This window comes from Canis lupus, chromosome 2 (genome assembly GCF_048164855.1).
Source record: "Canis lupus baileyi chromosome 2, mCanLup2.hap1, whole genome shotgun sequence".
In the NCBI taxonomy this organism is placed as follows: domain Eukaryota; kingdom Metazoa; phylum Chordata; class Mammalia; order Carnivora; family Canidae; genus Canis; species Canis lupus.
The window spans coordinates 58697082-58767308 of NC_132839.1; the positions used below are offsets into that span (position 1 = coordinate 58697082).

The window sequence follows — 70227 nt, forward strand, 5'->3', positions numbered from 1 at the left end:
CTTCTCCACTCTGACCTCTCCTCTGCCTCCCTCACTCTGGGAGAATACACTGGCCTCATTCTTCACAGAGAAGATAGAAACCAGCAGGCGCCACCTGCCCCCTCCTTGGCATTTACAAAGTTGTCTTAAACTGCAGCCAGGCTGCACCTTTCCACTTGACGTGATAGAAAAGCACCTGCCTCCCCATAGAAGTCAGCCCTCCTCCTCGACCCCACCGTCAGCCTCCTGAGGGCTTTAGAAACAGCCATTATCCACACTAGCCTCTCCTTCTGCTGGATCCATCCTATCAGTGTCCAAATTGCTCAAGTCATTTCCCTCTGAAAAAAAAAAAAAACAAAAGCAACAACAAAGTCAAGCAACAACAAAAAGCACTTTTCCTGACCCCATGCGTTCCCCACCTTCTTCTCTCCTCACAAATTGTCTGAACTTAGTCTCCATATCTTACCCCCCTCCTAATTGCTCCTCCACCAGTTTCAGTCTGAGTTCTCTCCATGCCCTCTACCACACCTGTTCTCATGAAGGTTACCCCGAACCCTGAAACTGCTAAGTTCCAGGCTTGCTTTTCAGCTCTCATGAGTGTGGTTTTTCAGCTTTCAGTGTTAGCCAGCAGTGTTAGGAGGGTGTCCTCCTCCTGAAAGGAACCTCCTTTGGTCTGGAAGCCACTATTTCCCAGAGGCCCCCTCAGACCCTCTGTAACTCCATGCCCATCTTCTTAGCTGGCTATCTTCCTCCACCCAGTGTGTAAATGCTGGTGCACCCAGGATGGGTCATCCATCCTCCCAGCCTCTGCTTCCTCCCAGGCAATCCCAGCTGGTGCGTGACTTCTACTACCCACATATCCTCCAATTTCATCTTTTCTTTGTAGCTGGATTCCCTGTATCTAACTGTATCCATAAAATCTCCGCTCAAACATCCACACACATCTCAAGCTTGACATATTAAGTCTGAACCAATGATCTAGTGGCACCCAAATCTGCTTCTCACCTCAGCAAATGCCGCACCCTCCAGCCCCCATCCTATTCTTGCCCATTTGCTCAAGCTAAAATCCTGAGCACTATTCTGGGCAGGCCTTTCTCTCTCAATACCTCTAAAACTAGCTTACTGCCAAGTCCTATTGGCTCTACCCTCAAACAAATCTGGAAGTCCTCCTTCTGTGTCATCTGTCCCCACCCCCACTGCCCTGGTCAGGCCCATCATCTTGTGCCTCCAGATGGGCACCTCTTCCACTTTGTGGCCCATTCATGCATTTCCCCCATGCTACTTTAAGATGTAAATCTGGCCAAGTCTCTCCCTCCTAAGAACCGTACCATCCATTGCTCTTATAATGAGGGCAAAATCCTTATGGAGGCCTCCAAGGTCATTCACATTTGACTTCTCACCATTCTGGCTTCGCTTGCTGCCTTGTCCACCCTTACCCTGGTCCTTTTTTAGTTCATCCTCTAAATCGAATTCTGCATTACTGCAGGGCCTTTGCACGCATGGCCATCTTGGTCTGCTTTCCAGGCTCCCGTCTTCCACGCTCCTGCTCATGCTATAAACCTCAGCACGAGTGTCACTTCCTCCAGGGAGCCTCCCCACTGTCCAGATTCAGTCTGGTCTCCTATTACATTTCCTCACCACACCCTGCCCTTGTCTGTCATGAGACTTAACACAATTGTAACCAGATACTGTGTAAATGTTCCTTCTATGTCACTCTGACCCACTGGATTGTAAATTCCACGAGAGCAGAGACCATGTCTTCTGTAGTCACTGACCTCACTGTGGAAACTCAGTACATCCTCATCCAGTGAGCGCAGGGAGGGGGTCATATGCGTGTGTGGCTAGGGAAGACAAGAGAGAAAATAAGATAAATGCATGTCATCCTGCATAGCCCTGTGGAGAATGTGGAATTCCCAGGCATGAGGATGACAGAAGAGCAGATACAGGCCAACAGAGCCTCCTCCCTCTTCCACAGCTAGAGATGGCTCGTCACTACCCAGCACTCTGAACAGCCAGGCTCTCCTGAGGCAGGTGTCCCAAAGGAAGTCAGCGAGGCAGCGGGAATCACAGGGAAGGAGAGCGGAGACTCTCACCCTACCACTGTCTAACTGACCCCTTTCAATGACAAATTCATCAGCCTTGGGGATAAAACAAGAACAGATCACAGACGGAGAGTGAGTGACCTGAGATTTCATTTTGGTCTCTCTCCCTTCCTGTCCCAGACCCAAAGCTTTTTAAAAGTCTTACCTCCCAGCTTTTCCTCTCTTCCCTCTGGCAGTACCTTCACGGGGACATAGCTTGCTTGAATTAGAAGGAATTAGAAGTGCATCCATCTTAGACAATGCTGAGGTTTGGAGCAAGAGGATTTGGGGAGACGCCAGCAGTGGCTGGAGCTGTGCCCTTGTACCCAGCCCTCAGGGGAAACAGATGCAAGGAGTGAACAGGCAAATGGTCCTTCTCAGAGCAGGGGTTCCATATGGCTCTCCAGGGGACCGTGGGTTTCTGAGCTGGCAGGGCATCCACGGAAGCATCTGCTCTGACCCACTGGGAAGAGAGTCAGGAGCCACAGAGCAAGGATCAGGACCGAGGGTCAGTGAGAACTCTGTAAGTTCCAGAAACTGCCACTTCACCCAACCCCTGCCATTTGTCATTGTCTTCCGCTTACCCGGAGGATCAGAGGAAGCCCCTTAAAAGTAGGCTTGTCTCTAAAGGGAAGCTGGAAGGTCAGCCCCACTCCAAGAGAAGGCCCAGGAGATCAGATTGAGCTGTGGAGGCCAAAGGAGGAGGAGTAATGCCAGGCTCTGGCAAGAGGGGAGCAGGGTCCTCAGTCGAGTAGGGCTCTGCAGCATCGTGGCTCCTGTGGGTGCCACCAACTTGAACCTGACCTTCCCTGTAGCAGGTCCATCTTAACAGCACGTCTCAGCAGACCTCACTCTACACACTCTCCCCCATTCTGAGCTGACAGGGGAGAGCCCAGTGATTAGGCGCTCTCTGGATGATGCTGAATGACACAGAGCCCAGAGGGATCAGACCCTGCAGGGCTGCCAGTGCTGGGATCTCCTGGGACCTCATGGAAGCAGAGATGGCCAGCCCCCACAGCCCACAGGCCATAGGCCACAAGCTCTGGTGCCACTTGGCCACTCAGCAACAATTTCAAGAGTGTGACAATGTGACACTGTGCCAGGGAAGGCAATTGGAAGTGGAAGAAACTGTACCAAACAAAGACTCAGGTGACTTGGCTTCTAGTTCTGGGATTTGGGCCTGATGTTTCAGGACTCTGGACCAGCTGTATCACCTCTCCGTCCTCAGTTTCCCTGCCTGCATCATTTCCTACCTGCTCTGTCCTGCCTGCCTGTAAGTGGGATTAGCAGTACAGACGCTGTATGAAAATGGGCTCTGTACCCCCTGAGCTGTTCCAGCTGGCAGACACCATCTCCTTCCTTTGAGCCTCTTCTATCAGGACTAGGCCATCCATCAGCCTTCCCCAAAATGCAGAGAGGAGGGATGGGCTGTCACTAAAGTCTGCCCCATGCTGCCTTTCCAGTTCACCGAGACCACGAATCAGCCTGGAAGTCCTGGCCCGGAGGCACAGGGTGAGAGGAGGAGAAGGATGAGCTGACCCACGGCCGTGCTGTGTCATCCAGCAGAGGCAGGGAGCCCAGAGCAAAGCATCCACAGCACCACGATGCAGACAACAGCCAACAGCTGGGGATTTTCCAAAAAGCTTTCCCTCAAAAGCTGCCTCCTCAGCCCATCCAGGGATGAAACAGGGAATGCCAGAGCAGACAGGGAGCTCAGAGCACCACACACCCTGATCTGATGGAGAAAAGGAAGCCCCAAAGAGAGAGGGGCTGGCCCGAGGTCAAGTGCAGAACCCTGTCTAGTGTGTCCTGTCCAACCTGCTCCTGAGCTGGCCCCCGAGGGCTTTTCTGAGGGTCTTTGGGGGTCTCCTCCTTCTGAGTCTGCAAGGCAATGAGCCCTGCCCAGGGCTGGGACAAGGCCAATCAAGTTGAAGCTCCCAACTGAGCCTTCACTGGCAGACCCCACAGGAGCCAGCGCCCTGCCTCCAGCATGCCAGGCGGCGGCTCTCGCATCCTTGGTGAGGCAGCAGGCTCCCTTCCACCAGGCAACCCATCTGAGCGCCCATGTCCTCAGCTTGGGCCAATTGTTAAAGACACAGGATGTGACAAAACAAAGCCCTGCCCTCACGGATGGGGACTCTATGGGAGAGAGACCACAGACACACCAGTAAGCATGCACTCTGGCCGTGGAGGTGAATAATACAAACACAAAAAGCAAGGGAGCTGAGACAGAGTGAAAGGGACAGAGTTTCCCTTTTGCTCAGAATGATCATGGAAGTTACCTGATCTGATGTTTGAGCCAAGGAAGGAGAGAGAGCTAATCTTGTCCATCTCCGGTGGAAGAGCAGTCCCAGGAGAAAGAGCAGAAAGCACAAAGGCCCAGGGACAGGAATGACTGGGGATGCCGGGGGAGCCCGCTAGCTGCTGGGCTGGAGAGGCAGGGGGGATGGAGGTCGGAAAGGAGGCCGCAGAGGGACCAGGTGATCTCCTAGCGCTTGTCAGTCATCAAAAGACCTTGGATTTCGCTCTGAGTGAAATGGAAAACCACCGGAGATTTCTGTGCAAAGCAGGAGTAGGTTTTAAAGGGTCTCTGGCTGCTGTTCGGAGGAGTTGACGAAACGTTCATTCAGGTATTTTATAGACAGAGGCAAGTTAATTAACTAGGAGTTGTAAATGGAGAGTTAAAGAACCTTAAAAATGACTGTTAGGTTTGGGGTGTCTGGGTGGCTCAGTGGGTTGAGCGGCTGACCCCTGGCTTCAGCTCAGGTCATGATCTCAGAGTCCTGGGATCAAGCCCTGCACCCAGCTCTGCACTATGGAGTCTGCTTGAGATTCTCCTTCCCATTCCCCTTGTCCCCGCTTGCCACTACCCACTCCCCCACAGGCACCATGCTCTCTCTCTTAAAAAACAAATAAAAATGTTTAAAAATGATTGCTGGCTTGAAAGGGAGTGGAAGCTGCTGTGACACCTCCCTACACACGGCAGAGTTGGCCTCTCCTGATGTGCTCCCCTGGGGCCCCAAGGGAAGGCCATGGTGGACTGGACCCAGGAACCTGGAGACTGACCGGCTCGCCCTTCCGCAGCCCGTGCCAGGGCTCAAAGTGCCCCGCCGCTCTCCAGGACGTGGCCTCCTGAGCGCAGTGCTGAAAACCTTACAGGTGATTTCAAGCTACCAATGACTTAAGAAGCAACTTGTGGGCTCTTGTATCTTCCCGTGCACCCAAGTGCCCCAGGGGCCACCTAGCCCCTGTCCAGCCTCACACGGTCCTAATGTAATGACCGTTGGGGTAAGGCTGCAACTGTCTGTTTCATGGCCCTGTGTCATTTTCCTTGGATGGGGATGTATCAGAATATGGCACCACCATCTATCCCATCCAAGGGTTGCGGTCCCCAGTGCCATATTCTGCTACGACCCCTTCCCACCACGCGCTGGCTGTGGGAGGTGGTGTTGCTGCTCTGACTTCCTCCCCAGGGACGCTGGGCTCGGCCATGCGATCTGGTCTGGCAGCAGGCTAAGAGCCAACCCAAGACTGGCTGTACTCGCTTCCTCTCTGCCACTAGACCCAAACGCTCCATATACAAGCTGCTTCTTCAGCCTGGGTCCCACACGGGATCCCTGACCTGGAGCCGAGCCACAGCCCATCCGCAATGGATGCACCGCACGCACATTTGCACCAAGCTGAGTTAATGAAGCCCTGACTTGGAGATTTTATTTTATTTTTTATTTTTTTTATTTTTTTAAATTTTTATTTATTTATGATAGTCACACACACACACACACAGAGAGAGAGAGAGAGAGAGGCAGAGACACAGGCAGAGGGAGAAGCAGGCTCCATGCACCGGGAGCCAGACGTGGGATTCGATCCCGGGTCTCCAGGATCGCGCCCTGGGCCAAAGGCAGGTGCCAAACCGCTGCGCCACCCAGGGATCCCTGACTTGGAGATTTTAAAACTAAGTAGTGAGAAAATTAATCTCTTTGGGTGACCAAAGCTGTTACATAAGGCTCGGGAGGCTGCCATGTTTCTGTGGATGGAGGAGGAGAGGAAGCAGAGGCCCAGGGAGACGCAGAGGGAGGTGTCAGGTGCGGGTCCAGCGTCCCCAGCGGCTCTGAAGGCTCACGCGCATCTCGGGTCTCACCCGGCCCTGGCGTCCTCCTCTGCCTGGATGCTGGGATTGCCCAACCCTTCCAGGGAACGTTGCCTTATTTCTTAAGCTAGTTTCCATTGGTTTCCGTCCTTGGCAACCATGGCCCTAACTTACGCATCCTGTACAGCTGAGACACGGGGCCAGCCCGTGGGTAGTGCTTCCCCCGGGTCCTCCGGGGCCTTTGTAAGAGCGCCTGGACTCCACCTGAGAGGTCCGAGGTCCCGGGCACTGTCCTCCTTGCTCACGAGGAGGCAGGCAGGAGGTGGGAGGGATGCCTGGGACTCGCCTGGGTGGAGAACTGAGTCCTCAGCCAGGGATCTGAGCTCCCCGAATTCAGAGGGAAAAGCTTGGGAGAAATCTAGAGCATCATGATCCTGAAGAACTGAATCATAAAATGGGAAGATGTTATTTTCTCGGGTTTTTTTTTTTCCTGGGTATTTCAATGATATGTGTTCATCATTTAAAAATCTGAGTCATTTGGGAAAGTATAAAGAAGAAAGTAAGAAATCATCTGAACTCCCGTCAGTCAGAAAGAGAGCCTGTTAATATATTAGTGACTATTCATCCAAACTTATCCCTATGTTCACATACAGCTGCATACAAATATTTTCGATTTTACATAAATGGGTCATTGTTTGTTCAAGCAATACAACAGAATTCCATAAACCAGGGGGCTTATAAACAATAGAAACTTATTTCTTGCTGTTCTGGAGGCTATAAAGTCCAAGATCAACATGCAGGCAAATTCTGTGTCTGGGGAGGGCCCCCCTTCCTGGCTCACAGATGTGCCCTATTGTCCATGTGTCCTCAGGAGGGCAACAGAGCTCTCTGGGGTCCTTCTTGCAAGGGTGCTTATCTCATTCAGGAGGGCTCTACCCTCCTGACCTGATCCCCTTCCAGAGGCCTCACCTTTTAATACCCTCACCTGATGGATTGGGTTTCAACATATGAATTTTGGGGGAGACACAGACCTTCAGTCCACAGCACTGTATTTTTGGAAACTTCCTTTCTCACTTAACACCATGTCATGAACTTTTTCTGTGCCAACACGTATAAGCCGTGTTGTCATTTTTAGCGACCATATAGCTTTCCATCCTATGAATGGAGTCATCTGGCATGCCATCCCAGAGAGTCCCCTAATTACACCACATGGCACAAGAGCTGATCCCGTGGTGGCTGAACATAATCTGCTCCGTTGAAGTCCCTTTCCAGCTGTGGGACCCTGGGAGAGTCGCCTCCCCTCCCTGTCCTCTTTTCCCTTCTGTAAGATGGAAATGCTGACAGTACCTTCCACTCAGGGGAGCTGGGGCGTGGGGAGTATGAAGGATTTGTTTTGTTTTTGAGGATTAAACAAGTGAGTATACAGGAGGTGCTTAGAACAATGCCTGCATCACAGTAAAGTCTCAACACATGTTGTTACTATTTAATTAACCTCCCCCCATGTATAGACATTTAGCTCACTACCAACTTTTAACAATTATATTTTATTTATGGAAAGCAAGAAGCATCCGCTTTATGCATTTTGCTCACTTGCAAAATTATCTTTCAATAAATTCTTCAAGGTGGGGATCCCTGGGTGGCGCAGCGGTTTGGCGCCTGCCTTTGGCCCAGGGCGCGATCCTGGAGACCCGGGATCGATTCCCACATCGGGCTCCTGGTGCATGGAGCCTGCTTCTCTCTGCCTGTGTCTCTGCCTCTCTTTCTCTCTCTGTGACTATCATAAATAAATAAAAATTTAAAAAAATATTAAAAAAAAATTCTTCAAGGTGGATTTGCTTGGTTTATTCCTAAGCACATAAAGAACTCAATTAGGTATTTGTTCTCAAACTGCTTTCTGGAAACACTATGCTAACTGACCTTTTCATCAACAGTGAGAGAGAATGTCTATTTTCCCCAAGCCCCACACCAGCACTGAACTTTGTCAGTATCTTAAAATTTGCAGCCTAGTAGGTAAAAGTAGAGCTTTCTGAGTTTCTTGGTTGCAGCAAGATGATTGCTTTGTTCTATATTTTGGACTTTAGTGTTTTCTTCTTTTGTGAGTTGACTGCTTATTTCTTTTATTTCTTGCTCTATCAGGGTGGTCATCTTTGTATAATGATTATAAGAGATCTTTGTGAATTTTCTGCCTTCAAATGTTTCTGTAATATTAGGGGTAGCAGATAAAATACTGGACATCTGGTTTAACTTGACTATCAGATAAACAATGAATGGAACATACTTATACTAAAAAATCATTTGTTGTCTACCTGAAATTCACATTTAACTGGGTGTGTGTATATTTTATAATCCCATCTATTAGTGTTTTCCTTTATGGTTTTGTGATATATTTGGAAATGTTCCCACCTCTCACCAGGAAGCTTTAGGATAAATATTCACCTATATATCCACCTTATTGCTTTATAACTTCACTTTCCTGTATTCACCTTTTGTTGGATTTTGGAATTTATTTTGCTCTAGAGAACCAGGTAGAAACTCAGCCCCTACTACGTACTATCTAGTTATGCCAACTTTGTTTTTTGAAACATTCAACTATTCTATCAGCTTGAAGTGGCCTCTTAAATACCAGTTTCTCCTGTACTCCTGATTTTGGTCTTTTCGTCCTTCTGCACCAAACTCATCTGCTGGCCAGTGACATGCTGTTTTAATTACGCTGCTTTGTGAGAAAGGCAGTGCTGTGTGACGAGGGTTAGCACAGATGCAAAGGCTCTGGAGGCAGAGTGCCGGCCTCAAATCCCTGTGTGACTTTAGGTGTGATATTTATTCCATGGGGCCTGCATGTCCTTATCTGAAAGTGACAGCAAGATTCATATCTGCATCGTAGGATTGTGAGGCACCACACGCGCTCGTACCTGGGAAGCACTTTCTTCAGCAGAGGCTGTTCTATTCATTCATTCGTGCAGGCACGTTCTTTCATTATAAAATCCCTCAGGGCTGCTTTCCCTCATCCTCCTCTTCTTTATCAACCTTTTGTTGACTCCTCTCTTTATTCTTCCACACGAGACCTAGAATCATTACATCAAGTCGAAAAGAAAATTCCACATGGAATTTGATGGAGATTGTATTGAATTTACCAAGAGGATGTAATAGGGTTACAACGTTCACTGCTTCTTGTCCAAGAATAAGGAGTGTGTCCTAACAGATCCAACCTAACACCTCAGTAAAGAGCAGGTGTTTTTGTTTTTGTTTTTACAAAGTAGAACATATTCCCTTCTATGCTTATATTCCCCGCTATTTGTGGTTTTGTTATCAATGGGATTCTTCATTTCCATTTCCAACTGGTTAATAAGTGCCCAAGAATATGGCTCATCTGGTCTGTTGTCGGACAATGGGCCAGTTCATTGAAAAGGCTACTATTTCCATCTCCAGTTTGGATTCTCCAGCTGGACCAGTACAGACACTGCAAATAGCAATCGTTTCCCCTGTTTTCCAATTTTAAAAAAGCCAATTAAAAAAAATTTGGTTTTGGCTTTACAAAGGCAAACCTGGTAAGGTTTTCACACCATCTTTCTTCTCTGGTCTAATTGCATTGCCTGGACTTTGCAAACCGCCCCGGTCTCGCTCCCAACTTCGATGGAAACGTGTCGCTATTAAGCATAATGCAGGAGAGGCCCCGCGACCCTGTCTGGGGAACCTCCGGAGGCAGCGCGTCCCAGGAGCCCGCAGAAGCGCCCGTTAGGCTGCGCGCCCGCGGGGGACCCGCCGCGCCGCCCCGCCCCGCCCCGCCCCGCACCCCCGCGCCCGGCGCCCGCCGCCCTCTCCCCTCCCTGCCTCCTCCTCCCCACATTCCCTTCCCGAGCCTCTCCGGGGCCCCCCTCCGTCCCCGCCAGCGCCCCCTCCCCGCGCCGGCCGCGGTGAAGTTTCGCCCTGCGCTTCCGCTTGAACCGCATCCAGCTGCCTCGCCTTTAAAATGCCGGGGCGGCCGCGACTCCGCGCTCAGCCCCTGTCGGCCGCCGGGCCGGGCTCGCCCGCACCTCCGGGGCGCTGACTCAGCCGCAGCCGCCCTCCCCGCCGAGCCGGGCCTGCGCTGCGCCCCGCGCCCCAGCCCCGCCGCCCGGGACCCGCGAGCGCACGGGACGGCCTCGCCAGGTAAGGAGCGCCGCGGCTCCGCGCGTCACCGGGTGCCCGGCAGCCCCGCGGGGTCCACGCGCGCTGCCCGCGGGGAGCACGGACCCCCCCAGCCTCTGCGCCCCGGGGGCTCGGCGAGGCTGCTGGGCGGCTGCGCGGAGGGCGAGCCCCGGGGGCGCGGGGAGGCTGCGCGGAGGGCGAGCCCCGGGGGCGCGGGGAGGCTGCGGGGAGGGCGAGCCCCGGGGGCGCGGGGAGGCTGCGGGGAGGGCGAGCCCCGGGGGCGCGGGGAGGCTGCGGGGAGGGCGAGCCCCGGGGGCGCGGGGAGGCTGCGGGGAGGTCGAGCCCCGGGGGCTCGGCGAGGCTGCGGAGCGGCTGCGCGGAGGGCGAGCCCCGGGGGCGCGGGGAGGCTGCGGGGCGGCTGCGCGGAGGGCGAGCCCGGGGCATGGGGTGCTGCGGGCTCCAGACTCCAGAGGGGGTGCGGCCACCCACCCCAACCCAGCCGCCCCTCGGCACCGGGTGGGGGACCCGGCCCTCTGTCCCCGGGTGTGGAGGGGGTGCAACTGGAAACTGAATCGAAGTTAGAAATTCCTTCTCGACAAGTTCAGTGCCTGAAATCCACCCCTTCTGTGGCTGATCGTAACAGGGGAGGGGATGAAGGTCACAATCGTGTAACTTCTGGGAGAAGTTCTGCTGGTGGCCGCCTTTCCAAAATGTCAAGTCTCAGTTGGGTTTTGTTCTGATCTCCAGCGAAAAGCCTTACTGCAATCTTTCCCATCCTTTCCCCTCCGTTTCGGTGTTGAGAATGCCTCTGGGAGATGTTTGGGGACTGTATTATGGAACTGAATTCTATGAGTGTCTGTCTCCACGGGGAAAGTTCTGGAAGGGAAAGCCTGTTGGGAGACCATGGTGATACACCTTCTCACTAGATTCTCAGTAAGGTCGCAATGTGGCCTTGGACCCAGAAATGAGTCCCAGGCAGGGCTTGCAGGCTGCCCTCACTGGGAAAAGGTTCTGCTCTAAGCCGGGTCTGCAGCAGCTTGCAGGGGCCTCTGAATCCTTTTGTGGGTCTCCCGGAGCTTCCCCGGATTCCAGCCAGAGGAGTACCTGGCTTGGCACCGCAATGCCGTCTTACTCCTTGATGTCAAATCTGTGTCCAGTTTATGAGGGGGTCTGTGTCTAGCAGCTGGGGGGTTCAAGTCCCCTGTGAGTCCTTCTGCGACCAGAGGCTCCCCTGGAGAGGAATTGTAGTAACCTGACGTGTGGTGCTTGCAAACCTCAGAATAAAGCCAAACACCCAAGGCTGTAGATGTGACTTACAAATTGGAGTTGGGTGAAGGTTCCATTTTCAAGGATGGCTCAGCATAAGACCAGCTTTGAGGACCCACTGGGAGGGAAGCTTTGCCAGCAAACAGTTATTTCTGGAAAACTGCTCCGAAACCAGTAACTTCACATTATCCATAAGAGAAATTGAGGGTAAGCTGTTCATTTATTCAATGTAATTTTTGCATTAAATGCTCTTGTCTTGAATGATTAATTCCCCAATCATTATTGGCTATATTTATTATTGATAAACAACAACATGCCAGCAACGAATGCATCAAGTGTAATGTGTCTCTGAATTCAAATGAATTTGGAAAATTATAGCAAACTTTTGGCCGTTAGATATTTAAAATGCAAATTTACGTTAAACGAGGTTATGGCGAAATAGAGAATTTTTTTTTTCAATCGTACAAACCTGAATTAGCCTTTAAAAACAGGTAGTTTGTCCAGATGTCCAATGACTGCTTATAAGCTGAGATGTAGAGAACTGCTCAGCCTTCCAGTTTACTTCCTTCCTGGGCTAATGAGAGAGGCAGCCGTTCTGAATACACTGCCTTGCTAGTTAATCTTTCTCCAACAAATATTTACACTACCAGATTACCCTAGCTCTCAGAAGCTGCCGTCCTGGGGTAGTTTGTGCACAGTATCTCTCAAGTTCCACAGTGTTTCCACGATTTAAGTGGAAAATGAAGTGGTATCAAGGAAAGTGTCCTTAAATCCTCCTGTCCAGCCATGATAGAAAGAACAGCGTTTATAAAATTGACAAGGTTCCAAGATTCTAAGGCTAAAGCTTCTAATAAATTCTGATATGGAGGAAGACCGTAATGGCTCTGAATTTTGGCGTGGAAGGCTCTGGAATGGGTCCATGTCGGTGAATTCTTTAGATAACTGAGGTTCACAGGAAAGCGTTAGAAGTGACAGGATTTTCAACTGAGGGTGAAAATAATGGTGTTGGAAGAAAATACTGCTGAAGCACGTTACGTGCTTCCTACAATCAGAGAGCTGGCTAATGGGCATCCAGATGTTCCCTGACAACTCAGGATCAGCCCTGTGAACCTCACTTCTCCGGTTTGTGGGGGAGAAAGAATCCTGACGCTTGCGGCCAACAGGGCAGCATTTGCTCCTGGCTCTGCCCTGGCCGGGTAACTGTAAGCCAGTTGCCTTTTGAGCATCAGTCTCTCAGTCGTAAAACTAAGGAGAACCAGTACCTGAAAGTTAGTTTCATCTGAAGCGCTTTGTGGATGCTGCTGCCTAATTCCCCAGACGACAGTTATCATCCTTGTTTTCCTGTGAGCAGAGAAGCAACGCAGTGTCCCCGAGGTCGGTTCAGGGAAGGAGAGCTAGCGTTCCTGGGGCGGAGGGCTCATCTGATTTCCAAGCCTGGGTTCTTCTCACCTGTGCTGTACCTGTCCCAGGAGGCTGCTCAGAGGAGGCATCCCTGATTTAGAGTCAGCGCTCAACACACCAAAAGTATATCTGCGCTGAGCTGTGATGCCAGCTGTGAGGGTGACATTAAATCCGTTAATGCGTACAGAGGCTGCAGACGCAGTCCATCTCTGCTGGGTCTCTGTTGTAATGGGCTGCTGCACGGAAGCTTCGGACTCCATCTGAGACTCGGTCTTCCCATTTGTCACCTTAGGGAATGGTTGCCTTCTTTGCTGGGTTGTTGTGGGGACTCATCGGTGACGACGGATGTGAGCCTATCACATTGCAGGTGTTTTATAAAAGAAGCCTTGTGAACCTTCCCTCCCGTGGTCCGCCCTGTGTCACCGTGGACCTCAGAGCTCAGGGGAGACTCCTCTGCATGTTCTTGAACATGTCCCTCAATGGCTGCACGTTTCTGGAGGGGTCCTTGCTGTGCCCCCAAGGTCAAGGACCTTCCAAGCCCTTCCAGGCAGAGCCTCCTCAGGGAACTCATTTCAAGGGCTATGTAAAAGGACACTGTCCTCGATGGGAAGAGATCAGGTTGGGATTCCTAATCCCCAAATCCCCAGCCCTCCACCTATGGCCTGAGCATGTTTTGGCGAGGCCTGGGTGGCACAGAGGGGCTTCTACATGAGCAGGCACCCCCAAGTACACCTGCAGCTCAGCCTCAAGCCCCTGTGGTCCTGCCCTTCCTGGGCACAGCCCAGGACTGCTGTTCCCTCTTGCTTGAGTCCAGGCTGAAAGCAGAGCAGGTGCTCCCTGGCCCTCTCCATCACCATTCCCATGGCAAGGATGGGTACCGATGGAGGGAGGACACAGCACGTACCCACTTAGACCAGAGCTTCTTCTACTTCCGCACTGAAAACCACCAATGACCCCCAAAGGAGTGTGCCCCCAACAAAGCCCTCAGTAAAGGGTCTCAAGGCACATATTTTATTTTTGGTATATAGGACTACACTCTATTTTTATGTTTAAAAGTTTTGTTAATTTAATTGAAACTTTAAAAATTGTTTTGTTCCACTCCATAATTTATCTTTCTTAATATAAAGCAAGGCAGCCCGGGGTGGCTCAGTTGGTTAAGCATCTGCAACTTTTGATTTTGCCTCAGGTCGTGATCTCAGAGTCCTGAGATGCAGCCCTGTGTCAGGCTCTGTGCTGGGCATGGAGCCGGCTTAGGATTCTCTCTCTCCCTCTGCCTCTGCCCCTCCCCAACCAATAAAGGAAGCAGGGAGGGAGAGGAGAAGCCCAGCACCAACACCACTCTGGAGGCAGTGACCTTGACCACTGGACCGCACTGCCACCCACTCAGTGTACACATGCCCCAGGGAGGGAGGCCAAGCCTTCAGTCATCTGTCTTCCTTCTTAACAATCCATCTCCTGTCCCCTGGCCCCATGTAACCCATAAACCCATGGGCCCCAAACTGGCATTTCATCTATGTCCTTGGGATGATGTGATGGTAGAGGGCCCTGAGTCTACCCTTGAGAATGCAAGAAGGTCAGAGGGACAGGGAGTCCTGCCAGCACTCCTGCAATCCAGGCCCACAGAGACAGTGGGAACTGAATTATAATGTTCTCCTCATGGACATAAACAGGGACGTATGTTTTCATGCTCAGGTGGCCACGGTGAGTTGACCAGAGGTAGTGGTCATGATGACATCTGTTTGTCATCCGGTGATGGGCCTTGGTGGCCAGTAAGTGGCCTGGAACTGCATGTCCTTTAAATCATACCCAGCTCCCTCTGGCTACCCTGACTTCTCCTTGGCTCGAGTGGAGCTCCCTGTGTTCTAGAAGGCTGCAAATTTATGGCACACATCTGTCATGCCTCCTTCCCTTGCCCAGAGCAGACTTTGCTAATCAATCATGACATTCTTTCCCACAGAGCCAGAGTGGGGCCTCGGGATCCTTCTCGACCATTGCCTGGAGTCTGCTCATGAAATGGCATTTAGTTGGGTCTGTAGATGATGAGACTGTGAGGAGGAAGGCGATGGTCACCTTTCCCCTCTGCCCCTCCGGTAGCCATAGGGGTGTGAACACAGACTACCCCTGTAGCCCGGCGCACCCCACACTCACCAGGATGGAGCGCAGACTCTGAGTTGTGTGCTGCCGGGTGAGCGTGATGCAGCGCTGCTCCTCTGCCCACCTTGGGCTCTGCTCCCCCTGTCCTTACATGATCCCTCCTCTGTGCATGTCTGTGTCCTCACCTCCTCTTTTAAGGACTCCAGCCAGTTGTATCAGGCTAGAGCCCATCCATCTGACTTCATTTTACCCTGATCACCTCTTTAAAAGACCTTTCTCCAGGGGCACCCAGGTGGCTCAGTGCATTAAGCATCCGACTCTTGATCTCGGCTCAGATCTTTATCTCAGGGTCATGAGATCAAGCCCCGCATTAGGCTGTATGCTGGGTGTGGAACCTGCTTAAAAAGAAAGTAAAAGATCAAATACTTTTGGAGACTGGATTCTCCAAATACAGCCACATTCCAAGATACCGGTGTTAGGATTTGAGTATGAATTTGGAAGGCAGGGGACACCATTATGTCTGCAACAACATCTGACAACATCTGATGGAATAGCACTTAAACTTGGCCTGTTTGTAGCTGACAGGGTGCAGTCCAGGCTGGCACAGCCCTGAGGCCCCATGCATGGGGTCCCTGGAAGGCACGGAGGGACTTGCCATCCAAACCTCCATCAAAAGGGTGGCTGTTCAGCTTCCAATATGACCTCCTCTCCTCTTGGAAGCAGTCGTTCCCCTTGCTTCTTACAAACCGATCCCTGAGAGAGGTGCCCTCCAGGGGGTCAGGGGGCCGGACAGATAGACATCTGGACTCAAGTCCCAGCAGGTGACCTGGGTCCCAGTGGCAGCCCACAGAGAGTGTCCCCCTTCTCTGGACCCTGGGTAAAACGCTGCTACATTCACTCTCAGTATCTCCAGAAGAATAGAGAAATGTTGCCACTTTTGGCAAACTGAGTTTTGAAAATCCTGCCTCATCCAGAGGCCATATCTCCAGGGAAACAAGGACATTACCCTTCATCAGTATGCATGCCCAGTGACATCTGACTCTCCTGAAATTGCCTTTGTGTTCAGCAATTACTCTGATTTCTGAGAATGCTCCTTAGATACTGGGTGTCTATGTTACTGTGGGGAGAGTGGCTTTGCACTGTCTCAAGGGCCAGACCACTGACCAGAAGAACTGATTTCTTTCTTACCGTGGCACCCCCCACCCACCCCGAGGGCCGCCCTGCTTCGGAGCAGGTGTCCCCACCTGGACTCCAAGGAGAGAACCTTTGGCTGCTCAGAAGACAAAAGAAACCCCTCTGGCAGGCATTTCAGAAGCAGAGGTGGTGGGGGTAAGGAGAGGTCTCCCCGCATGTGGAATGTAGCCAGATGCTGGAAGGCAGTAGAGATAGTGACCCAGTAATCAGTACCTCAGCTGGTTGGATTCACAGATTATGGAACCGTGGAGATATTCCCCTGGGGGAACACAAGGGCCTCCGCTTAACAGGCTCCCCTGACCTGCTTCCAGATCTTGACTCCACAACTCACAGCTACAGGACCAAGGAGAACCATGCCTCCCCTGCTCCATGCCACCGTTTTCTCAGGGGCAGGTGGAGGTATGAGTATGGACTCTAACCTGCAGGAAGAACCCACAGAGACTAGGTACAAGTAGTGAGCACTGTGCTGGTCATGCAGCAGGTCTGGAGAGTCTGACTCTGATGATAAGAGCGGAGCTTACGTTGACTCTGATGATGAGAGCAGAGCTTATGTTGCAAGAATTCTCCGGAAGCTTGTTATAAAGTGCAGATTCAGGAAACCCCTGACCCAGCCTGAAACCCCTGACCCAGGACTCCCCAGCATGAAGCTAGCAGTGCACATTTGTAACGAGCTCTGTCAGACATTATGAGGCACACAGGATTTTATTTATTTTTAAAGATTGTATTTATTTATTCCTGAGAGACACAGAGAGAGAGGCAGAGACACAGGCAGAGGGAGAAGCAGGCACTGTGAGGGGAGCCTGATGTGGGACTCAATCCCAGGACCCTGGGATCATGACCCGAGCCAAAGGCAGACGCTCACCCGCTGAGCCACCCAGGCGTCCCTAGACACACTGGATTTTAGAGTCTGCAGGTTGAGCATCACTGGGCCTGGGTGGAGAAATCAGCATAGTGTGCATACTTGCAGGGTTTACACCATGAATCCCTGGATGTCCCCTGTGGGCTCTTTTTCTCCGTGGGGCTCCAAAGAGATGCACATTAACTCCCCCAATGGGCTTCAGCTCATCATTTCCTGTTTGCCACAGAAGTCACGACTCAGTCGGCCGTCAGCGCTGCCGCGGCCAAAGCCTCGATGTCCAGGCCAGCCCTGCACAACCATGGAGAAGCCCGAGTACGGAAAGAAACCTGCTTCTAGGTGTAATGCCATTGCATCTTTTAACCATCACTGAGTCACGAACAGAGGCCCGGGATTGCTCCAATTTCCGTCCGTGCACCAGAAAGACTCTTTCTGTTTGCCTTTGATCTGTCACGTGGTATTTTGTCCCCTTTATAATAGAGAGTGGACTTTGGAATTAGAGACAGTTTGCTTCTTTGGAGGACAAAGAGTCTGATAGCTTAGTAGCCCAGGGCTTTGGATTCAGGGCAAGAAACGTTTATCATCTATTTTTAAAGGTACTTTTTCCGGCAAAATATTTTTCTGATGATTCAAGTTATAGACGGCTTTATAGAAGTTTGGGGAAATACTGAAAAATATAGCAGAAGGGAACAACCACTGCCTACCAGGCCAGGCACAGAAGGAACCTTTTCGAGGTCCCTGCAGCTTCTGCTTCCCACCCCCCATGCGCATACCTTTGCTGGCGTCGCTATTTGCTTGTCTGCCTCAGTGGGATCTGTAAGGGTGAAACCCTGTGAATTGTGAATCGTGGTCACAAACACAGGAGACTCTGCAGCATGGGGGAAGGAGCATTCGGAGGGCTTTGGATGGCGGGCAGGTGTCATTTCAGGTAGAACAGGTGGCAGAGGGGGTGGGGAAGAAGGCATAGAGCCTCGGGGTGGCTTTATTTTTTTTGATTATTTTTTTTCGGGGTGGCTTTAAATGTGCCTCCAGACTCCCCAGTCCTTCTTGCCCCACAACAGGTGCATCCGTAGCCCCTCCCCCTGAGCCCTGCTGGGGTCTGGGGCCAGCTCAGTGAATACAGTGGGGTGAAGTGACACTTTGTGCCTGGCACAGCTGGGGGTGGTCTCTCTTGGGACCCTCTCTGCAACCCTTGAGCCTCTGTGCCCTCGGACAAAGCCCCCAGTGAGAAGCACCCAGCTGAGCCCAGTCATCCTCTAGATTCATAAGCAATGATGGTGCTTTGTGAATAAATCACAGCAGCCTGCTCAGGAACGGGGTGTATTTCAGTTTGGGGGGGACCAGGGATACCACAGGCAGCAGGAGGCTGGTTGGGGTCAAAACCTAGAAGGGCCTTGATGCCCAGGACCTGACCCCCAGGTGCTCGGTGAGGGTCCTCTCCACCAAGGGATAGAATCACAGCAGCCGATGCTGGACCTTCATCTTGTCACCAGAGAACTGGTTCTGAACTCAGGTTCAGCTGCTTGGCGCTTGAAAATCAGTATTCAAGAGACGAGCAATGATGGGAGAGGAAAGCTTGCTTTATTCAGGAAGCCAGCCACCTGGGAATATGGGGGACTCCTGTCTCAAAAAGCATCTTCCTGTCGAGGCAGAGTGGAGGGTGTTGAAGGGGAAAGCATGGGAAGCGGGATCTGCATGCAGGCGAAGCAGGTGCACAAGTGTTTAGTCGTGCATGGACATGACCCTGAATGGACTTGCAGGCATCTGAGGTTGTCTTCTGGGGACATCTGGTCCTTTAGTCTCAAGGCCAATGGTCACAGATCTCCAGGGGAGCAGGCTGCTTCTGCTACAGACCACAGGACTTAGGTCAGACAGCAAGGAGCAGCTGAACTTGGAGCCAGTTCACCCTCCAGACCGGCTGGAGCGCTGTCAGCATCTCTGTGTTCACGTGAAATCATGCCTCTAGCCCTCACTTGGACTCCAGGAGGTTAGTGTGCTCGTCATCACCCTGTTCTGCCCATTGGGAAACTGAGTCACAGGTTAAATAAACTTTTAGCCCAGGCTACACTGCTCGCAAACGGGATTTGGGCTGGGATTCAAAACCCTGTTCTCCATCCTTACCCTCTCTCCCTGTTCATGGAGGCTGCTGTGTAGCTGCAGGTGTAGAGGTCTGATCATAATAGGAACCGGACTGGCCCTTCTCTGTGGGACAGACCCAGCACACAGGGCTCGCGGCCCAGCGGCAGCAGCAGGACCAGGGCACCTGTTAGGAACGCAGTTCCCATCCCTGGTGTCACCCTTGCCCTGACTGCAGAGGGCAGCATGATTCAGTCTGTCTGATGGCCAGAACTGTGCAAAGCTACCCCGTCCTTGCTGACCTGTCTGCCCGTATCGCTCCAGGATGAGCCCTTCTGCAGTGACTCCGAAGACAGTCCGCTCCGTCTCCATCACGGGCTACCCTTCACTCTTCCTGCACTAGTGGCCTCTCTCTATGCTGCTCATCTTCCTGGGAGGGTGGGGTCTGGCTGCGCCCAGCCTGCATCCTAGCTGAGGGGCCGGGCATCTGCTGGCCCAACCTCTCACGGTCGACCCTGTGTGGGCTGCCCCTCCTATGGTCGTGTTTCTCAGGAATAATAAAAGGGTGATTATAACATCTATGATTTGGACACATCCTGCACCAGCGTATCCCTCACTGTCCTGAGAGTGAGGCTGTGCACATAAATTCTCAGGCCTCATCTGTTCATTTGAATCTTGCTTACTGGGTTCAGAGGAAAGATGATGTTAGCAGAGTCTGAGAAGATTGCTCTAAGTTCAGCAGAAAACAAGCTGACACTTTCAGGGACGTTCAACAGGGAAGGGCAGTTAATAACGGGGGGCTGGATGGCCCCTCTCACCTCCCACACCCTGGATGACCAATGCGAGCACTGCCTGGGGACCAAGTGGGAGTGTCTGCACAGAGGTACCCAGAGGTGGCTGAGGGGTGAGGATAGCTGTGCCTGGGGCACAGTGCTGGACTACCCCAGGACCCCACTCCTTCCGGCTCTCCAGGCGGCACAGAGCATTGCAGGCCTGCAGACCGCCGCTCAGTCCACTTGCGTGGAGACTCTTCCCCCACGTTCACTGCTGCACTGACGCCGTCCACCCTGAGGGCCGGGGGTCGCTGCCCGCTTACGTGAGGAGGCACAGAAGCCCCCAGTGATGTGTGAGCTGAGCCCAGGTCTGCGCTCTGGACTACATCTTCCTGGTGCTCTGTCGGGAGGCATTATCTCCATGCAGGGAGGGGAGCAAGGAGAGAGACACTTTTACAGCTGGAATTTTGTGGCAAAGAAATATGCTAATGCCAAAGAGCCTGGAGCCTCTCAACCCGGCAGGACCCCCCCCTAGCTGAGAAACTAGCTCTAGCCTTTGGTCCAGGGCACTTGCTGCAGCCACTGGCCACCTCCCTGGGAGCCCTGCCAGTGCAAACTTCTGCCCACTCCCAGCCCTCACCTCTCGCCCCCAAGGTCATGCCTGACCTTCAGGGCCTCTGAGTCTGCTCAGAAAGCTTGCCCAGCTGACAGTGGACACAGGGAACCTGCTGGCTGGTAAAGCGTCTTCATACCATCCCTTGGAGGAGTCTGACTTTGCATTCAGCTGGGACAGCTTACAACAGTTCCCGGCAAGCAGGCCACGTAGGCCACCCTAGAGTCCCCCCAGGGCCCAGCCTTGCTGGCCCTGCCGACCCATATCCATTCTGGTGGTGGGTCCCGGGAAACGGGCAGGTGCACTTTGCACAGTGTCCTTCCTGAGTGAGGAGGAGGTGCTGGAGGGAAATCCGAGGATTGGCAGATGAGAGCCCTGCTCGTGTGACCCCAGATCAAATCTCCTACCGGTTCAAGGCTCCCGACCTCTCCATGCAACACGGTGCCACATGACTGTGATGGCACAATCAGATCCCTTGGAGGCAGGGCAGGTGACACAGGGAGCGGTGAGGACGGAGGGAATGGCACCCACGAGCCATCTGAGGGGCCATGGGCTGCAGGGCTCCAGCACACGCTGCCAAGCAGAAAGGTAGGCACCGTGCTGCCCATGTGACAGCCCTGCCAGAGCAGAAGCGCTGAATTATATGTAACATCTGCCAGCGGCCAATTTTTAAAGATTAAAACAGAATTAACCTGAAAACCATTCTGTAGGCCAAACATACCCAAATCTACCGGAGGACCGCCGCTTTGTGACCTTTGGAGACACTGCCCTGGCATTGTCCGGTGGAGTATGAGGCCCAGTTGAGACAACAGACAATTCAGGGCTATTCTGGTGAAGAGGAGCCCGAGGGGACCATGTCTCAGGCTCCCCCTCCTGCCCCAGGCTCCGGGGACCCCGAGGCCTTGTCACTGAGGCTTCCTCACGCTCTGTGTCCCCAGGTTCATGGGAGCCCCCTGTGGGCCAGGAGAGTCCTCAGGCTTCAGTGTCCAGGGTGCCACGAGATCCTAATCCGAAAGCAGGGAGTGAAGGACGTCTGCGGGGCAGGGGCACCCTTTGGGCCCCTCCCTGCCTCCTGTCCCTGAGTGACGCGGATGTGGTCGGAGCGCACTGGCCGCCTCTCCTCGGGGTGACGTGCGGCAGGCTGGCTGAGCACTCGGCCTGTGCCAGGAGGCCTCCCCCAGCGTCCCCCAGCCTCCTGCAAAACCCCAGTACTGGTCCCCGCTCTGCCCACCCCGCAGGGACACGGCCGTGGAAGTGTTGGACCCCGAAGCCATGCAGGGCAAAGGCTTTAGCACCCTCTTGCCTGCCTGGGTTCCTCACCTGCAGGTGGGGAGAATTGCCTTTGGTGTTTCTGCTTCTCCTGCCCCAGCTGTGCTCACTGGGCTTCCAGGGCCGGGCACAGGGGACGTCTGAACGCCCTGATCATCAAGACTCCTTGGCTTTGCTTTTGCTGCGGGTGGAGGGGGGCGGACTGGTGTGGAGGACCCGCAGCTGGCCGGGGGTCGGGATGAGGGGGTCCCCGCTGTGTCGACAGGTGCAAGGGCTCGTCCAGCCCCCAGTCCCCATGCCCTCTCCCAGCACAGAAGGCAGAGTGGGGGGAGCTGACCTCACCGTGCACATCCACTGAGCACCCACTCTCCACAGACAGAAGCAGTGGCACGTGGGAGGGTGGTCCTTGCCCTCAGAGTGGGGAGAAGGAGGAGGACATGGGCTCCCGCAGCTGAAGCCTTTCCATGTTTGGGCAGAGCACACACTTGAAGGGGGTCTTCAGATCAGATTAGAGGGGGTGATGTTTGAACTTGACCTGAAGGGTTTCCTAAGGGCACTGGGCTCTCCAGGCAGAGGGGTCTGTGTGAACAAAGTCTGGAAGTGGGAAAAACCCGTATTGTCTTTGATAAACAGGGTGATAGGAGCATCATATATGAGAAAAGGAAGAGCAAGAGGGAGGGAGGGAGGCGGAGGGGGAGGAGCACAGACCACCCTCTGCCTCGAGTACCCAGGGCCTTAGGAAGTCTGCTGAGAGAACAGGACTGGGTTTCTTGCCAAGCCCCACCTCCACCCAGACCCACGGTCCGGGGACTGTGGGTGCGAAGCCCTCCCCACGGGGCTCCCCTGCCCTCAGCACCTGGGCAGAGTGTGGGGGCACCACCTGGCTCAAGGGTGTGCTGCCCAGAGACAAGCAGTCAGCGCACACCTGCACCTCCTTGGGGCTGCTGGCCAGGTCCAAACACGGGTCCCGTGACTCCCGTCCCAAGGCCTTGGCGAGGGTGCAGTGAGCACCCACTGTGGGTTGGAGGGTTCTGGGCACAGTGGCTGGCGTTTGCTGTCTTTAGGTCTTTCCGCTCTGTGGGCTCGTCTCCCCGGCAGGTTGCCCTCATGCCTTCAGGGCCTGGCACATAGCAGGACCAAGAGGCAGAGGGAGCCAGATTTGTCCCGGGGACTGCTCTATGTCCCGGGAGCATCCCGATGCAGCCTGCTCCAGAGAAAATACTATCCCTTGTTCACGGCTGCTTGAGCTTTTATTCATTGCATTTGTTTTCACTCAAATGTGACATTTGCCACTGATTTTTATATCTTGTACAAAGTGTCTCCAGTAAACAGATGCATTTTAAAGAGCTCCATTCAATGAATCAGGGAAACAAATTAGCTTCTAAAATCCTGTTCCCCATAACAGATGTCTGGAAAGTTCTCAGGACTTCCAGAAGGGAGTCTTCATGGGGCCTCTTCACGGCACACAGCGATTAGAGCTGATTGCATTGCTGGGAGCTGCTTGTGTTTTGGGGGGGTTGTTGGCAGGCAACGCGCCCCTCGGCTGACGCGGGTCTGCTTATGATGGGATTCCAGCCGCATCCCCGCAGCACAGCACGAGGACTGTCTAGAGAGGGTGAACTTGCCCCCCGCCCCAACCTGGTGGTGACAGACGAGGGGAGGCCCAGGCTTTAGAGCCTGAAAGAGTGTGCGCAGTGCAGGGAGCCCTCCTTAACGAAGCAGTACAAAATTATGAAAACAAAATGTAGCACAAAAATTGATCTTTAATTAGAATGAGAAAGTAAGTCACAGCAAATTACAAGTGATAAAAACATTTAAGTGTTTTTTTAATTAAGAAAGAGAAAGATGGGGGGACACCTGGGTGGCTTAGTCGGTAAGCATCTGATTCTTATTTCAGCTCAGGTCATGATCTCAGTGTCGTGAGATCGAGCCCCACGTGGGGCTCAATGCGAGGAGTCTGCTTGAGATTCTCTCTATCCCTCTCCCTCTGCCCCCTCCCCTTTCTATAATGAATAAGTAAGTCTTAAAGAGAGAAAGATACCATAAACATCACAAAATCCATAAAAGAAATTAACTGCTGACTCACCTGCATGATATTTTCACTCCTATGATTTTGGCTGAATTTTGATCTCTAGTGTATATTTCAACAGATTCAGTAAGATCACCTCTACAGAACACAGCAGCATTGTCAGTCTTCATGCATAGTTGGCCAAACTTTGGTTTTTATTGGCTTAGCTTAGAAATGTTTCTTTCAGTTACACAGCTCGTTGCTGATAACATCACGTAGCTGATCCTCCGTGAGGAAGGCTCTGCAGAGCTCTCGCCCGTGTGAGTGGGAAGATTCCAAGGTGTTTGCGGTCCTCGAGGCACTGGCTAACCTCGTTAACCAGTGGTTGTTGATGTCTGCACTGTCGTGTGTAGTGTGAGCCTCTCCTCGTCTTCGTGGGTGTCAGTGTATCATGTCAGACCTCAGCAAACCAGTGAGATGCACAGATGACAGGGCTGGACCCCTTCCAGCTGCTGGGGGTGGGGGACCCCTGAGTGACAGAGGGTGTGCGGATGGCTTGGCGGCCCCCAAAAGCCCCCCATCCCCAGGGCAAGAAAGCCCCGGGAGCAGTTGCAGGGTGGGAAGCAGTGTGGAATGCTCACAGGCCCCTGGAAGTAGACTAACCTGCCTTTACCCAGGGAATCAAAGGCCTGACCATGAATCTCTGAGCATATGAGGCCATAGAGCGTATTCTTAATACTAGTAGCCAACAAGTTACACAGACGTCAGTTTGAGTCTTTCCTACCACCCAGTAGTGGGTAAAACCACTACGTTACACGCCCGAAACTAGTAGAACACTGTGTGTTAACTACCTGGTATTAAAATAAAAGCTAAAACATAAAAAGAGGTATGCATGGCCTCTTTATACAGAAGTCACCGTGGGCCACAGAAACACATCCCACTAAATGCAAGCTAAGTGTCCTCGTGACTGAACCTCACCTTGGCCAGATCCCCAGAGTAGTGCCGGCTCTGAGAGGCCTCTAGAATGGAGAGAAAGTGAGCCCAGAGGTGAGAGGTCAGGATGTGGGCTAGAAAGAGGGGCTGGTCCTCATCGACTCCAGCTAATACATCTGACTTTTGCAAAATACGCTAAAATATCTGCCATGGACATGCTGTTGGAGCGCTTGCCTAAGGTCTTGGAAGGAACCCACATGAATGAGGGGCCCTGAAATGTCAGCTCCTTTTGCTTTATGGTAAATGTACCTCTGAAGTGGGACCCAGAAAGTCTGGGAAGGTTTCCTGGAAGAAGAGGCAGTTGAGCCAGGCTTAGAGACTTTGGCTGGTCAGTGAGGGTGGACACTCCAAGTATAGGGATTAACACAAACAGAGGCATCCAGTGTGTCAGGAGCAATGGGAGGAGCAGCTCTGGGTGGTCTGTAGGGGTTCCTACAGCCAGGGAGGCAGGGAGGCTGGGGCAGACCCACTCAAGGCAGCCTTGAGTGCTTAGCTGAGGGTCTGACTTGATGGTGGGGATGGTGGGCACTGTAGCAAGTTGGTGATGAACGTGGTCATTTGGGATGGTTAGTCTAGCAGTGGGCATGGAACGAAGAGGTGAGCAGCAGGGGACACAAGGGGGCCATGGCACAGGGTGCTAGGACCCACGAGGGAGCTAGAAGGACTGGGCTGAGTGGAGAGGGCTGAGTCCCAGGGCTGGGATGCCAGGAGAAGCTAGTGAAAGGTCAGGGACAACTCCGAGGCAGTGCTGCAGCCCTTAGTGAAGGCTCAGAATGTGAACAACTGTCACTTCAGGCTGGGAGTAAATACACCTGGGAATTGCTGTAGAACCACAGAGCTGGACCTCACAGGGCCTCTCACCCAGAAGTCAGCACACTTGTTCCACAAAGCGAAGGGTGGTAAGTGCTTTAGGCTTTGTGGGTCCGTGATCTCTGAGCGCACCCCACTCTGCTGTGCGTAGGTGAGCTGTTAGCTGGCCTGGGCTCCCAGAAAACCGTCCCCCGAGCACTGATGCCTGAATCCCAGATGACTACCATGTGTTATGCCTTCGGTTTTTTAGTGTTTTCAATTACTTATTTTTTATTATTATTTTTTAAGATTTTATTTACTTGAGAGAGAATGAGAGAGAGCATGAGCAAGGGGAAGAGGCAGAGGGGGAGAGAGAAGCAGGCTCCATCCCAGGACCCTGAGATCATGACCCGAGCCGAAGGCAGATGGACGATTACCCGATGGAACCACCCAGGGCCCCCAGTTTTTTCAATTATTTAAAAATGCAGAAGCCATTCTCATCTTGGGGGCCCCACAAGGAAAGATAGCAGGTGCTGACCCCATGGGAGCCTGGTGGGCACATCCCAGAGGGGCCAGGACCGAGCCGCCCTCAGGGTGACCCTCACCCTTTTCCATCCAACACATTCCAGAACTGTCGTGCTGAGAATGTGAATCTAGAGGACTATGGTTCCCAGCTGCTCATTTGAATGTTTTCTCCTCCCACCCAAACTCATATTGAAATCCTAGCCACTGGCATGAGGGTCTGAGGAGCACCGCCCCCCCAAGTGGGATCAGTGCCCTGATGAAAGGAACCTTGCAGCGCTCCCTCATCGCCCCTGTGCCCCAGAGCAGGGCCCTCACTGGCAGCTTGATCTCGAACTTCCAGCATCCTGAACTCTGCCAACTAAACCTCCCTCGCTTATGAGCTGCCCAGCCCGCGGCAGACTGTGACAGCAGCCCGAAGGGACTGAGGCCCTGACAGCTGTGCAGGTGGGACTCTGTGGTGCCTGCTGCGGACCAGACACTGTTGTAGCCCCTCTTGAGGCAGTTACTGTTGCCTCACCCATTTTGCAGATGAGCAAGCTGAGGTCGGAAGGCTTCAGCTCTTGGTGGCAGGCCAGCAGCATGGAGGGTGCAGGGCCTCTGGGAGCTGGGGAGGTGCTGGGTGTGAAGTACAGGCTGCACGATGGTGCCTCTGTGGAGCCCAGAGCAGCTTCTCCGGACATCCCAGTGCAGATGTCCAGTGGCGAAACGAGTCCTCAGCAGAGAGGTCCAGCTAAACGCAGAAGCCCGGTGCATGGCTTCCCCTGCAGCCCTCCATAGTGACGTTGCTGTTCCCTGCCAGCCAAGCCCACGACGGGTTATGCAAACAGGCACAATTTATGGCGTGCTCGTGCCAAGATCCACCCGGGGAAACGTGGCAAATGTCCTGCATCACTTCTGCAGGTTGCCTTGAGATGTGCTTCTGGTGCCTGGAGAGAGCATCCTGATCTACAGGCTCCAGCAGCTCCGGTCCTTCACTTGGACTCTGACAGCACCTGGGGGTGACCACACCCGATCCCTTGAATGGAGGAGCCCAGGAGCCCAGGGCACGGGCTCTGGACCTGCTGGCCGGCAGGGAGGGGCAGGCTGGCTGCCCTATAGCTGAACTAGTGCAAGAGCCCATTCGCCTTCTCACCATCTCATCGTGGTCCTACAGGGAAGAGCAGCTGAGGGGTGGGGGAAGTCTCTGGTCGCATAGTGCAGAGAGGTCATTCAGCCTTACCAGGGTCACACAGCCACCAAGGGGCAGAGCTGTTGCTCAAGCTCTGAGGGCTGCCCCTCAGCCTCCTGCTCTCTTCCTGCCTCAGCAAAGAGGACCACAGTCAAGAAGCAGGTTCGCGTTCAGAACCAGCCTGGGCCATTGTGCACAGCAGGACTTTGGGCAGCGGACCGTCTGTAGAGCAGTTGTCATAAAACGGACATTTTGACAGATACGACTCCATCAAAAGAGCAGGGCTGAAGTGCGGGGTCACAGATTTATTTCTAGGTACACATCAGGCAGCCCCGTCTCACCTGACCCTACTCCTGCTCCAGTTCTCATCCATCCTTGACCCTAATCACACTCCTAATTTAGCACATGGCTTGGTTTACAAAAGCGTTTACTGATTTAGTGTCCCTGATCTCAGAGGAGCAGCCTCCCAAATGTCAGGCTTCCCTAATCATCCCTCCCCTCCTGAGGTGACAAGGCTAGGGGTCCTTGTTTGCCATTTTCTGCGTGGTGCCCTGAAACCTGTTCCATCCATTTGCTTGAGGACACCAGACTCAGAGACTTGCTCAAGGTCATTCAGCTTCTCTACAGCAAACTGGCTCCTGTTATAAGGGACTCATACACTCTTTTCCTCTGTTTATGGGGATGGAGGCAGTGGACATGGAGCCCGGTGACGGTGCCCCCAGTCCTGAGTGCCCCACAGAACCCACAGGCAGGTGTGTGGGTTCCCGACTGCCATCTTAGCCTATACAGCTGAGTCCCACGGCTGGAGCCGCACAGCCACTGCAGCTCCTGCCTTGGAGGGGCCATTCATTTCAGGGAGATTAATCATTCTTGGGGACAGCCACGCTGGTCTCTTGCAGCTCACCCCTGTTGGTCTGAGTTGTTGTGGGGGAGGCAAGCTTGCGTAGCTCTCCTTTGCCCTTTGTCCCAGCAGAGTGCAGCCCACAGCCCTCTGGTCTTCCTTTGGATGGAGGGAAGTGTCCCCAGGGGAATCTGGTCATTGCAGGATGTCCCTCTGGCAGAGGACACCAGGCTATTTGCTGTGTCATTGGCTGTGCTCTGGGGAAGCCGCCACCGAGAGCTACCCGGGGTTTGCAGGCCAAAGGACAGGAGCATCTTTTGCGGCCAGCTTGGGAGACGGAGTCCTATAGAGGGGCACCATCAAAACAAAAATAAACACAATAGGTGGTATTTTCACTGTGCGCTTACTCTGTGTCAGATGCTGGGCTAAGCACCACGAGCATCCATCCTCATTCTTCTCACAGATCCGGTAAGATCCAGGGGGATCGACCACCCCCATGTGAATGATACAGAGGCTGAGACCTGGAGAGGTTCTCTCGTTTGTCTGGTGTTGCATGGCTGGCTGGGATTGGAACATGGACTGCGTGTCCCAGGACGTGAGCTCAAGCACATGCTCTCCCGACCAGTGAGCCTTCTGTAGGTGCCACTTTCCATTTCCAGCTGGGTGGCTGGGCGTTAACTCTGCTGTGCAGACATACCTGGGAGGGCACCTGGTCTATACTATGAAAGGAGCTTTCCGCTGAGGCACTTGGATTTTATTTTGGGTGGTGAGAGGGCACAGATAGCAGGCTTGGGCCTGTGCCTGCCGCTGCTGCGGGGCCTTCAGCGGGCTGCGAAGGGCGGCTTGACAAAGTTGCTCACCTCCTCTTGCCGTGACTTGATTTCGTTGTTTGGAGGGGAAGGCTTGATTCTTTCCATTTAAAATTTCTGCTAGAGGCTTGTTGCCAATGTTTAGTAAAGTAAAAGGTCATTAATTGCATCAGGGCACAAATGAAATTGCAATCAAATTAGAAATGTTAGCTGTTTCTTAGATATATCTTTGGCCACTAGTCTGGTCTACAACAAAAGGGAGCATGTGACCCCTCCGAGATCCAGGGTGGAAGGTACCCTGGAGCCAGGCACCATGCCTTCTGCTCCTGCAGCACTGCCCACTCGGCTCAGCTTTCCTGCTCACCCCGAGCTCCCAGCCTGGGCACCTCTCTGCTTTCCTGCTCCCACCCGAGCTCCCAGCCTGGGCACCTCTCTGCTGGCCGACTATGCATCTGGGCCTTCATGGTCATGGCCAGATTTCACCCATTCCTATGGCTTGGCCGTCCCCATGTCCACCCCACGCCCGATCCTCCAAATACAGGAACTCATGTTCCCCAGTACCACTGTGGGTCCCCATGCCTCAGTCCTACTGTGGCCCCAGAACCTCCCCATCATCTGGCGCCTGAGACTGGGAAGCTGCCTAGCTTGGTAGCCATAGCAACCACATTGTTACTGCTTCCATGAGGCCATGAATGGCGACCCTTTTCCAAAATATGAATTGTGCACAGGTATCAGCGGTCACTGCTCTCACCATGCACAGACTTTTCTCTTGTTGTAAGTGGGGAATGTCTTTATGAAGGTGAATGGGCCATTCTCTTGCCCATCCCTGGGTGTATGACCTTCACCCAGTTCATCCTAAGCGACAATCCGCCTGCAAGCAGATTAGAATGCTACAAGAAGCATGCGAAAGAAAGGCTACGCTAATACTCAGTTCCTGACAATCAAAAATATGATTATGCAGCAGAATAATAGCCTTACAACCCAAGCTATTTTCTCGAGAAGAAATTTTCCAAATTCCCTTATTTCCTTTTCTGTTTAGCATATCACAAACCCATTTAGAGGTGTTGGCTCATAAATCTCTCCCGCGGCTTAGAGCTTTGCCCGTGTCCTTAATGAGATATTCGCTGCATTCAAGAAGGAAACGCTGGCCCAAGGGAAGTAAAAACAAGGCAGGACTAAAACAGCAGAGGATGGTAAGAAAGAGAGACAGAAGGTAGTGAGATTTGTGTCTCCCCATTTTTCTTCTCCAAGCTGAGACTTGGAAAGGCAAAGTGCATTAGACTCATTGAGGAAACATTGAGGACTGGGGTCCTTGCCCCTTAGGGATGAGTGACAGCTTTGTTGGAGATTGTGTGACAGACATGGAGAAGTAGGGAGCAGACTCCAGTATCAATCACAGGAATCTTCCTGGGACAATCTCTAAATGTTTGGTAATTAAGCAAACACTTTTTTAAAAATATTTTTATTTATTTATTCATGAGAAACACAGAAGAAAGGCAGAGACATAGGCAGAGGGAAAGCAGGCTCCCTGCAGGAAGTCTGATGCAGGACTCGATCCCAGGACCCCGGGATCACGACCTGAGCCAAAGGCAGATGCTCAACCACTGAGCCACCCAGGTGTCCTAAACAAACACTGTTAAATACTCACAGGCCACAGAAGAAATCACAATGCAAACGAGAAAACATGTTGAGCTTGTGGGTTGCAGGTAAGGTAGCGCTGAAGGGAAGGTGGGCAGCTCTAAGTGCATCGGTTAGGAAAGAAGGCAGTTCCAGCTTCAGTGATGTGTGCATCCAATGGAATCAACCAGAAAAAGAATGGCAAGTCAAACCCAAAGAAAACCAAAGGGAAGGAATAGTAAAAGTGAGGATAGAAATCAACTCAATAGAAAGCAATGGTACAACAAAGCTTAAGGTTAGCTTTTTGAAAGTATCAATGACATTTATGAACGTGAAGAAAAAAGAAAACAGAAATGCAGATTGCCAATATCAAGAATTAAAGGGCAGCATTACAACAGAGTCTCAGACGTTAAAAATGCTAAGAGAGCAGTTCAATGTGGTAAGTTTGACCATTCAGATGGAAAGGACACATTTCTTTAAAAGCACTGCTCACCAGATGCAGTGTCCTCTGAGATCCAGAGAGGGGAGGCTTTGCCTTCTCAGGCTCCTTGCTTCCTCTGCAGCCTGTGAGCCAGGCCCACGGGGAAGATACGGGGACGTGGGTTCTGCAGTGGAGAGAGCAGGTGAGGAGCTGTGTCAGTCAAGGAACCAAAATCAAAGCCCAAGGCACACAGCCCATGGCCCGTGCCAAGGAGCACCACCGGGCACCCAAAGCAGCAGACCAGTGATCTTGCCCCAGAGACCAGGACACGAGGGCCACCACCATACCCGAAGGTGCCTTTTCCCAGGACCTGGGGCATGCCATCCACACACACAACGTGTTTTCCCTGGGTTGCCTTACAAGGCTGCAATGAATCACTGGATCTGATAAAATTTGAACTATACTTAACGTTCAGAAAAAGATGACTTAAATGATAGATAAAATAAAGACACTGCATTTTCTCTGCATGTTGGCATTGCGGTTTGAATGATCTTCAATTTTGATGCATTGTCTGGTTCCCAAGGGGATAATAGAAGTGTCCTAGTATGATTTTCAAAAAGTTAGAATCGCAACTCTCATGCAAATATGTGAAGTGAGCAGTGATTTATTTAATTCATTAATGATGGGACCATTACAATGCAAGTCCGGCTCAGAGAATTGGAGAAAGTGAGTCTTTCAAGTCCCTGAAAGAAAGCCTGCTTGGATAAGATTGCTAATTTACAGAGAACTTTTTAATGTCCTACAGAGTAATTAAACCATATCCTTTGGGGCAATCTTTTCTACCAGACAAAATTCTTTGCACTGCTGTCAGGCAGGAATAATCTGCATTGTTACCAATTTTCTACCAAGGCCTCTCAGCCTACAATGTGAAAGGAGAATTGTCGTATCTTGGGAAGCTTGTTCAAGCCTCAGTAGAACTTTCTGGCTTGAGATAAATATAAAAGACAAATTACAAGCTATATAGAGGTATTCTTGTATTTTTATGCACCTAATCTTGTCCCCTCATTGGCCCAAAGCACATGCACATGAATGCAAACAGAAAGGCCCCATTCAGCTTTTTAAATTTTTTAAAAGATTTTATTTATTTAATCATGAGAGACAAGGGGAGAGGCAGAGACATAGGCAGAGGGAGAAGTGGGCTCCCTGTGGGGACCCCAATGCGGGACTCGATCCCAGGACCCCAGGATCATGCCCTGAGCCAAAGGCAGATGCTCAACCACTGAGCCACCCAGGTGTCCTCCCATTCAGCTTTTGACTGCCATACCCTATAGTGGAACTTGTTAGCCAAGTCAGTATTGCTCTTGGGAGCCAGAATGCCGAGGGAACAGAGGATGTTCTAGCATGCTTTAATTTCCATTAAACTGTCAAAGTCCCAGAGTTTCTGTCCTAGAGAGAGGATGTCCCCACACCCCCAGGCCACTGAGCTTGAGGCCGCAGGATGGAAGCAGATTATGATGGAGACAGGCCTTCTCAGACTATCCAGCTGGCTTCTTCCCTAAATCTCCAATGTGTCATGGACTCACACATGGCTTTACCGTGCATGAGCAATACTCAGCATGTACCGCGTGCCTCACACCTGGCTCGCCTGTGTCCTGTTCAAGGAGAGAGTCTGTTAACATACACTTGGATGTCACCACAATGTCACATCGCTATGAGCATTTCCTAGCACTGCCTCTGAGGGTCTGTGCGTCCCCCAATGTGAACCAGTAATTTCAAAGGCAGGCATGGAGCACTCATGTAGAGAAGACAGCAGGCCTGACAGTCCCTCCAGCCCAGGAGACTGTTGGAAGTCCCAACCTGTCCTCACCCCAGTCTCAGGGTCTCACCTGAGGAGCTCTCGAGATACCCAGCTACATGGAAGGGGCCAGGAGCTCACTTCTGGACCTGCCACGAGGGAAGCTGCAGGACCCTAGGGTGAGCCCACCTGTGGCCCCTATGTGCAGGACAAATGGCGCAGGGACGGCAAGTCTTGAGACTGTGTTCCCATTTCCCTGCCGCCTGTGCACCATGTGCGGGGCATTCAGACGTCAACATGCATCCCGGGACGTGAGCATGAGAGGGACCAAGGCCCAGAGTGGGGTGAGAAGGAGTTCTGTGCACGGAGACCTGGATATAGGCAGGGTCCAGGAGGGACCAGCACAGCCCAGCCATAGTTATCTGGGAAACAGAAGCCAGTACAGATCCTGAGAACACTGCATGGATCTGAGGACTGGTCATCGCCCACCGCCAGGGACACCCTCAGGTCCCCAGATGTCTGCTTAGGGAGGAGGGAGCATGAACACCCCACGTTCACCTAAGGAAGCAATTCACTGGGATCATCCCTGGGGGCTGGGAAGTGGGACACACATATCAAAACTCAAAGGAGACTTTTTAAAGTGGAAGGACTCTGTCGATAGTACTGCAATCAGATCACACACTGTCCAAAAACATTTTTTTTGCCTAAAATTTTCTTTCTTTTATTCCTTTCTCTATTCAGCCATAATTAACATAGAGTTATATTAGTTTGAGGTGTACAATATAATTGTTCAGCAATTTTATACCCAAAAATTTTTTTTTTTTTTTTTTTTTTTTTTTTTATACCCAAAAATTTTTAAAAAATTTACATCTATTCAATTTACTTGTTTTTAATGATTCTGCCTAGATTCCCCGGAAATACGTCCAGAGATATCAGACAAAGTCAACCCTTCTCCCAAAGTATTATTATTTAAAAAAAATTTTTTGTAACAAGGATAATATCAACTTATTTGAGTGTAAGTACACTCAGGCAGAATAAAAATTTTAATGCTGATCAATTTAAAAGATAAACATGAAAAAACATAATGTGGAAGACATGGTATTGATAATAAGGGTCTCCCACTCCTCATCACAGTAAGTGCCTCCAAAGGACATTCCATCTGCTATAGGAAACAGAAGTGATTTTCTTTACATTTCAAGGTTACTGTGTTTGTCTTGTTTTTGTAACATTAAGGAAGAAGCTGAAATTTATTTTTTTAAGATTTTATTTATTTATTCCTGAGAGACACAGAGAGAGGCAGAGACATAGGCAGAGGGAGAAGCAGACTCCCTGCGGGGACCTGATGCAGGACTCGATCCCAGGACCCCGGGATCATGACTTGAGCCAAAGGCAGACACTCAACCGCTGAGCCCCACAGACGTCCCTAGGCACACTGGATTTTAGAGTCTGAAGGTTGAGCATCACTGGCCCTGCTTGGAGAAATCAGCACAGTTTGCATACTTGCAGGATTTACACTATGAATCCCAGGTGCCCCAGGAAGAAGCTGAAATTTAAAAGTCAGGGGAAACATGTAGGAAATGATGTATTTCACAAAACAAGTAAATTTGAAATAGCACCTGCAATGTGCACTCTATAAAACTCAATAAACCACGAACCCTAGTTTAGTAAAATATGAGGACTATTATTAACTATTAAATCAGTTAATAGACAAATAAGCAAGATGGGGGAAAGTCTTGCTCCTTTAAAAATGGTGAATTGATTGTTCCTTTCCTTCCCTTTGCTCTATATTTCCCGCTGAAATTACCAAACAAAGCACAGACTCTAAATGTAGCAGTGCTAGAAACTGAGTCAGGGTGTCCTCGGGGTGTCCAGGTGGGCTGAGGGCTATTGGGATTTCTGGAAGACATGAAGCAGATGAGAGTAGGTTGGCAGTCTATGCCCGAGTGCTCAGCCCTGGTGTCAGAGGCTGGCCCCTACCTACCAGGAGCGGGTGTCACTGCCCCCAGCAGAGCGACAGAGCACCCAGGTCGGAGCACTGAGCCCTGGCAGCAAGGCTGGAGCACTCGGCCGTGGGGAGGTGGGGAAACGTGTAGTCTAAGCGCCGGGCAGGCCTCACCCAGGGCAGCTTTCTGTTTACCGCAAGGCCTCATGCACACCTGCTGCTGAAATGGACCGCGTTTGCTCTGGGGGACTGCTCGCACAGCACGAGGCCAAGGAGGGCGAGGAGGGGGGACCCTTGGGACCACCATAGCAACTGTGCATGGAGATGAAAACCCCTCAAAAGAACAATATTCTAGGTTTTTTGTTTTGTTTTGCTTTCTAAAACATTCCTCCATCCTAACCCAAACACTCTCAGGAGACCACAAGAGCAATTGGGCATCAGAGAGCTGATGAAGGAGGTTAGAGGTCTCTCCCTGGGTCCCACATGCAGCTTCTGTGGACCAGGACTCTCCCCTGATCTTTCTGTATTGGCTGCAGTTGGGGTCTGGCTTCTCCATCATACCCTGATGTAGGAGGAGGGGAGGGGAGGGTTAATCTGCTTCGGTCTATATGCACCGAGCCTCCCCTCCCATCCCTGTGCCAGCTGGACTCTGCTCCTGGAGGAGACAGCTCAGGGACCAAACCGAGGCAGCCGTGCAAGGACCTCCACCAGCCACCCACAGAGAGGCACCTGCACCTCCATTCATAAAAGTGGGCAGAAAAGATATGAGGACATTCAGCATCCCAATAAGTTGAGCAATTAGAATAAATGACCTTTAATTAAAAAAAAAAAAGGCTCTGAGGGACCAGGAGGAAAAATTAAATTTTAATGTGTATCCTCAGGAATATTGATTTTATGAAGTAACAAAATACATGTCATAAAAGCAAAAGCAAACTATTGTGACCTAAGAACTATATGAGAAGAGGGGGGAATAGTCTTTGAAATTCAGAGCACAATGGACAAAACAGAAGGATTAACAGAGGCAGTGAGTAACAGGGTAAACTTGGTGGGGAAACCAGATCACCAACTAAAAACTTCAAGGTCAAAGTTGTGAAACAAAGGACAACCTGCAGGGGAAAAAAAGCAAGAGGCATGGAAGATAGATCTCCAGCACTCTGTATCTGTATAATACAACCAGAAAGGCAGACTCAAGAGGATGTTGGAATGAAAAAAATAGGAAACAATTTCTCAGAGCTGAAGAAAGGCTTGAAGTTTTGGATCAAGATGTTCACCATGAGAGAGTCAATCTTAAAAGGCCTCATCACAAGAAAAAAACTGCAATTCTGTACAGTGACAGATGTTTGCTAGAAGTGTTGGGGTGACCAATGTGCCATAGACAGATATCGATTCACTGTGTTACACACTTGAAACTGATATAATGTTGTATGTCAATCATACCTCAATAAAAGTTTTTTCTTATTTTAAAAAGAAGCGCCCAAACCAATGAAGGTAAAAAAAAAAAAAAAAAAAAAGGAAAAAAGACACACTCGTTAGTAATCTTCTTGTAGAACTTTTTAAATATTAGGAACAAAGATTAAATCCTACAAGCTTCCTGATCAGAAAATAACTTATATTTGTGGCCAACAATGGAAAGAAAAATTAGATGTCTCATTTCATTTTTTTTCTTTAAATAGGCTCCCCAACACAGGGCTTGAACTCACCACCCTGAGATCAAGATCTGAGCTGAGATCAAGGGTTGGACACATAACCAACTGAGCCACCCAGGCACCCCTAGATGTCTTGTTTCTGACACTAAGTGCTAAGATGTCAGGTAATAATGAAGCAATATCTTTAAAGTTCTGAGAAAGGATCACCTTGAACCTAGAAATCTATGTTCAACAAAACAAGTCTATGAGTAAAGGCAAAACAAAGTTATTCTGAGGCATTCAGAAAACTTGGAAACGGCGCTCAAAGTCAATAAAGACTCAGAAATGGTGAGCCCTACCATGTTCATTGTTGGGACTGCTCAGTGTTGTGAAGACGCCGATGGTCTCCAGGTTGATCCAGATTTGGTGCAATCCCAATCAAAATCCTGGCAGGTGTATTTCTGTGGAAATAGACAAGCCAATTTTAAAATTTTTATGTGAATGAAAAGAACCAGGAATATCCAAGATAATCTTGAAAACAAACAAATGAGAAGAATTTACACTGGCAGATGTCAAGACTTACACTACAGCTAGAATGAAGAAAATGTGGCGTTGGTGAAAAGAAAAGCAGTGGAACAGGACAGAGGAGTCCAGACCCAGGCTGTTCTGGTTATCTCCTGCTGCATAACAGCCACCCCAATCTTGGCTTAAAATAGTCATTTATTTTGTGCACAAATCTGGGGGTTTAGTGGGCTCAGCTAGTGGCTACTGTTCAGGGGCTCTCAGTGGCCGTGGGCAGGTGGCAGCTGGGGCTGGGGTCCCCGGGAAGCTGTCTTCACCCACATGTCAGGCACCAGGCTGGGAAGACTCCCTGATGAGGCAGGACCCCTAGGGTCTCACGAGCTCTCCACAGGGCACCAACTCCTGGCACGGCAGCCCAAAGCTCCCAGAGCCTGTGGCACAGGTGAGACCAGCTGAAGCCATGTGGCCCTCTCTAACCCAGCCCCGAAGTCACTTCTACCTCCTTTTATTCATGATGGGGCCACAGAGACCCCCCCCTCAGACTCAAGGGGAGGCACCATGGACTCCACCTTTTCAAAGGATTTGTGGATGTACTTCAAAGTCAGCACATCAACCCACCTACACAGATCACTTGACTTGCAACAAAGTGCCATGGTGGTTCATTAGGAGGAAAGATGGTCTTTTCAATAAATGAATCAAGAGAACTGGATCCCCTTTGGGGAAAGAATGAACTTTACTTAACACCACACACAGACATTTAGTTGAGTGATTGCTGGGAGCAAACATAGAAGATCTTAATGACGTTGGGTTTGGCAAAGATTCTTTACTATCTCTACTTTGTGGATGGTTTTAAATTTCCATAAAATTTTAAATTCAGAATCTTTAATTTCCATAAAAATGAATATAAATTTAAAGTTGGATGGATCCAATAGCCATGAGGGAAGAGGATTCTAATAACATAATGAATAATCTTGGTCTAATGAATACATATAAAATCTCACATGCCTAAAACAGAGAATAGCAAATTTTGTAAATGTCCATGAAATATTTTCCAAAAATCAATCATGTACACACACACACACACACACACACACACACACACATACACAAACCACAAAGAGTAAAATCTGAAGAGGCTATGTTTTCTGGCCACAGTGTAATAGAACTAAAAACAAAATTTTTTTTAATTTTTTATTTATTTATGACAGTCACACAGAGAGAGAGAGAGAGAGGCAGAGACACAGGCAGAGGGAGAAGCAGGCTCCATGCACCGGGAGCCCGACGTGGGATTCGATCCCAGGTCTCCAGGATCGCGCCCTGGGCCAAAGGCAGGCGCCAAACCGCTGCGCCACCCAGGGATCCCAAAAACAAATGTTTTTAAATAAATAAAATTTTCTAACTATTTAATAATTCTTGAAAAATCATATTTCCAAAGAAACTTTAAATCAAAATAAAAATCCAAAACTATGTAAAAATTAAAGCAATGAGAAAAATGATCTATAAAATCCACAGACAATAACATATATTCCATGCATGTAGCAAAAAAATCATACTTAAAAAATCCATAGCCTTAAAAATTATTGTTATATATAACAAGAAAGATTGAAAATAAATTTATTAAACTGTCAACCTGTGAAGCTAAAATAAAGAACAACAAAAACTAATAAAAGCAGAAAGAGGCAAACTCAGACCTACAAAACTCATCATTTTTATGATGAAAGATTAGAAATATTCCCTTTGAAATAAGGAACAAGACAAGGATGCCCCCTGTCACCCCCACAGTTGACTATTTTGCTTGTGATCAGATTCAACAGGAAAAGAAAAAGTATTCCTTGCAGACATTGGTTTTCTTTTCTTTTTTTTTTAAGATTTTATTTATTTATTATTTTAGAGAGAGAGCAGGGGGAGAAGCAGAGGGACAGGGAGAAGCAGACTCTAAGCTGATCTCAGAGCCCAATGTGGAGCTCGATCCCAGGACCCTGACATCACAACCTGCACTGAAACCTAGAATCGGAAGCTCAACTGACTGAGCCACCCAGGCGTCCTGACACTGATTTTCTAAATAGAAGATAAACAAATTAATAATAGAACTTGGGAAGCTGTGGAATTTAAAGCTCATATATAAAAAAATCTCTGTTGTTTGTATATACACATGACAACCCAATAGAAAATTCAAAAGGGAACAAGCTAATGCCTATCATAAACTGCAGAGTTCCCAGGAGTTTACAAACAGAAAATGCATTTTCCCGTGGCCAGATGGTCAAAACATGATGAATGGACATGAATGAAAGCCTAAATGGCTAATTCATGAGTGGGAAAAGGTAATACTGTATCATACAGACAGTAATTCATTGCTACTGATCTAAAATTCAATGCAGTTCCAATCAACATCCCAATGAGATGATCAGATGATCGTAACACGTACAAGGAGCCACGCTGCTTTTGAATAAAAGTCCCATGGGGTGGGGCGTGGACTGGCATGTTATCAAGATGTATTATCAAGCCAGTGTCAGGGCAGCTCCGGGTGGCTCAATGGTTTAGCGCCACCTTCCGCCCAGGGCGTGACCCCGGAGTCCTGGGATCGAGTCCCACGTCGGGCTCCCTGCATGGAACCTGCTTCTCCCTCTGCCTGTGTCTCTGCCTCTCTGTGTCTCTCATGAATAAATAAATTAAAAATCTTTTTAAAAAATTATAAAGCCAATATCAGGTGAATTCAGACCGTGTGGTATTGGTGCAGGGATAGCCAGCAGACACGTATAAAAGCATAGGGAGCCCGGGGTGATCTCATGTTTACACGGTAACTTGAGGTTACAAGTCACGGCAGAAAGGCAGGCTAGTCAGTCATCAGGGATACGACAACTCTTTCTACATACAGGAAGACATAAATCTGAACCCCATGTCAGACCACAGGAAAATCCATTTCAGATGGATCACTGACCTAAGGAAGAAAACCAAAATGTCCTAATTTTAGGAAAAAGAAAATTATATATGTGTATGAAGATATTTGACTTTAAGATAGGAAAGGATTTAAGGAGTCACAGAAAGCATAAATTATAAAGGAAGAGATTAATGAGGCCATTAAAATTTAAAACATCTGAGCAAGAATAAATAAGATTCTATGAACAAATTAAAAGACAAGCCACAGACTGGGGGCGTGGGGGAGAATTTTCAAAGCACAGGACCAATGAATGCTGTTAGAGGTAGAAAATTCAATGAAGAAATGATACCTAGAATAAAGTCCAAACGCCAAACAAGAAAAAGACCTAATAACTGCAGCAAATAGCACTCAATGTTGTGTGTGAATACCTGTTTGTATAGTAAAAACATAAAAATGGGGCATGGGGTCTGGTTAAAATATATAATTAAGTTCTGTCTTGTTTGTTTTAGAAAAAGGGAATGAATATGACAAAAGGTAAATATTGGTTAAAGCTGAATAGTACAGATACTCACTATATTCTCTAATTTTCTGCATGTTTACCTGCTTCAAATAAAGTATTGGCAGGAAAAAAATGCCGTAGGTAATATTGATTTAAAAAGGTAAAATAATGGATGACAAGAGTAATTCTTTGGAAAGCAAGAGAAATCAAACAGTGGATATGTAGTATCAATAATTTTAAAATACTAACAAAATGGAGACATTTATGGAAGTTCTGACCAAGAGAAAACACAACCAAGTAACGTGTGCAATAAGAAATAAGCAGATAATCACAAGCAAGAGTGACACATAAAAAATAACAAGAGAATACTGTGCATGCTTCTATGTCACTGAAATTGAATATGTATATAATATGGACAATTTTATAAAAATATAATAGATTTCTCAAATTGCTGTTAGAGGTAGAAAATCCAAATACACATCATCTGTTCAAAAATTAAACAGTGCTATCCATCACCAATTTCCCACACACACAAAAAATGATTATAGGCTGAGTTCAAAACTGTTCTGAGGAGCAGATAATTCCTCTTCTTTAAACCACTAAACAGCACAGAATCACAAAGAAATCTCCCCCAATTTGTGCTTATAAATTAGCACAAAAATTTAACAAAATACAAAAAATTAGATACAAAAAATTTAACAAAATAGCACACACAGGGGCCCCTGGGTGGCTCAGTAGGTGAAGCATATGCCTTTGGCTCAGGTCATGATTTCAGGGTCCTGGAATCGAGTCCCACATTGGGCTCCCTGCTCAGCGGGGCATCTGCTTCTCCCTCTCCCTCTGCCTGCCGCTCCCCCCAACTCGTGCTCTCTCTCTATATATATATATATCTCAAATAAATAAACAAAATCTTAAAAAAATAGCACACACAAAATCAATAGATTCCATTTTACTTAGTAATGACTGTAACAACCTCACATAAAATATTAATATTCAAATCCAACCATGCATTAAAAGATAACATACCGAGTAGGATTTGCTCCAGGATATACAGTTGTTGCAACATGAAGATTTCTATCTACTCAGAGACAAAGGAAAAAAAAACACATGTTTATCTTAGGAAATCCCGAAACTCATTAGAATCCTAGAACCAATAAAAATAGCACATTTTACCATGTGTTTACTGTGTGTGAGGCACTGTGCTAGGAGCTTCATGTGTTTTATCCGATCCTGACAACAGTCCTATGAGGCCTGTGTTATTATCATCCCTTGTGTTCTATATAAGGTATTGAAACTTAGAGAATATAAGTACTTTGGGGGCACCTGGGTGGCTCAGTGGTTGAGCATCTGCCTTTGGCTCCAGTCATGTTCCCGGGGTCCCAGAATCGAGTCCCGCATCGGGGTCCCCAAAGGGAGCCTGCTTCTCCCTCTGCTTGTGTCTCTGCCTCTTACTGTGTCTCTCATGAATAAATAAATAAAATCTTTTTTAAAAAATTGTTTAAAATTAAAAGAAAAATAAGTACTTTGTCCCAGCTAGGTAGAGAACTTCCATAATTTGGTGGAACTTATTAACCAGAAACCTGTAACCAATATCATAATCATTTAAATGGGATGCCAACCCCTTATCTGCTTGGATCTCCACCAGACTTCATCCCTGGCAGTCTTGTCTCATTTCCTACATTTTTCCCTAATTCCCTGAGGAGCTGTGCTACCATGCAGCCCATAGTGGAAGAGAGGCCCAGCTTATAATTGGCGCGCACTGAAACACAAGACGAATTTTCTCCCTCGTGTCCTGGCATCAGAACCTACCTTCTGCCGTTGGAAGCAGCTCAAGGACACCAGAGAATCTAGTTGGAGGTACCATGGATAACGCCAAGGCACTCGCCGCCTGCAAGATTCCAGGGTCTGGGTCCCCTGGGGGGGACCCTGAATCCCACCACTTGTCTCCCTGAGCACCAGTCTCCCTCCTTCTGAATACGGGCTCTGGATGGCGTGACCTCTGAAGCCTCCACTTCTGATTCTGCATTAAGGCAGAAGATCCAAAACCAAAGCTCAAGTTACTTTTGCAAATGCGGTAGAGTAGGTGTGAGCCATCAGCCCCTCCGCTGCTGTAGGACTCGTGTAAAGTGGTGAGCAGGGGAAATGGGGACATCTCAACTCCAGGCTGGGAACAAATGAAATATGTCCTTTGGAAAAGAGACCTCTCTCCCCTGGTTCTCAAGACGGCGGCTTTTGTCTGTTCACCCTTCAGACACAGGAAATCAATTTGTGTGTAGCTTGCAAGGGGGACTTGCATGAATTTGGGGGAAATACGATCAAAAGAAAGTGTCTCTTTTTGCCACACGCCTAACACACACACCCCCAGAGAGAGAGCAGACACAGCTCCGTCCTGTTGGGTAGAGCCACAGCCCCCGGGGACCCAGGACACGGCCTTCAGAGTTTTCTAATGAGGGACGAGGTATAGATAGCTGTTTCCCAATGTCATGTTGGTTATCTATAGCAGGATAGTCAAAAGGTGGAAAATGAACATTTCTCTCTGGGACATAAAGTGCTGATACGCAGACCGTGGGAGGTGCCCCGGGGGAGGCTGGCATATTTGCGAGAAGCCTGGAAGCCTCAGGAATGGAAACGATCGAGACTCTACCCCTTTCCCATCAAGATGCAAGTTAAACCTGTCCCAGTAGTTAAGTGATACCCAAAGGGAGGAGGAACTACCCAGTAGTTAAGTGATACCCAAAGGGAAGGAAGGAGGATTTTACCCTGAGATAAAATCATCATGGGGACAAGAGCATTAGGCTTGGGGCAGGACCCTGCGCAGAGCTGGGTTCTCTTGAGAGAGGAATGGCTCCAATCCCTGAAGCTCTGGACCCTTAGGTTAGTCCCAGTTCACTTATCCTGGAGGCTGTCTTGTGTCCTAGGAACATGGCCCACATGTGGGGGTGACTCTAGGGACTCTGGGCAGAGCACTGAGGAATGCTGGGAAGCTCCCCTGAGGGACCACCCCATTTGAACTGTTGCCACAGACACTGGAGTAGACTTCCTGACGTCCACCGGCTTCCTGGGTGACGTGGCCTCCTTTGGCCTCAAGGGGACACTCCATCTGGAAGGCATGAGCAAACTAGCCCTTTGGTCATAAATAAGCACCTTGGGGACTTCTTAATCACAAGAAACATACTCAAAGTAGACGGTATTGGAGTTTGAGCCATTCCAGAGAAGAGTTCACAGGAAATGTGTTGTTTTGTGGTCCCTACATGGCGAGGAGGAACATAAATGAACAAGGGAAGAAGAACGTTGATGGTGGCCGCCGGGCTACCCCCAGCTCTCAGGACAGGAACCGCCGGTGCCCCGATGTAGTTCGTGCACCTGACCTTGCTCTGGCTGCCGGACACTAGCACACCTCGGGCCAAGTAGAAACTCTCAACAAGCCCTCCTGGAGGTTGTGTGTTGGGGCTTCTAATAACACTTTGGGTCAGTTTTGACCCTTCACATTCTGGAAAACATTCCAACATTGAATTTTTTAAATGTATTGGCGGAGCTCCACGTAGCACTGCCTGGTGTCTATAATCGATTTCCTTCCTCTCTGTGGCTGCATCTCCTTCTCATTCTTGGAGATGTGTGTGTGCCCATTTCGCTCTCTTTTTTTCCAGGGGTTTCTCCAAGCTTAAACTATTTTAGAGAACTTTCTTAATGGTTTATTTTTAATGCTACTGATTTTCTGTTCTTGTGAATTATGAATATTTGCTCTTAATTTTACTGATCCCATCTTCTGGATCCTCTCGATGTTGTTTATATAACCGTCCCGCTGGATTCCTTGTGTCACTGCAATTGATTCTTCTGGTTCAGTAATGAAAGGTACGAATTTGCCCCTGAGGGCAGTAACAGCTGTCGCTCACCTCATCTCATAACTTTTAATAGGTGGTATTCTCATTAGAATGATTTTCTAAATATTCTATAATTCACCTCAGTTTTTTAATGAACTCAATTTAAAAAAAATTAATCAAAATGACTTGTGGGTTTGTTGGTTTGCTTAATTTTTTTTTTCTTTGTGGTCAGAGAATACAGCTTATAAAGCTTCCATATTTAAAAATGTATGGATGTTTTCTTTGTAAATTTATATGAAATCAATTTTCGTAAATGTTCCGTGAACATCTGAAAATAACTCGTATTCCCTACAGGCAGGAAAAATGTCTATTCAGCTTCTTAATCCATACTATTCAAATATTCCAGGCCATTTTACCAGTGTTAGCTTTAAATGCTCAAACACATATCTGATCCTGTTTTTTCTATCAATTTTAAAGCAATACTTCCTGACATTGCCCAAATAATATAAAAAATGCATTGTGCTCTAATTTCTTTCCACCTCCACCCCACTCATTTTCATCAAAATAATTTGGAATTTGAGGTACAAAGTATATTTATAAAACCTTTTGATCATGTAAATTATTTCAAAAATTATTTTTAACATTTGCATTGTTCTGTATCTTTATTTATGACAATTGTTTGCACTGTAATTAGCGCCTTACTGGTTTTTTTTCTTCTCTCCCTGTCTTCCTCCCCCTGAATTTTTCACTCCGATTCATTGCGCCTTGGATAAAGTGCCTCTTCAAGCAATTTTATTTTGCTCAGAGGGCTTGTGGTTGACTTGCATTCATCTCAGATTTTCTTTACTTGTGGGATAAGAACATTTCTCTTTAATGTTTCCAGAAAGCTTGGAAATAGTGGAGGCACCTGACCTGCGGGGGTTGCGGACAGGACTTGACCTGGTCCTCCCAGAGGTTGGGGGTGTCGCAGTGGAAGGCACAAACAGGGCCACCGTGGGGAGGAAACCAGGGACAGTTGTCACCCTTGGAGACAAGCGGCGAGACCTCAGGCCAAGTTGGGACGGGGCATGAAGGTCCTCACCCAGCAAGCACACGGCATCGGCCTGGACTCCACGTCCAAATTTGCACACTGAAGCCGCAGGCTAAGCAGGTAACTGGGGACATATGCTGGCTGAGAAGAAGAGAAGGGTCCAAAAGCCAGCTGAAGCCAGGCAGGCCCAGGGCCCCATTCGGGGATGTCAGACAAGTGAAGTGGAGAGAAGGCAGGCTCTGAGCAGATGGGGAATAATTTGAAACCTCCAAAGTGTGTCCTGTCCTGTGCTCACGGGCCATAGGAAAGGTGTGGCCCTTTCATCGGACCCCAGTTATGGCCCATAAGCACAGTAACAGCTGCATCTGACAGGCAGAGGCAGAGGGACTGAGGCCCAATAGAGCACCTTCTTCAAGCAAACCACACAGCCAGGATGCGAACCCAGGTCCCCGAGTCTCTGGAGTCAGAGCAGTCCCCAGGCACCACAGTGCCCTCCACAGCATTAGGGAGACAGAGCGGGGTTACCCTTTCTTTCCTACATCTGTTCCTCACAACCACTGGAAAGCGAGTCTCTTCTTGGTCCTGTTTGGTGCACTGCCTCCCAGAAGTGAAGGTGCTTTTTCCAGGGGTGTCCTATACTGGGGGGTGATTGTGTGAGGAATGGAGGTTTACCAGGTTCACCCTCAAAGAATGGACTCCTCAGGGTAAGGACGAGAAGCAGCCTTGCCCTCTCGCCCTCCTTTGCCCCCTGGGGTCTCTGCCAGTGTTCTTGCTCCGGCCTGTTACCACTATTGCGTGTGGTGGGTCAGCAGGCTGGGAAGAGCTGGGGCACCCAGAGCACCAGGGCCCGGGCCTCAGTGTGACCATCAGGGCGACTCTCTGTCTGTCACTGTCTCCCTCCCCTTTCCCCAGCTGTGGCTGCCTCCTATGACTGCATCAGCACCCAAAGCTGCTGCACACGTTCCTCCCTCATTTGGGTTTTCGGTTCCCTTTTAAGGAAACTTATTTTTCTGACAGTCTGCCAGTGAGTCACTCCTCGTCTGGTAGCCAGACATCATGTTCTTGTGTGCCCTTGGTCGGTTTGTTTCAATTTCTCCAATCCTGGGGAAAGAAAGCAAAAATAGCCTTCTGCCTCTTAAAGATGTGCTGTAAGAGTCAAAAGGATTGTGACTTCCTCTTGCCTCTGTGACAACCTGCCACAAACCTCAGTGCTTTAGAATCATGTAAATGTGTGTTCCTACAGCTCTGGAGGTCACAGGTCCAAAATGAATCCTAAGGGGGCAAAATCAAGGTGTTGACAGGCTGGTTCTTTCTGGCCTCCTGGCCTCCTGACACCATCTCTGCTCCATGATCACATTTCCTCCCCTGCTACAGCCAAACCTCCCTCCGCCTCACGCTTACAAGGACAGTGGCAGTTACGTGGAGCACTCAGCCAGAAAACCTAGGAGATTCACCCCATCGCAAGATCCTTAGCTATCACATCTGCAAAGTTCCTTGTGCTATTTAAGATAACATTCATAGGTTCTGAAGATTCCTTGTGGATTTCTTGGGGGTGGGGGTGGTAATTATTCAACCTCCTGCAGCCTGCTTTCTGGCCTCCAAATATTCGTGTCTATCCTGTATGAATTCACCCCTTTCAACCCATTATACTGTCAACCTGAAGTCCAAAATCTCATTTCAGTTGTCTGATTTAGGTATTGGTTACACTCTGCATGTGATCCATCTGGGATAAAATCCCTTTCCACCTGTGGGGACGTGGAAAAGGAGTTATCTACTCCAAAAATACAGTGATGGGACAGGCATAGGACAATAGTTACACACATGGGACGCCTGGGTGGCTCAGTGGTTGAGCGTCTGCCTTTGGCTCAGGTCATGATCCTTGGGTCCTGGGATCAAGTCCCACATTGGGCTCCCCGCAGGGAGGCTGCTTCTCCCTCTGCCTAGGTCTCTGCCTCTCTCTGTGTCTCTCATGATAAATAAATAAAATCTTAAAAAAAAATAGTTACACACATTCCCATTTCAAAAGAGAAAAAAATAAGGAAAAAAAGGAGTCATCAGTCCCATGCAATTCCAAAATTCCACCAGAAAAACTCCATTCATTTTCAAGGCCTGGGAATAATCTGGGGTTCAAGGCTTCACCCTCTATACCCATATCTCTGTCCCCTGGGCCAAAGCTGTTGCCTGGAGAGTCATTCTTTCATGTTCCTGAAGGGCAGGACATGTTTATGGCAATCATTCCCATCAGCCTGTGTTCTGCTACAGAATTCTGAGAACCCAGCAGCCTTCTTTCATCCTATCTTCTCTGTCCCTTTCAGACGCCATGGGCAGTGTTTCTACCAGTATAACAATCTCAGAACTATTGTGTGTTGCCCATGTGTGTCACAGGGATGCACTCCATTTGATGAGAGAGTCTTCCAAAGGTCTTTCTTGGATAATCTCATTTCTATCCCTGGCTTCTGCTGAGGTGGTTGCTGGCAGGATCCATGAGCAACACATCTCATCTCTCTAGTCTCATCCCTGGCCTTCTGTTAGCACCTGATTTCCTGATGGTGAGTCTCCCAATGGCAGCATCTTCTTCAATCTGGATGGGCTAAGAGTCCTCGAGGGCACAAGTGGCATGAACTCCCAGGCACTTCCAGCTCCATTCATTGCATGAATGGGGCAGCTGCAGTGACCCAAGGGCTGTCTAAGGAACTGTTAGATGTGAGCTGCTAGGAGCAAAACATGCAGAGGCTGGGAAGTGTGCACACTGACTGGTTAAGGGAGTCCAAGGAGATCCCAGTGATACCGGCAGCATCAGCATCTATTCTAGAATGAGAAGGCAGATTGTCCGATGGGTTGCACAAGCATGGCACAGTGATGATGCGCTCTCGTGGCAGACACATCCTCTTCCCTTTTATCCAAAGTGGTGTTGCTTCTTTCTGCCTCTTTGCTCTGGAAGGTTCTTTAGCTATAAGAGAGGTTTAAATATTGGAAGACAAGTCCTAACTACAGTATTCCATGAATACCATCCCCTCCACACCTCTCTCCAGTCCTGGTAGATGTCACGATCTTAATCATCTCTGAACATACACTGACCAGCCTGCTAATTACCCTGACGGATGAGCGAGGCCACCAAGTGCAGTCCCACAGGACAATGTGACTGGTGTGAGGTTAAAACACTGGATAACTTCTCTGTCCTGAGCAAACACCATCCACTTAACCCATCTGCTATCCGGGGAAGTGATTCTGACAGGTCACCTTTCATAATGGCTCCGCTACTATTTATAGAACCGGCTGACGATGGCTCGTGACCAGCTCTGGTCTTTGTTTTCTGGGTGGGTTCACTGCGTCGGTACAGCCTCAAGTTTATCCCCACAATAACAAGCAGCAATGTTTTTTCAATCATCTCGTCTTCTGACTAGTGGTGTCTGGATGGCCATGGCCAAGCACCGGTCCTCATCCTCTCAACATTGCCTGTGTGCCCACACAGTGTGAGCCTGGCCTGGCTCCAGATCGCTCTGCCCCTCCGGCAGACGTGGGCCCTTCCCTTGAGGAACTCACACATTGCCGCAGACTGAATTATGCCCCCCCCCAATTCATTTATTGATATCCTGACACCCAGTGTGATTATATTTGGGGAGAGGGATTTTAGGAGGTCAGATGCAGTGACAAAGGTCAGGGTCTTATTCTGAATAGATTGGTGACTTTATAAAAAGAAGAAGAGAGAGCAACCTCTCCCTCTTTGCATGCACGCACATTGAGGCAAGGTCATGGTGAGAAGGTGACCGTGGGGACTCCAGGAAGAGAGCCCTCACCGAAAATAAACCCTGCCAGATCCTAACCCAGACTTCCAGCCTCCAGAACTGAGACGTTGACAGACACTCTTGTTGCATAAGCCACCCCTAGCAGACGGAGACACATGTATGGACAGAAACAAATATATCAGCATAAAATCAAGGATCTGGGCCTCCCACCCCCAGCCCTGAAGAAGGACACAGATTTATACTTAGATCCTATATTTGTGTACACTTATTGCTAGTTTTTCCCGAAAACCCTGACTTATATACTTCTTCCCAGGCTCTATATTTGAATTGTGGCATTTGGCAGGACTCTTCTCCATTTGGATCTGCTATACCTGAACCCTAACACTGCAGGCTCTGGTGAGTATGCTGAGGTAGTCCAGCAGCCAGTCCCCTTGGGGTCATTCACTGGCCAGAGTCCCTGCCTCTGAAACAGGCTCACCTCCAGTCTCCCCAGGAAGGTGGCAGATGGAGCCCCCAGCTCGTGCAGGCCCCATGCTGAAGGACAGTTCAGCTATGTTGGCGAGCCCTGAGCGGGCCTTCAGGAAGGCCAGTCCCTCAGCTCCCTGGGAAAGGCAGCTGAGTTCTGGGTTACTATCTCTCCCGGGTGTTGTGTCCTCACTCTGAAACAGAGCTGGATGGCACTTGTGTCTGCCCGGTAATTAAGGTTAATGAGCACACTCCATCTGGAGGGCGGAAAGTTGAATCTGTTTTTTTTGAGTCTGCATCCTTGGCATTCCTCCCAGCCGGAAGGATCCAGAAAACACTGATAATCTTCTTCTGGAGCCTATTCCAAGGTTATAGAGCCCAATCCTGGCCCCAGACAAGACAGGGGTGATCAAAAGTCTCTCTCTCTGAGGCCTGACCTCTACAGTCTGTGCAGGGTATCATTAATAACTTAAGTCAGACCCTGGGCCTGGGATTTCAGAGGCCAGAGTCCTGCTGTGCCACTCCAGCACATTCAGCCTTCCTCAAGAGCCACCAGCAACCATGAGGCATCAGTACCACAAGGCCTGTGGCCAGGGTCAGAAAGATGGGTTTGCTCCCAACTCAGCTATTCCATTGCTCTGAGATCCTGAGAAAACTCCATCTTCTCCCTATATTCCGGTCTCTTTGTCTGTGAAGTGGACATGTTTTCTTTTTTTTTTTTTAAGATTTTATTTATTTCTTCATTAGAGACACACACAGAGAAAGAGAGAGAGAGAGAGGGAGGGAGGGAGAGAGGGAGGGAGGGAGGGAGGGAGGGAGCGAGAGAGGGAGGGAGGGAGGGAAGCAGAGACATAGGCAGAGGGAGAAGCAGGTTCCCTGCAGGGAGCCCACTGTGAAACTTGATCCTGGGACTCTGGGATCACGCCCTGAGCCGAAGGCAGATGCTCAACCACTGAGCCACCCAGGTGTCCCTGAATGTGTTTTCAAAGTATGGTTCAAGGAACCCTAGGATTTCCATGGATGCCCAGAATGGAAACTGCATACCACACTCAGGATGGTGTTACTGCTAGATAGGGTGAGAGGAGATGACTCTGTAGGTTAGTGGTTACAAGAGAGGAATATATTGATGGAAACAAAAAGGAAAAGCAAATACGATTAGGTGATAGTTACAAATTCTGGGGATTCCTGGGTGGTGCAGCGGTTTGGCGCCTGCCTTTGGCCCAGGGCGTGATCCTGGAGACCCGGGATCGAATCCCACGTCGGGCTCCCGGTGCATGGAGCCTGCTTCTCCCTCTGCCTGTGTCTCTGCCCCTCTCTCTGTGTGTGTGACTATCATAAATAAATAAATAAACTTAAAAAAAAAACAAATTCTGCATGATGGAAATGTAGACACTTATAATAATATTGCTTACCCTTTTCTTAAATCTCCCAATTAAAGCAGAAGCAGGTCTCAATCTAGCAGTGAGTAGGGCCCTAACCTCCCACCCCTAAACAAGTGTGTGTACATACTGATATTTAAAAGTTCTTTTTAAGATTTATTTATTTATATGAGAGAGAGAAAGAGTGATAGCATGAGTGGGAGGAGAGAGGGAGACAGACTCTCAAGTAGCCTCTCCGCTGAGTGTGGAGCTAGACTCGGGCCTCAATCTCAGGACCCTGAGATCACGAACCTGAGCTGATACCAAGACTCAGATGTTTGACTGCATCACCCAGGCACGCCCAAAAGCTCTTTTTATTTTGTAAAAATCATATCATATTTATTGTTCCTCAACTTTTCCACTTAAGAACATTTCTTTGACCTCGTTTGTGTGCACACGTGTATGTTTCTTTTTAATGGCCTCACAGTATTCCATGACACAGATTTATATCATGGCAGCTTTAACCACTACAAAACTGACACTCAGTTTGTTCTCAGTTTTTTTTTACTGTTACAACAATGCTGCAATGAACAGCTTTCAAAATCCCTGAGCAAAGAAACAGGAGAACTTTGATCAAACACATATGTCCTCAGGCCTAGGTCTGGGCTTCCATGTAATCATTAGTGGCCATTAGCTAATGGCCAGTGTTATTAGAGTTCATGCTCTTGTGGAGATTCAAATATCAGTTGCTGAATAATTCTGGATAGTTTGCCTCACACAGTTTTCATCTGTCTCAACACATTGAAGAGAAAAACTTGAATTCAAGACATGCCAAGAAGAAACAGCCGAAGGAAACACTCCAGGTTCTCGATTCAGAATCTTGAAGCACAAGATCATAGAGTTTTGTCAAAGCAGAAGTGGTCACTAGCCTGGTTAACAAGAAGTAAACCCTGCTTCAAGTGAGCTCAGTCCTCTATTGGATTAGCTCACCTGCCTAAATTCTAGCTGCTTACCAGAGCAGGCACTGAACCCACTCTGCCAAAGAATAAGAATAATGTCATCCAGAGTCAAGCATTGTTCATATCAATGCTTGATATCCCAGTGAAAGTTTTATCAGATATATCAAGAAATTGAGGGTATCCCTGGGTGACTCAGTGGTTTAGTGCCTGCCTTCAGTCCAGGACGTGATCCTGGGGACCAGGGAGCAAGTCCCACATCAGGCTCCCTGCATGGAGCCTGCTTCTCCCTCTGCCTGTGTCTCTGCCTCTCTCTCTTCCTGTGTCTCTCATGAATGAATAGATAAAATCTTAAAAAAAAAAAATTGAACCAAAAGAAAAAATAAACAATGGAAGCAGATCCACAGATGACCCAAACATTAGAGTTGTCAAATATGGTCTTTAAAAAATTGTGATTAGGGCAGCCCTGGTGGCACAGCGGTTTGGCGCTGCCTGCAGCCGGGGGTATGATCCTGGAGACCCGGGATCGAGTCCCACATCAGGCTTCCTGCATGGAGCCTACTTCTCCCTCTGCCTGTGTCTCTGCCTCTCTCTCTCTCTCTCTGTGTGTGTCTCTATGAATAAATAAATAAAATCTTTAAAAAAATAAAATTAAATCTTAAAAAAAATTTAAAAATAAAAAATTGTGATTAATATGTTTAAGGAAATAGGTAACAAGGTTGAAAGTTTCACTGGAGAGCTAGAAATTTTTTTAAAGGATCCAAGGGAAATTACACAACTGAAAAGTATGGTTTAAATGGAAATTTGAATAGCTAAATTAACAGCTAACTGGACAGAGCAGAAGAAAAGGTGAATGGACTGGAAGTTGCTTCAGAAGAAAGTATTCAAACCACAGCATGAGAAGAAAAAATACAGGAATAAAGCATTAGAGACAGATCAACATAATGAAAAAGTCTATGTGTATTTGGAGAGCCAGAAAGGGTAAGTGAGAGAAAAGGACAAATGAACATTTGACGAGGGGAAGGGCCAAAAGTTTTCAAAAATTGATGAGACATGAAGTGAGATGGAAGGAGGAGTACAAATACTACATAGGAAAATACAGGGAAGACCACACCCAGGCTCATCTGCAGTAAAGCAAAGACAAAGAGAAATCTTTAAGGCAGTCAGAGAAAAAGGTATATTATTTTCAAAGAAGCCAACAGGTGAGACTTCGGGGAATATTCTTCCCTTGAGGCCTTCTTTCTCAAAAGTCATGCTGGAGAACATCCCAGCTGCCAGGAAAACCCCAGCGGAAGGACTATGTGGACACTGAATGTGTCTCACTGGAAAATTGAGATTTCTTTTTAAACAACTTTTTTAAAAAAATATTTTATTTATTTATTCATGAGAGACAGAGAGAGGCAGAGACACAGGCAGAGGGAGAAGCAGGCTCCATGCAGGGAGCCCGATGCAGGACTCAATCCCAGGACTCCAGGATCATGCTCTGGGCCAAAGGCAGGCACTAAACCACTGAACCACCCAGGGATCCCTGAAAATTGAGATTAAAACAATATGTAAATGTGATGTAATTTCACCACCGGAAAATAACAGAACCAACTAAAATGTAAAGAATGGGGGGAAAGGTGGAAATTAGAACAAGTTCTCTAATTTCTTCATGTGTAATAGCTGGGAATAAAAAGATACTTAACATTGACAATTCAAATTATAGAAATGTAAGCACATGTAAAAGAGCAACGCAACAATCAGAGAGCTAATACCAATGACTAAAATCAGGTGGTAAAAGAGGAAGAACTAGGAGCAGGAATCAGGGATAAAGAAAAAAAATCACAAACAGAAGAAAATAAAAATCAGATGAACAAATAAAAATCCATATATTTATCTCAACACTCTGCTTCCAAAGTCACAAAAGAGAACAAAATTCCAATAGAAAAATAGATAAAAGAAATAAACTGACCTTTTTCCTTCACAAAAAGGAAATACAAATGGATCTTAAGATGTTTAACCTCAGTCACTAGCAGAAATGAACAATAAAAATACTCCCAAGAGTTACAAAGGCACATGCACCTGTCAGATCTCCAGAATGACACACTTAAGATTCATGCATTTCACTGTAGGTGAGTTTCACTTTTCAAAAAGCTATAAACAAGTATTGAATTCTAATTAATGATATGCATGCTGAGGTGCTTTAAGTATGCTAATACCTCCCTCTTTCTTTGAACTGCATCCAAAAAATAAGAAGGATGTATAGATGGATAAAATGGAATAAAATGAAATAAAATAAATATAGCAAAATGTTAACAACTGTAGAGCGTGAGTGGTAAATATATCTATGTTCACTGTATATTTTTTTTTCAACCTAGGGAAAAAATATCTCTGGATAACATTTTCCCCCAAATTGGGAAAAATTGAAGAACTTGATAACAGTTTTCAAGGTTGTAGGACAACAGTAGAAGTTTACACAGGCACAGACTTCTAGGTATAGACTTCTATATCCATTTGAATTCTAATTTGGATATATCCTTAAGGATGGCAATTGCACCTGACAAAATTTAATTTACAGATGTACTCAGACATGCAAAACGACATAGCTTTTGGACATATTCCCATTGTTGCATGATAAACAAAAGACGAGAAACCATCTAAATGTCTAATCGGCAAAAAAGAACGGTAAAAAAAAAAGTAAGACGTAGAACAGTTTGTATAACAGACTTGCATTTGTGTAAATAACAAATACATAAGCATCCGTATTTTCTCATATGTGCAGAGAATATACCTTCAGATCAAAAGGATGTACGAGGCTCTGCTTGGAACAGCTGTCTCTCCACAGATGAGCTGGATTACTGGGGGTGGAGGAAGTTTTCACTCCTTTCTCCTTGTGCTTTTTGAATTTTGAACTGTGTACAAGTACTTGTACAAAAATGTTACGTTTAGTCCTCAAGGCAGCTGGGTGGCTCGGTTGGCTAAGTGTCTGCCTTTGGCTCAGGTCATGATCTTGGGGTCCTGGGATGGAGCCCCACATCAAGCTGCTCGCTCAGCAGGGAGTCTCCCTCTCCCTCTCCCCCGGGCTCATGCTATCTCTGTCTCACTCTCTCAAATAAATAAAATCTTTAAAAAAATTAGTCCTCAAAAAATTAAAAATAGAATAACACTGATCCAGCAATGTGGCTTCCAGATATATATTCCCAAAGGAATTGAAGCAGGGTTTCGAGATATTTGTACACTCATATTCAGAGAAGCATTGTCCACAGCAGCAGGGCATGGAGACAACCCAATCCTCCATGCACAGGGGAATGGGTAAACACCCGTGGCACACGCATGCGTTGGAACACGACTCAGCCTTACCAAGGAGGGAAATCCTGACCCCTGCTACAGTGTGGATGCATCCAGAGGACACTGTGCTCAGTGAAGTCAGCCAGTCACAAAAGGACAAATTCTGTAGGATTCTGTGCATGTGAGGTCCTGGGAGGAGTCAAGTTCATAGAGCAGAAAGGAGACGGTGGGGCCAGGGCCTGGTGGTTTAACAGGGACTGAGCTTCCGTTTTGCAGGATGAAGAGTTCTGGAGATGGATGGTGGGGATGGTTGCATAGCCGCGTGAACGTCCTCAATGCCACTGGCCTGGACATGTCACAGTGGTCACTATGGCAAATGTTATGTATATTTTACAAAAAAAAATTTTAAGGCACTATCATTTGTAAAAGAAAGAAGGAAAGAAAAACCAGCATTGGAACAAAGTGTTTGGGCCCCTCCGCCAAGCCCAGGGAGGAGCCCCCAAGCTGGTCCTTCCTGCCAGCCTGACAGCATCTAGGGCCATCTGTCCTGTTCTGTTTCAGTGGCTGCCCATGCAGGGGCCTGCTGTCAGCGTGAACAGCTCTCAGCTGCGGTGATGTCCAGCCTCTGGCCTGACCTCCCGGGGTGGCCCGACCCAGAGTGCGTGTCCTCCCAGTGGCCCTTGTGACCTGGTGACCACTCCGACTGCAGGTCAGTGCCCCCGGGCAGGGGTGGGGAGGCAGGCAAGGTCCAGGCCAGGGGGGAGCATGGTCGCTGGTGGTTATGGATGTGTCCGGACCTGCCCACCTGAAGCTGGCCTCCACGTCCTCCTGAAGGCCGGGGGGCGGGGGGAGGGGACGGAGCCCACCTGGCCCCCCGGCAGCGGAGGGAGAGGCAGGCGGAGGCTGAGCGGGAGTCACTCCCTCCATCTGTGGCTCAGTCCCTCCACTGATGAGGAGATGACACAGCGATGTGAAGGTACAACCACAGTTAGTGCTCAGAGGAATCGGGGGTGAGGTGCTGGTGTCACGTGTAGGGCGAGTCCTGCTGCAGGTGGCTCCTGGATCCTAGCAGAGCATGGCCTCACCGGCCCTGGGGCCAGGGGCCACAAGGACCGCAAGGCCACCTCACCCCCCATGTGGCCTGGTGCCTGCGTGTTGTCGCTGCCCTCAGCAGGGAGGTGCAGGCGGGACCCACGGAGTCACTGCAGGGTCTTACAGGTCCCTGCCGGGCTGGGACGGGGCCCCTGTGGCTGCCCTCACCCATCCTCCTGCCACACCTGTGCCTTCAAACCCTGTGGCGGGTGCTCACAAGTCCCTGGGGAGGCGGCGTGGGGACGGGATGCAGACCCTCCACGCCCTCCCCCCCGCCCCCGGCAGTGACAGCGGAGCCCCTGCAGCCGTCCACACGTGCTGTCCCAAGTAGGGCTTCTGCTCGTTTCACGAACGTGCCAATGACCCCACCCGTTAGGGCTCCCTGCTCACCCTCGGGCAGCGGCCTGGCACAGTCGAGAGCATCAGGATGCTGTCCGTCCTGAGGGTGTCGGGCAGTGGACGCAGTGCAGAGCCCGCTCCCCACACGCCCCACCTGCACCCCAGGCCCACCCCTGCCAGCACCCTGTCACCTCTCCCCCTGCCCAGGAGGCCTCCGCGGGGCTTGGCCCCGAGGTTCAGGGCCGGGTCCCTGAAAGGACGCCTGCGTCCGTGGCCCGTCCTTACGCTCAGGAGGGGCCCGTGTCCCCAGCCCGGGCCGGCCCTGCCTCCCCACCGCCCCGGCTCTCCGCAGGGGTGGAAGATGGTACCGGTCAGCCCCCGGCTGCACGAGGAGCCCGCGGCCGCAGCCCCGACATGGAGGAGCCCACGCCCGAGCCCGTCTATGTCGACGTGGACAAAGGGCTGACCCTGGCCTGCTTCGTCTTCCTCTGCCTCTTCCTCGTGGTGATGATCATTCGCTGCGCCAAGGTCATCATGGACCCCTACAGCGCCATTCCCACGTCCACCTGGGAGGAGCAGCACCTGGATGACTGAGGTGCGGGTGTGGGGGGACCTCTGTGTCCCCTGGCTGCCGGCCCACGCAGCTGGGGGTGGACCTGGCCCCAACGGAGGAGGTTCACTGGGGCCCCACCTGCGGGGGCTCAGCGGGGCCCAGCCTGGAGATGAGAGCGCTGGCCCCGGAGTCCAGAGGCTGGTCCAGGCTGGGGAGTCTCCGTGGGACTGGGGGGTGGCCCTGCGCCCTGGCTCCTGGGCACCTGCCGGGACAGGACCCGGGGCAGACACCCATCGTCACGCCATAGTGCCCTCCATGTGATGACACGCTCTGCCCTGACAGGGCAAAGCCACACGCGCATGAGCCCCAGCAGCTTGGGGCACAGATGTCCCCATTGGGCCTCCAGGGAACGGTGGCGAAGGCCAAGGCCTCACCAACTTCACATAAGGCATGGGGCTGCTTCCCAGCAGTATTTTTAAAACTAAAACAGAGAGGGGTCTATTTTTCCTGTCATGAATGAAATGTGCATTTTGGGAATTGGGAAAAATACAGAAAAATAGAAGGAAAAGTGGAAATAACACTTATAATCCCACCTCCCAAAAGCCGCCATTTTGATATATTTCTCCCAAGCTTTTTTACACGTATCTTTTTAAATAGTCCTATTCGTACCGTATGCACGATGTTGCACCACCTCCTCTTAGAGCATGGACGCCTTCCTGTCGCATCGCCTACCCATCATCCCAGCGGCTGCAGGGGATTCCAGCAGGCGGGGAGGTCACGGCTCCAGCAGTGTCTCCTCTGGCCACACAGTTAATTGTTGGCTGACCTCTTTACACAGAAATTTATTCCATGGAGCAGTCTTGTGGGCAGGCTCCATCTGCAGGGTGAGCACTGGACCGAGAGTCCTGGGCCTCATCCTCAATCATTCAAAAGCCGTGTGGCCATGAGCAAGTCCCGCCACCTCTCCGTGCCTTGGTCCCCTCCTGTCACAATGGGGAGGAAAAGCTTCACCACCTCCCTTGTTTGGTGCAAGGCTCCTGTGCTGAAAGGATGGGAGGGGACATATGGGGCGCTGGGAACAGGTTGCTGATACTGAGTGCCCTCGAGGCCTCCCTCCTCCCCCATCACCTTCATCCATGACCTTGTGGCAAGATCCCAGAACCCATTGCACTGCTCCCAAGTCCTGGCTCATTTGCTTCCTGTTATGTGACCCCAAATAAGTCACTCAGCCTCTCTGAGCCCCAATTCTCTCATCTGGAAAATGAGGGAAACATGTCTACCTCACAAGGTTGTTGTGAGGATGGAATGGAGGAACATGGACCAACCTCAATGTCCTTCCTTGACTCCACCACCCCAGGAGAAGCCAGAGGTCTGAGCCAGGAGGGGCATGGGTTCTGGGGGCCCCTCCCTGCACAGCCTGGAGCCCTGAACTTTCCTCAACTTCCCGGGGCCACTTCCCAGGCCAAACCTCCCAGCCAGAACCACTGGCCAGAGGGATACTCACAGCAACCTCTCCCAGCACCTGACCTCAAGGGATACGGTGTCTAGTCATTTACATCATTGTCATTGTCATCTGTGAAATGAGGTTAGACCACCCAAACCCCCTCCCCTCCAAGGCACAGCCTGCCATCCCCATCAGGAGAGACCTGCATCTGTGAAAAAGCACAGCACTCCCTTCCCATTGCCTGCATCCCAGCCCTGGGTCCAGCTCCAACCTAGGCACTGGGAAATGGGTCTCCAGAGCCCTGTTACCACTAGGTGACCCCTGAGAGTGAACAAGGCAACAGTTGTTTAGGCACATTCCAGGGCCTGTTCAGCTGTCTCCCCCTGCCCACACACACACACACACACACACACACACACACACACACGCTATGTGGGATGCACAAAGGGACAGCTGGACGGGGCAGTGAGCCCCAATGCAGTGGAGACTCTGTATGCAGGAAGGATCTAGAGCAAGGACCTCGTGCGTTGCCTCAGGCCCAGCAGCAGCCCTGGCTATGCAGCCTACCTCAGAGACACCCAGCACTTCTGTGAAAACTCATCAGCATGGATTTATGATGTAAATCAGAACCAACTCCCCATCAGCTAGGAACAGATCCCAAAGAACAAGGGGGCGGTGTCAAGACCTCACTTGGAGATTCTCTGGAATTCTCAGGAGTGAAAAGCAGGTGCCCTAGGGCCGTGCGACCCAAACTGTGATGAGGAACGAAGCACATGTGTGGTGGTGAGGAGCTCGCTGGGAATCCAGAATCCTGTGCCCAGTTCAGACCTCCAGAATCCATGTCCGTGGAGGCGGTGCCCAGGAATCTGCTAGCAAGGGCCACCATGCAGCTGGGGACACCCTCAAGTTTGAGGAGCATTGCCCTGAGGATCTTGTGATCCCACTTCATTCTTTTCCACACTGAGATTTGCTGATATCTCCCACCCTATCTCTGGACTGGGTTTGTGAGGGTTTTGGTTTGTTTTGTTTTTTGGGGTTTTTTTGGTGGCAAGGGGAAATAACATTTCAGAAAAGATGAAAAATAAAAAAATCATGCCCCATCCAAGCCTCCAACAAAACAGTGATTTTCATTGAGTATCCATATGCTCCCTTCTAATCTTTGTCCAAATGCAAGATACATTTTCTATAAATGTTATGTTATCTAATTTAAAATTATACCCCCCCCCAACATTACCCCATGAGCATGTTTCTGCCATGGTCTTCCTATTTATCTTTTTTTTTTTTAAGATTTTATTTATTTATTCATGAGAAACAGAGAGAGAGAGGCAGACACACAGGCAGAGGGAGAAGCAGGCTCCATGTGGGGAGCCCAGTGTGGGACTCGATCCTGGCTCTCCAGGATCACATCCTGGGCTGAAGGTGGTGCTAAAACCGCTGAGCCACCCGGGATGCCCCCTATTTATCTTTTGAGTGGCAACAGAACATGCCATCTAGTGGGTGTACACAATTATTCAGACTTCTATCATCCAGTACTTGGATCACTTTCATTTGCCCTGTTATATGTGTTCCAAGAGACCAAAGAAAGATGAAGACAGGTGTCACGAGTCCTGGGAGCTTGCTCAGGACAGTGGGAAATACACACTTCAACCATAGCCCCTCCACCTAAGACACTCACTGGGGAGGGAGGCCTGCTGCGCATTTGAACCTATTAAAGGGAATTTGGAGCTTCTGCTATTGCTCTGTGCTGCTAAGGATGAGGGGTGGTCTTTGTGGTCAGAGCCTCTCAGCCAGTTCCTGGCCAGCTGAGATGAGATTGGGTTGTGGACAGAGAGACAAACTGTCCAGCAAGAGAAACGAACTGAACTTTTAAAGACCAGAAGCGGGTAGAGAGGAAATGAAAGCACGCAGGGGGAGAGGTCTGTGAAGTTGGCTGCAGCCCAAGGGTTAAGGGAAAACTCGACCAGAGAACAGGTCCCCCTGCAGAGAATAGGTGGAGGATTTTCCAGACAAGGTATCCAGGGGCCACTGCAGGCTGCTGAGGGCCCCATGCCCTGTGCAGCCCCATCATGTCCCCCCGAACCCTCAGTGAGGTCTGATGTAAAATGCATTCCGTGGTAGTGGTATATGGGGGCAATTAAAGGCATCTGGATGATGGGCCATGTGAAGGAACGCAGTCTGGAAAAGGACAGGTGTGGCAGCAAAAAATAGGCGGGAGCGGACAGAGTGACAGGCGTGCAGAGATGCGAGGCTGCTGAGTGTGTTCAGATAGGCTGACAGGAGTGACAGGACACGAGCCTCACCAGCCCCGAGCATCACTTCCCAGCATCTCTATTGCATTTTTTCCAACCACTCAAATGTCCATATGTTTTTATGGAATTGGAAGACCCAGGCCTCTGTCACCCATAACCTTGTCCCAGAACTCGGAGGCCAGCCCAGTCTGAAAGGAGCTGGCCATGCGGTCAAATAGCAGGTGGAGAACCGCCTGACCTGTGTGTCCACTGCTGTGGTTCCATGCCCCTCCGCCCCCCGGACTCACCGTCGAAGACCGGCCCTGCCGCCTATGGTGGACAACCTGCATGGCCCCCCCTGGCCGGGGGCGCTGTCTCTGGAGAGGTGCCCCTGCTGAGCTCCCAGGGTCCACACCCCCATTTCCAGCCATTCTGTCCACACCCAGGTTGGCTGTGTCCAGAGGGGTAGACAGCCTCAGTGATATTGGCCCTCCCCGCGAGGTCCTCACGTCCTTGACAGTCAGCAAGGCTCTGCCTCCCTCCTGCGGAGCTTCTCTTCGGGACCAAGGCAGGCAGCACGCATCCTAGCAGGAAAGCCATGGCACACCCAAAGTGGTCCACAGTTTGAGGGCTTAGCAAAAGGATGTCTAGAGGTCAGGCAGGGCTGAGGGAAACGTGGGATTGGCCAGAAGTGGCAAGGAGGAGAGTGTTCTCAGAACCCACAGGACTGTGACCATGGGAGAGGGTCACCCAACGGGAGCCGTGGCCACAGGGAGACGGTCAAGACTCCTTCCCACGCCACAGGCAGCAGGGAGAACGTGGGGAAACATACACCCGGATCTCTCACCTTCAGCTCTCCACTGTCTCCTCGGGCTCTGCCATGGGCCAAAATGACCGAACCTCATAGTCAGGGGATCCCGCGCAAAGTGACTCATATATGTTAACGTCCTGGAAACATAACCAGTACAACCCACCCCTGTGAGCACATGGTGTCATTCATGAACTTCGCTTGGATGGGGAAGAGGTGTACATGTGCCCCCCATAGGGGAAACATAAAGTTCCATCCACCCCCATGTTGTCGGGGGAGGGCGCGATAGCTGTGTAGCCTCACTCCCACCCGGACCCATCCACCGCTGGGTGAGTAAATAAACAATTGCTATAAAGCACAGCTGCTAGAGTCCTCCCTTCTGTGGCTGGTCACCAGGCCCAGCTTGAGCATCACTCACGTCCCGTCTACCTATTCTGGGGTTCCCTTGGCTGGTGGAGTATCCTACCTCACAGAATGTCCCATATCTTCATCCGTGGAAGGATCTGGATTCCTGGTGCCCTGTCTTCACTGGGTTGCCAGTCTCTACCAACCCACAAAGCACAGGAAGAGGGTGTGAAGGCCTCACTTTCTCAGCAGGAATAGGTGCCCTAGGACGGCACTACTCAGACTATGGTTTTAGGATAATGGTATCAGCCACATTGGGGGTTTGTTAGGAATCCAAGTTCACACCTCCACCTCAGACCTACAGAATGGGGGTGTAGGGGTGTAGGATGGCTCCTCGGTAAACCTCTGGGTTCCAGAACCCATCCTCCTTGCCCCCCACACTGTGGAGAAGCACCCCCGCTTCCCACTGGCTGTTGGGATAGATCACCCCAACAGTGCAGTCATCCCCTTCTCTGCCCTCCTGGGCCAGTCAGAGGAGACCCAATGGCCACAGGAGGATCTCAGTTTCTAACCTAACACACCCATAACCGTGTACTCTGGTGGAAGCATTTCTTTTTCCTAAGAATTCTCAAAACCACCAAGGCCAAGGATACAAGGATGAAAACCAGAAATACTGTAAGTGGGTTATTAGTGTAACAGCCAGAGGATTCACTTGTGCCTCCATCCCTTGGTTCCCAGACCAGGATCATCCAGCTAGGGGGAAGGTGGCACCATACAGCCTCTGGTTCAAGGTAAACACTGCGTCCTATAGGTCAGCCACCAGAACTGAGCCTCCCACAGGACATTCCAAATTTCCATCATGCCAACCGCTTCTGGGTGATGAGGCACGTGGTACACAAGAGGCCTTCTGGGGCAGGAGTCCAAGGCTGTAATTCCTTTGGTGGGAGGTCATGTCAGTGAGATAAATAACATCCTACAAATGCTGGGGAGGCAGGGATGGCAAGCCCATATACAGAATATGAAGCTCTTCCTACCACCCTCCATGACAGACAGGGTCCAGCGCAATCAACCTGCCCCCAAGGGGCTGGCCTGTCCCCACAGCCCAGTCCCAGGGATGGGACGTTGACCTCATTCATTGACAGGGTGTATATCTAGAAATGATGGAGCAAATGAGCCTCAGTGAGGGGGGGGGCCGTGTTGCTGACCCCATATCCCACCATATCCCTTCCATTTGGCCGCTTAGCTGGTGGCACCACCGAGCAAGCACTGGAGTGGATAAGGGAAGGGGTCAACATCCCCACTGGATTACTGACCGCCTTCTCTGCCCTGGATGTCTTCTGATGGGCATGTAGTTGGCACATGAACATCTTCAAATGCGAGACCTTTCAAAAGATGTACTTCCACACACATCTCCCGGGGACAGCCCTGCATCGTCTCCTCCTGAATCCTCTACAGTTGGGCTGCTGTTCTGAGTCTCCCACTGGGGATGGTTAGAAGCTCCACACGGTATCCCTGTGTGCTGCAGACCCTCCCTACGCCATTGGGTCTCCCGGACCACCTGGCCCCTTCCAGTCCATAGGACCCCGTTATTACCACTGACATCTGGAAACTTCGTGCAAGAACATCATTGTCTCCACCCTGAGGGAGAGTTCTACAAGAATGCTGGAGGACCCCCCCCCCACCTTACTAGCACATTCTCAATGCCTTTGTGATAGAATCATCCTCAGGGCCCCCTAGACAGGTTGGGTTTGGGGTGACTGAACCACTTGCACGTGACAGACTCACCCCAACATTCCCATCTCCCTGAGCCCTCAGACTCGTTCCCCAGTATTCCCAGGAAACCCAAGACATCATCACTCCAGACACTCAAAGGATTCATCAAGGAGGGCTTAATTTAGGGACTATTCTCAGCAGCGTAGGCAGGTCTAAAAGAACCATTAAGGGACATTGAGTAACTCGGAATCAATGACAATGAGAAGCCGTTGCCATCCCTTGCTTGGGGGAGGGGGCAGCAGTACCAGGAGCCAGCAAGGGTCACAGCCATGTGCCCGGAGGAGCTGTGAGCCATCGGTAGAGGGACACAGCAGGACACAGCCACCCCAGGACCCTGGCCCAGAAGGGAAGGAGTGAGAACAACTGCTCCCAGCTGCTTTCTCCTCCTGCCCTCCACTCTCGCCTTAAGCCTCTGCTGCCCACTCTCACCAGGAGGCAGAGGGCATGAGCCTGGGCGGTGTCAGCCCCTGGGGACACAGCAGGGCAGGGAAGGATGGAGAACAGACGCGGAGAGACAAGGGAGCACCGCCAGCGCTGGGCCAGTGGTCTTCTTCCTGCCAACAGATGTTAGGCGTGGCCCAGCCACGGCCCCAAACCGATTTTCTAACTTTGAATATTCGGGCACGAGGACTGGAGTGGCAGTCCCCGATGCCCCTGGGACTCTTTATACACTCCGGTCCTCCCTCTCTCTCTCTCTCCACTCGGCTGCAGCAAAGCCACGGGCATCCTGGCTAAGTCCCGCTGGGTCCCCTCCTCCGAGAGAAAGAGCGTCCTCTGGCCTGACATAGTGAAGGGGGACCGCAGGGGACACAGCTGATCAATAGGCTCCCAGGTAGTCACAGTCGGTAGCGTCAGCCACCCTCGGGGCATGCCCATTAGTCCACAACGTGAGGAGAGTCGGGCCTCACCCTGTAGGCAGAGTGGGGGCCCAGGACGGTGAGCCCAGAAGGCCAAGGCCAAGGGACCGGACGCCCCGGAGCTGGAGCCTGGGCTCCACAAGCAGGGCTGTGGCGAACATCCGTGCACACATTTCTGAGCAGCTCCCATGCGACAGGGGTTCGCACGCAAACCACGGGTCGAGGCCAAAGTTCCAAGCACCTGGGCAGCCCGGGTGGCTCAGCGGTTTAGCGCCGCCGTCGGCCCAGGGCCTGATCCTGGAGACCTGGGATCGAGTCCCGCATCGGGCTCCCTGCGTGGAGCCTGCTTCTCCCTCTGCCTGTGTCCCTGCCTCTCTCTCTCTCTCTTTCTGTGTGTCTCTCATGAATAAGTAAATAAAATCTTAAAAAAAAAATCTTAAAAAAAAAAGTTCCAAGCACCAGACTCTGCCTGCCGGAGAGAAGCATCTGCCCTGGAAGCTCGGAGCTCTGGGTCCTGCCTCGGCTCCGCCACTCCCTCGGGTGTCAGAGAGGAACACGTCTCTTCACTCACACACCAAATGTCAGGGAGGTGCGGGAGCCGTCCTGCCCTTACCCCTGGGTCGGGGGTCCTCCCCTAGGACTCACGCTTTTCAGGGCCCAGCATGGGGCAGATAGACGTGCAAACTCATGTAAGAGTCCCGGGGCCCGGCGAGCCCCCAAGAGTCCACCTGGCATCACGACCTGCACCACAGGCGCCCCTCTCGTGAGTGACACCTGCCGGGCGGCCTCCCCCGGCCCTGCACCGTGTCCTCGGAGCAACAGTGTGTGGATGCCACGCAGGTCTGCGGTGGGTCGGGGCCACGGTGGCAGGTGGGTTCGTCCCTGACCGTGGGGACCCAGGGCAGCATTAAAAAGAAAATGGGTAAAAGGAAAGGTGATTGGTTAGCGGGTTAAATGTTCTCAGCACAAATGCAACTGACTCAGGCCCAACCCAGTGGCATTTTGCAGTTGTAACAAATACCCATTTTCTTGCTCTTTTTCCAATTTCTGCTTCTGGAGGCACGTACAGATTCAGCCTGGTAGTCACAACAGCTGCACATGGCAATGAGGGCACACTTGGCAATATTAACTGATTCATATTAATTTATGTATACATTAGGCCTCATCAGGACTCAAGAGTGATATGAATTATTTTGGCAATGTGATGGACACTAAACACTAGGATTGCAAATAGTTTTATTTTTATGAGAAGTATGTAAATGATTTAATTGAAATTTTAAAAAATCAATTTAAACATTTCAGCTTGATTGAAATAATTTTGATATGAAACGTTAATGTTCTTCAATTATAATTTGTATCTTGCCTTTAATTTTAATGGACATTTTGAATGTTATCAAAGAAAAGTAACTGAAAAATGCATATAAAATAAATTTTATATTAGAGTTTTGTGAGACTCCACATTTTGTACATTTTGAGTATCATTCAATTTGCATTTTATTTATTTATTTTTTATGATTATATTTTTTCATGAGAGACACAGAGAGAGAGGCAGAGACACAGGCAGAAGCAGGCCCCATGCAGGGAGCCCAATGTGGGACTCGATCCTGGAACCCTGGGATCACGCCCTGAGCCAAAGGCAGATGCTTAACTGCTGAGCCACCCAGGTGTCCCCCATAATTCAGATTTTATTGAGAGATGAATCTAAAGGATTAAAATGCGATTGGGGATCCCTGAGTGGCTCAGTAGTTGAGCATCTGCCTTCAGCTTGGGGCCTGATCCTGGAGATCTGGGATCGAGTCCCACATCGGGATCCCTGGATGGAGCCTGCTTCTCCCTCTGCCTGTGTCTCTGCCTCTCTCTCTCTCTGTTTCTCATGAATGAATAAATAAATAAAATAACCCTGAATTATGTCAAGAGTTAGGTTATGACAAAGTAGCGACTCTAGTGAAATTAAGAATGATAGATTTTAAATGTTAACATTTTACTTTAAAAAAATTAATAAAACAACTCGTGAATTTGTGTGTCTTTAATGCTCACCCCCACATTGCCACCCCAGCACGGCTCATGTGCAGAGCTTGAGCCATTATGTCTGATTAAGAGAATAGAGGGGGGATCCCTGGGTGGCGCAGCGGTTTAGCGCCTGCCTTTGGCCCAGGGCGCAATCCTGGAGACCCGGGATCGAATCCCACGTCGGGCTCCCGGTGCATGGAGCCTGCTTCTCCCTCTGCCTATGTCTCTGCCTCTCTCTCTCTCTCTCTCTCTCTGTGACTATCATAAATAAAATTTTAAAAAAAGTGGTAGCATTTTTTTAAAAAAAAAAGAATAGAAGGAACGTGTTGGGGAGGTAGGTTCATCGGAGGCCGGGGAGCAAGAGGACACGGGGTGATGTAAGCAAGTGCTGAAGCTCTACACCTGAAACTAATACAATACTGTATGTTAGTTACACTTCAATTTAAAAAAGAAAAAGAACTGTTACTTTGAGGTCTTGCCAATTTTCGTTCATAGAAAAACTACAGATAGTTCTGCAACTATTTTTGTTTTGTCATTATGAAAATGTATGTCGAGGCAGGAGAACAGGATGTATTTTATTTCAGTGTATAGCATGGCTTATGCATCTTAAGTACTGAGGCAGAAATGGGTCTCAGTGGGTCTCGCAGTTTAGGGGTAGACCTAGGAATATGGCCTAATCCTGTCCCCAGGGATCTCCCAGATACTCATTCATTCAGCAAATACGTGCTGCGTGCCTACTGTGCTGGCCAGGCGCCGGGCTGGGTAGTGGAGAAAGCCCGTGAGCAGCAGCTAGCCCTGCCCTCGGGAGCTGAACCTCTGGAGGAGGCAGACGTTGTGCACATCATCAGACAACACTGGTCCGTTATCGCGGAGGCCACATCCTCCATGGACACGGAGATGTCCCATCCCGATCCCGCTGCAAGAAAGGTTTCCCTGTTCCAGCTACTGGAGCGCTGGTCTCGAAATAAGCCTGGCCCCAGTCTTAGCCTGAGACCATGAAAAACAAAGCCAAACAGACAAAAAAGCAGAATCTGCAAGGAAGCATCCACTGTCTCCAGCTCCCGTAGATCAGTGGCTCCTCTGAGTCCTTGCTGCTTCTCCCCCAGGCCCGAGGGTCCTGCCGAGGGGGCAGATAAGGAGCATTTACAGGAAGCAGATTCATGCTTTGGAAGGCAACCCTGCCACGTTAATTTTTCCTGAGGTCGTTAAAAAATACATGCTTCAAAACTAAAGAAAGAAAAAAAATACATAACCACTTTTGTGGTCCATTTTGCATCAGGAATCTTTGAGATAAAATCAATACAGCACTTCAAATCCTAAAGCTCCCTTGTCCTCAAAAATATGGTGTTGTCCAGTGAGAATGGGGAAAATTAACAAGGTAGGAAACCACAAATGTTGGAGAGGATGCGGAGAAAAGGGAACCCTCCTGCACTGTTGGTGGGAATGTGAACTGGTGCAGCCACTCTGGAAAACTGTGGAGGTTCCTCAAAGAGTTAAAAATAGACCTGCCCTACGACCCAGCAATTGCACTGTTGGGGATTTACCCCAAAGATACAAATGCAATGAAACGCCGGGACACCTGCACCCCGATGTTTCTAGCAGCAATGTCCTCAATAGCCAAACTGTGGAAGGAGCCTCGGTGTCCATTGAAAGATGAATGGATAAAGAAGATGTGGTTTATGTATACAATGGAGTATTACTCAGCCATTAGAAACGACAAATACCCACCATTTGCTTCAACATGGATGGAACTGGAGGGTATTATGCTGAGGGAAGTAACTCAATCAGAGAAGAACAAACATTATATGGTCTCATTCATTTGGGGAATATAAATAATAGTGAAAGGGAATATAAGGGAAGGGAGAAGAAATGTGTGGGAAATATCAGAAAGGGAGACAGAACATAAAGACTCCTAACTCTGAGAAATGAAGTAGGGGTGGTGGAAGGGGAGGAGGGCGGGGGGTGGGGGTGAATGGGTGACAGGCACTTAAGGGGGCACTTGATGGGATGAGCACTGGGTGTTATTCTGTATGCTGGTAAATTGAACACCAATAAAAAATAAATTTATTAAAAAAATATGGTGTTGGCCTGAAGCTAGCCTCATTCTTGGACAAGTTCTAAATGTGCAACAGGCATCTTAAAGGTGGAGCAACATCGGGGAGAGGGTGCAGGGTATAGAGGGCCCGTGGTGGGAGCAACAGGGCTCCTACCCCCTCCTCCCTCCCTGCAGCAGGGTGTCCGTAAGTCCAATCAGCACCTCCAGGATAACCTCCCATAGACCCCATCCTGCCAGAGACACCTCTGGGCTCGCTCCTCCTGGTCGGGGCATGTCTAAAGGATTGTACTCTCAGTCGTGTATTCATCCATTTACACTCCCCAGGGCCCCTAGAGACAGGAAGCACAAATGAAATACGAATTAATAAGAAGATGCAGTAATTACGGTGACCAGTGTGCCTGGGGATGCACGCCACCAGATCGCAAGCTCCATCCACAGCTTCAAAAAGCCTCCAGTTCACGACACACCGTGGCTAAAGAAAGAAGATTTGGCCACGAATGCTGTGTTTGTGTATTTCTTGTCCTCACATACAGAGATGTTTCAATGAGCTCGGCTCCCAAACCACAGAGCACTCATTCCCTTGTGGTCGGGGGCGCCCCAGGTATTCCTGGCGGCTGCAGGTCAAGGAGTCCCGGCCGGAGGGAGCCCAGGCAGGTGCGTGCTCGGGCCGCGTGGATGCGTGGATGCGTCTGGGTCCACCTGCCCGTATGTCCCGGGCTCCCCAGCCCCACCCAGCAGATTTCCACTTCAAGTACACAGCGGGGGTATAAGTGTGTGGTTTCAGGAGCCGATTCCAGCATTCCCTGGCACCAGTGTGGCCAGGTGGAGTGATGATGATTTTAATGACATTTGTCTGTGAGCCGGAGACCTCTGGGAGAGCTCTGCTGCGAACAGATTCCAGCAGAGCCCACGTAAGGGGAGGTGGCCCTGGGAACACACACCCCCCAGGAAGAGTCTGGCCTTCCAAATTCAGAGAGTAAGTGTTTGGATCAATCTTATCCAGATGGTATAGGGGCCTGGGAGTCCCTGCCGCCACCCGGACTATACAGGATTTCCAGGAAATCAGCAAAGATCGGAGACTATGGCCCAGGGCTGGGCGCCATGGAAGGGTCGGCTGCGTGAGAGCAGGTGTGCCTCCGAGCAAGCGGGCTGCAGAGACTACCAGCTGCCCCAGCAGCCGCTCCCCTCCTCTTCCTTAGCCACTGAGCTCTGGTTTTAACTGAAGAAACAATGTATGCAGCTAAAAAGATTACATCCTAGACTTCCTTGCAATGAGGTGTGGCCTTGTGACTAAGTCCTTGCCCATGAAATTGGGTGAAAAGTGTGATCTGGAACTCCCAGAACGGCTGCTTAAACTGATATAACTCAGCCGGAAGGGGGGTGCTTCTATTCTCCCCAAGCCCTGCCTCTGGACTTCCTTCTACAGGCCTGGAGCTTGAGCACAGTGGCTGGAGCTCCAGCAGCCTCTGGTACCATGAGGTGGCCTTGAGGATGAAAACCATGTGCTGAGGATGAGCCATGTGGCTCGTCCATGACACTGCGGTGCTGCGTACAAACCCCACGCTTCCCGGCCCTAGAATGCTTTCATGGGAGAATGAGCAGCCTCCTCGATGTCCCTAGACGTGATAAGCACGCTCCGTCCTCGGAGCTTTGTACCACTAGTCCTTCTGCCCGGGGCATTCTCTCTCTGCAGATACCATCCAGTTGGCTCCCTCACTTCCTTCGGCCTCCGGGCAGGAAAGCACTGAGGATGACATCGAGCCTTCTCTGAGCAGCCTGCTTATGAAGTCATCGCTACCTTATACACTATCTCTTCCTCATCCCTTTGCT

General features: G+C 50.0%; 1 protein-coding gene and 1 long non-coding RNA gene across 3 annotated transcripts; one reads left to right on the top strand and one right to left on the bottom strand.

Moving 5' to 3' along the window:
* Nucleotides 1-10181: 10181 nt before the first annotated feature.
* Nucleotides 10182-58454, top strand: CTXND1 (cortexin domain containing 1). 2 transcript variants are annotated; one of them, XM_072801931.1, is made up of 4 exons: nucleotides 10182-10293; nucleotides 49157-49239; nucleotides 55454-55601; nucleotides 56676-58454. In XM_072801931.1, the coding sequence occupies exon 4, from the start codon at nucleotides 56738-56740 to the stop codon at nucleotides 56915-56917; it is 180 nt and encodes a 59-aa protein (XP_072658032.1). In that variant the 5' UTR covers nucleotides 10182-10293; nucleotides 49157-49239; nucleotides 55454-55601; nucleotides 56676-56737; the 3' UTR covers nucleotides 56918-58454. The 2 variants fall into 2 exon arrangements, with proteins under 2 accessions (XP_072658032.1, XP_072658035.1); XM_072801934.1 differs by lacking the exon at nucleotides 49157-49239 and having other exon boundaries at nucleotides 10184-10293.
* LOC140610321 (uncharacterized) lies at nucleotides 35487-42261 on the bottom strand. The gene is made up of 3 exons (XR_012012026.1): nucleotides 42056-42261; nucleotides 41273-41324; nucleotides 35487-36808 (listed from the first exon to the last, which is right to left on the bottom strand). It is a non-coding gene; the product is annotated as an uncharacterized lncRNA (long non-coding RNA).
* Nucleotides 58455-70227: the final 11773 nt, after the last annotated feature.

Coding starts and splice junctions, on each gene's coding strand:
- CTXND1 (XM_072801931.1), top strand. CDS start 56,738: ATGGAGGAGCCCACGCCCGAGCCCGTCTATGTCGACGTGGACAAAGGG.